At 50.5% G+C, this 66950-nt stretch overlaps 17 protein-coding genes and 1 non-coding gene across 18 annotated transcripts; 12 read left to right on the forward strand and 6 right to left on the reverse strand.

Annotated features, from left to right (window-relative positions):
- Positions 1–13151: 13151 nt before the first annotated feature.
- SODALDRAFT_296225 (transmembrane protein UsgS) lies at positions 13152–15033 on the forward strand. Its single transcript, XM_028608797.1, has 4 exons — positions 13152–13327; positions 13416–13522; positions 13650–13822; positions 13914–15033. Exons 1-4 carry the CDS (start codon positions 13213–13215, stop codon positions 14680–14682), a joined length of 1164 nt encoding a protein of 387 aa, XP_028465692.1. The 5' UTR covers positions 13152–13212; the 3' UTR covers positions 14683–15033.
- A 307-nt stretch (positions 15034–15340) lies between these two features.
- On the forward strand, positions 15341–17858 carry SODALDRAFT_333652 (formamidase). Its single transcript, XM_028612037.1, has 8 exons — positions 15341–15745; positions 15811–15829; positions 15901–15958; positions 16054–16284; positions 16343–16645; positions 16741–16829; positions 16932–17174; positions 17266–17858. Exons 1-8 carry the CDS (start codon positions 15671–15673, stop codon positions 17568–17570), a joined length of 1323 nt encoding a protein of 440 aa, XP_028465693.1. The 5' UTR covers positions 15341–15670; the 3' UTR covers positions 17571–17858.
- SODALDRAFT_312231 (OTU-domain-containing protein) lies at positions 17390–19239 on the reverse strand. Its single transcript, XM_028609192.1, has 2 exons — positions 18585–19239; positions 17390–18503 (listed from the first exon to the last, which is right to left on the reverse strand). Exons 1-2 carry the CDS (start codon positions 18964–18966, stop codon positions 17770–17772), a joined length of 1116 nt encoding a protein of 371 aa, XP_028465694.1. The 5' UTR covers positions 18967–19239; the 3' UTR covers positions 17390–17769.
- A 274-nt stretch (positions 19240–19513) lies between these two features.
- SODALDRAFT_351089 (Bromodomain-containing protein) lies at positions 19514–24065 on the forward strand. The gene is made up of 5 exons (XM_028613515.1): positions 19514–20033; positions 20118–20220; positions 20315–21173; positions 21252–21814; positions 22545–24065. Exons 1-5 carry the CDS (start codon positions 19669–19671, stop codon positions 23781–23783), a joined length of 3129 nt encoding a protein of 1042 aa, XP_028465695.1. The 5' UTR covers positions 19514–19668; the 3' UTR covers positions 23784–24065.
- A 1021-nt stretch (positions 24066–25086) lies between these two features.
- SODALDRAFT_360185 (hypothetical protein) lies at positions 25087–25921 on the forward strand (the record flags this gene model as incomplete). Its single annotated transcript, XM_028614239.1, has 5 exons — positions 25087–25113; positions 25261–25402; positions 25567–25650; positions 25746–25760; positions 25836–25921. The coding sequence occupies 5 exons, from the start codon at positions 25087–25089 to the stop codon at positions 25919–25921; spliced, it is 354 nt and encodes a 117-aa protein (XP_028465696.1).
- SODALDRAFT_176447 (hypothetical protein) lies at positions 25624–28050 on the forward strand. The gene is made up of 2 exons (XM_028607029.1): positions 25624–25650; positions 25789–28050. Exon 2 carries the CDS (start codon positions 26037–26039, stop codon positions 27732–27734), a length of 1698 nt encoding a protein of 565 aa, XP_028465697.1. The 5' UTR covers positions 25624–25650; positions 25789–26036; the 3' UTR covers positions 27735–28050.
- On the forward strand, positions 27822–29356 carry SODALDRAFT_360187 (hypothetical protein; the record flags this gene model as incomplete). Its single annotated transcript, XM_028614240.1, has 9 exons — positions 27822–27983; positions 28187–28209; positions 28286–28308; positions 28334–28424; positions 28506–28553; positions 28701–28733; positions 28763–28826; positions 28919–28971; positions 29242–29356. 9 exons carry the CDS (start codon positions 27822–27824, stop codon positions 29354–29356), a joined length of 612 nt encoding a protein of 203 aa, XP_028465698.1.
- On the forward strand, positions 28750–28830 carry SODALDRAFT_t127. The gene has a single exon. It is a non-coding gene; the product is annotated as a tRNA-Ser (tRNA).
- Positions 29357–29754: 398 nt separating the features above from the next.
- Positions 29755–32301, reverse strand: SODALDRAFT_279070 (hypothetical protein; the record flags this gene model as incomplete). The annotated part of the gene is made up of 4 exons (XM_028608151.1): positions 29755–29918; positions 30009–30132; positions 30247–30604; positions 30680–32301. The coding sequence occupies 4 exons, from the start codon at positions 32299–32301 to the stop codon at positions 29755–29757; spliced, it is 2268 nt and encodes a 755-aa protein (XP_028465699.1).
- Positions 32302–33525: 1224 nt separating this feature from the next.
- SODALDRAFT_176467 (hypothetical protein) lies at positions 33526–34238 on the forward strand. Its single transcript, XM_028607030.1, has one exon. It carries the CDS (start codon positions 33715–33717, stop codon positions 34111–34113), a length of 399 nt encoding a protein of 132 aa, XP_028465700.1. The 5' UTR covers positions 33526–33714; the 3' UTR covers positions 34114–34238.
- A 923-nt stretch (positions 34239–35161) lies between these two features.
- SODALDRAFT_340221 (importin subunit beta-3) lies at positions 35162–39014 on the reverse strand (the record flags this gene model as incomplete). Its single annotated transcript, XM_028612929.1, has 5 exons — positions 35162–35369; positions 35514–37585; positions 37717–38324; positions 38473–38692; positions 38832–39014. The coding sequence occupies 5 exons, from the start codon at positions 39012–39014 to the stop codon at positions 35162–35164; spliced, it is 3291 nt and encodes a 1096-aa protein (XP_028465701.1).
- A 2189-nt stretch (positions 39015–41203) lies between these two features.
- Positions 41204–42895, forward strand: SODALDRAFT_279400 (sds23/moc1; the record flags this gene model as incomplete). Its single annotated transcript, XM_028608166.1, has 3 exons — positions 41204–41566; positions 41686–42152; positions 42241–42895. 3 exons carry the CDS (start codon positions 41204–41206, stop codon positions 42893–42895), a joined length of 1485 nt encoding a protein of 494 aa, XP_028465702.1.
- A 926-nt stretch (positions 42896–43821) lies between these two features.
- On the forward strand, positions 43822–43992 carry SODALDRAFT_247747 (hypothetical protein; the record flags this gene model as incomplete). Its single annotated transcript, XM_028607404.1, has 1 exon — positions 43822–43992. A coding segment is annotated over one exon (171 nt), but the record flags the coding sequence as incomplete, so codon positions are not given.
- A 932-nt stretch (positions 43993–44924) lies between these two features.
- On the reverse strand, positions 44925–47093 carry SODALDRAFT_360191 (hypothetical protein; the record flags this gene model as incomplete). The annotated part of the gene is made up of 6 exons (XM_028614241.1): positions 44925–45095; positions 45154–45552; positions 45680–45871; positions 46013–46126; positions 46205–46863; positions 46946–47093. 6 exons carry the CDS (start codon positions 47091–47093, stop codon positions 44925–44927), a joined length of 1683 nt encoding a protein of 560 aa, XP_028465704.1.
- A 719-nt stretch (positions 47094–47812) lies between these two features.
- On the forward strand, positions 47813–49194 carry SODALDRAFT_324374 (hypothetical protein; the record flags this gene model as incomplete). Its single annotated transcript, XM_028609876.1, has 7 exons — positions 47813–48004; positions 48062–48081; positions 48262–48284; positions 48366–48517; positions 48572–48613; positions 48750–48831; positions 49136–49194. The coding sequence occupies 7 exons, from the start codon at positions 47813–47815 to the stop codon at positions 49192–49194; spliced, it is 570 nt and encodes a 189-aa protein (XP_028465705.1).
- A 329-nt stretch (positions 49195–49523) lies between these two features.
- Positions 49524–50396, reverse strand: SODALDRAFT_278585 (metallo-beta-lactamase superfamily protein; the record flags this gene model as incomplete). Its single annotated transcript, XM_028608122.1, has 1 exon — positions 49524–50396. The coding sequence occupies one exon, from the start codon at positions 50394–50396 to the stop codon at positions 49524–49526; it is 873 nt and encodes a 290-aa protein (XP_028465706.1).
- Positions 50397–51699: 1303 nt separating this feature from the next.
- Positions 51700–53704, forward strand: SODALDRAFT_312255 (ubiquitin carboxyl-terminal hydrolase; the record flags this gene model as incomplete). Its single annotated transcript, XM_028609193.1, has 6 exons — positions 51700–51784; positions 51873–52109; positions 52194–52304; positions 52370–53160; positions 53279–53477; positions 53568–53704. The coding sequence occupies 6 exons, from the start codon at positions 51700–51702 to the stop codon at positions 53702–53704; spliced, it is 1560 nt and encodes a 519-aa protein (XP_028465707.1).
- Positions 53705–54228: 524 nt separating this feature from the next.
- SODALDRAFT_360196 (hypothetical protein) lies at positions 54229–54848 on the reverse strand (the record flags this gene model as incomplete). Its single annotated transcript, XM_028614242.1, has 5 exons — positions 54229–54294; positions 54390–54448; positions 54521–54542; positions 54570–54666; positions 54820–54848. The coding sequence occupies 5 exons, from the start codon at positions 54846–54848 to the stop codon at positions 54229–54231; spliced, it is 273 nt and encodes a 90-aa protein (XP_028465708.1).
- Positions 54849–66950: the final 12102 nt, after the last annotated feature.

The raw sequence follows: 66950 nt of genomic DNA on the forward strand, positions 1-66950 counted from the left end.
CTCCTAGATATAACTTAATATAATACACACACACGAGATTTCTGCTCTACTAAGTTAATTATTAAAGTGCCTATTTTAACGTGCGATAGTTATAAGCCCGGTTTATAACGCCTAAACGATAGATATTAATAAGGCTACCCCTATTCCACTATACAGAAGTAATCACGTCTATATAAGCACTCTTAAATAACTACTATCGACCTAATTAGAGTAATTAAGAGATTAATTAACCTACCTATTAATTAACTAACCGATAAACGATAATCTAGTAAAGATATCTTCTAATATATCTAACGCCGAATAGAAGGCGGCCGCCACGACCCTTATTAACTAAAAGGATTAGGCAGTTTAGGAGCGCGCTATACGCGGTAAATCGGCCTCCTACTAGGATAACTACCTTAATCTAAAGCTAAGCGATAAGGAGGCTAACGCCTATCTCCTCCCTATACCTATACCCCCTAACGTTCGTAAATACAAAGCCCTCGCCGTGGACCCTAACACGGAGGAGGCTACGGCCACTACTATTATAGCTACTCCGTCTTCCACTATCACGCTAAAGGGCGACGAGGCCACGGATACTATAGAATCCACGGCTACCACGGCCGCTACCACGGCTACCGGTAAGAGGAAGACGGCCGCTCGCCGGAAGGTTACGGCCGTAACGAAAGAACCACCGACCAAGACACCTATATCTATCGATAACCTCTCTAAAAAGGGGCGTACGCGCTACCTATAAGATCGCCGTATATACCGTAAGGAAAAGGCAGACTACGATATATAGCAGAAAGAGTTTAATAAGGTACGCTCCTATATTAAAGGGATCGTATACACCACGTTATATAACCTCCTCGCCTAGCTATAGGACAATACCGTAAATAACCCGCGGGCCTAGATTACTGTCCTGCACGCGCATATAGGACTAATACTTATACACCTCCGTAAGGAAGCCTTAGTTCTATACCGATAATACACCACGCCTATAAAGACTATACCTAAGGATATAGACGCCTGGGTAGTAAGCTAGAAAATAGCGATAATACATTATAAATATATAGGCGTTTTAGAACTATTAAGCGCGGACTATTAGGCAGAAGACGCGTTAAAAGCCGTTAGACCTATTACCCAGGAATAGAGTAATAACTACCTAGTAAATAACTACGATAAGATTACGGAAAACGAACTAACGATTAACGACTTCGTAAAGGCTTTACGGGCGGTTCTTAGTAATATAAAGAGCCTATAATCCACCGCTATAAAGCCTAGAGTTAGGAGAGGCACCTTTAAAACCCTTAGGAACCTCCCCGATACTAAGGATACTACTAATAACGATAATAATAAGAAGCGCCCTCGTAGTAATATATCTGTAAAGGCTATCCCTCCCGTAACGAGGAGGCCTTATAAGATATATAAGAATACCTATACTACCGCCGCATATTAGTACATAAGGTCGGATATACGCCCTTATACCTGGCGTGGCCGTGAAGATATTATAAAGGTCGCGGAAAAGAAGATACGTATTTATAGTTTTAAAAGCCGCGTAGACACCGCGATACAGAAAAGGCGGGAAGTAATAGCTACCACCGCTAATAAGATAGAGGAAGTCCAGGAAGATTAACTCTATAATACTACGCCTACTACTATAGTTTATAAAGACCTGTCCGTTACCGTGATAGGGAGACTAAGAGCCCCCCTAACTAGGGGGTGGCGCGTTATCATATAACGATACTATTAAGATTATAATAAGAATAGGGGATATCCCTTTCTATTAACTAAGCTAGAGCGTTATCACACTACGCGATCCTAGACTTAGGATCGTTAATCTATATCTTTAATAATTAAGGCCGTTTTATGGCCGTTAGACTACCTATAGTTAATTTATTAACGCTTTAGGTAGGTATTTATAAGGCTCCTATCCTCGGATACGGAGACGTTAAGCTACGTATATAATCCCTATCAGGCATAAAGAGGCTACTACGCCTCCGTAATATCGTATACTATAAGGAATTCGTCACTAATATCGGCTCGGAACGCTAGCTACGCCTATAAGGTTACCGCTAGGATACCGTAAATAATACTATTATTAGCTCCGCCGATAACCGGCCTATCTATAAGCTACTAGATATCCACGGCTAGTATATAATCGAGCGCGCGGAAGCCACGGCCACTACTGCGTTCGCGGTCTCGGTAAGGCACCCCCGCGATAACCCGTATAGAAGATTATAATAACCGCGGTAACCGTAGAAGACTATAGTATAACGGTAGCATAAACGCCTCGGCCACTACGGCACCGATATTCTCGTAAAGATCGTCGACGCTACTTAGGGGGTAAAGATAAAGGGACCTTATATAACGGACTATAACGTGTATAGGTAATCGTAAATACCTGCGTAGATCCGGCGGATACTATCCCTTTACCCGTTAAAGCCCGGAGAGGCCCTAGCTATTAATTTTCATGATCTAGAAAAGGCGGAGTAATTAGCGGGCGGACTATATAAGTCTATTTTATTCGTTATAGACGTGTATATAGGTTATACGTGGGATTACTACCTATGAAAGAGAGACTAAGGCTATATCCTACACGCTCTAAAGGACGTTTTTACCCTGCTTAAGACCTAATTCGATATCAGGCCACGAGTTCTATGGGCCTATTCTAAGATATTTTAGCACCTAGAAGTCGTTGCTTTCCTCGCTGCTAAGGGGGTAAAAGGCTAGCCGTCGGCACTATATTTATAGGATTAAAACGGCGTTATAGAACGGATTAAAGGTATCGTTAAGAGAAGGGCGAGGGCCATAAGGATTAGAGCTAATCGACCTATATCTATCTAGCCTAAGATCTTTAAGACTACTATATATCTATATAATAGAACGCCACGATATATTAACGACTAGCGAACGCTATACGAAGGCCTACGCGGCCGTTAACCTAACCTTACGCACCTACGAGTATACGGCTATAAAGCCTTTATAAAAACGCGCGATGCCTAAGCTAAAAGGAACCGCCTATAAAGGCTAGAACCGAAGGTATAGATCGGTTATTATATCGGATACTAATCCTCGAATAGCTTCCGTATTTAGCTACTATACCTAACGGATATTATCACTACGAGAGATATAGTCTTTAACGAAGATAAGATATTTAACAGTAGGATTAAAACGCTATAAGCCACGGCTTCCGCCGAGGAAATCGGGGAACGCCTATAATCTATCCGTATCACCTAATCTAATAAGACCGCAAATAGGCTACTATTAAGGGGTATAGCCGTAGACGTATTAGATCTCGAGTCGGAAGACTCTAACGCCATCGCTATTACTACGGGTAAAGGCGACGCCACCGCTATTACTACGGATAAAGGCGAGGCCGTCGCTATTACTATAAGAGAGGCTACTACTATTACTATAGACTATACCGCTATTACTACGGGCACCGCTATTACTACGGACATTACTATTACTATAGGAGAAGATTATACTACCGCTATTACTACTGGTAAAGGCGACGCTACCGCTATTACTACGGATAAAGGCGAGGCCGTCGCTATTACTATAAGAGAGGCTACTACTATTACTATAGACTATACCGCTATTACTACGGATACTGCTATTATTATAGGAGAAAACTATACCACTGCTATTACTACGGGTAAAGGCGACGCTACCGTTATTACTACGGATAAAGGCGAGGCCGCCGTTATTACTATAAGAGAGGCCACTACTATTACTATAGACGAGGTTCTAAATCTATAGCCTAATAACTAAGCTATAGATTTAGAACCTCGTAACTCTAACGCCACCGTTATTACTACGGGAGAGGCCACCGCTATTACTACGGACACTTCACAGTTCACTACTACGAGGTTTAAACCGTTTCCTACGCCTTTAATATCCCCGGAAGATCCCGCGCGCGCGTTCCTTATAGCGTTAGTAGTAGTCAGGGGCGCTAAGGTAGAAGAACACGATAACTATTAACGGATAGCTATAGATGCTCTTAGGGGGTGCCTGTCGGCTATACTCCTATCGGCCGCGCGCCTATTACCCGCGTGCCTATCTATCGCGAGAACTATCGTAAGTCTATACACGACTAAGAAGGTCTAGAACGATAACGCCTAAAAGGCGTTCTTTAACGCTAGCAGGACTTATAACCCTATACGCGCGAGGAAGTAAGCTATTAACGATAGCGACGTCGGTGCTATAGATTCTACTCCCTCTAATACCTTTTAGCCGCTATCGCACGTAACCCGCGAGGATCTCCCGTCTCTACTAAAATACCACCGCGATATACGCCTCCACCCGTTACGGGAGCGGTGGTTATAGGCCGAGGGGGAATACCTTAAAGGGCACCGATAGATAGGCTACTAATAGGAGGTAAGTAGTAATTAGGCTAATAAGTAATAAGTCCTCGCCTATAAATAGGTATACACCTATAAATTTAATAAGGAGGGCACCCTCCTTAAGTGTAAGACACGCCTTATAGTCCGAGGGGATTAATAAAAATAGTTAGAGACAAAAATAACTACGCTATAATACTAGCCTCGCGGTCCTTCCGTATACTAATAGCGATCGCCGCCCGATTTAACCTGGAGATAAGGTAGTTCGATACCGTTAATACGTTCGTTAACGCTAGCGTTAAGGAAAAGGTATTTATAAAGATACCGTAAGGCTACGAAGTACTAGGTAAGGTCCTACTACTACGGAAAGCCCTTTTCGGTTTAAGGGTATCGCCACTACTATAGTAAAAGAAATTTAGCGGCATGCTATAGAGGATAGACTTTATAGCTATCCCTAATAACCCCTATATTATAATCCGCGACGGTTTAATCCTATTCTTCTACGTTAACGATATCGGACTTATATACTATAGAGACCGTAAAACGGACGCCGACGACCTTAAGGCTGCCCTTAAGCGAAGCTATAGGCTATTAGGAGGCGAAGAAATCCGTTAGTTCCTGGGAATTAAGGTCCTAAGGGATAGAGCCACCCGTAGGTTATAGCTATTATAATCCTCCTACGTGGAGAAAATCGCGGTTAAATACTACGTAGATATACTCTGCCGAAAACCACTAAAGGTCCTATTATCTACGGAGCCAGTAATACCCCGAGACGGCACCCGCGCGTTAATTCCCGAGGTCCGTTAGTATTAGAGAATAATCGGTTCTATCCTATACGCCGCTATCGTGATAAGACCCGATATCGCGTTCGCCTGCTTAAAGCTTTCCTAATATAATATTAACCCCTCTTCTAACCACCTTAAAAAGGCTTAATAAGTACTGCTATTCCTATACTATATAAAACACTATTACTTAGAATTCGGTGGGGATAGACTCTTTCTAATAGTAAGCGACGCGTCCTTTAGGGATAATCTAGACCGTAAGAGCTCGTAAGGATATACGATAAAGCTTTTCGGCGGCACCGTTAACTAGAAGGCGGGTAAATAACCGACGGTTATAACGTCGTTAATAGAGTCGGAACTACTCGCTTTTACCGAGGCAGCTAAGGAGACGCTATTCGTTAGCCGGATATTAAGGGATTTAGAGCTTCGGCTAGACTAATAATAGCTATAGCTATACTACGATAATTAACAGACTATTAACCTCGTTAATAAGAAGGCATAACGCCTACGAATAAGGCTGCGGTATATCGATATTTATAACTAGTAGGCGCGTTAGTTAGTATAGCAGGGCCTTTTTAAGGTCACGTACGTTAACACGAAGGAGATAATCGCGGACGGTTTAACGAAGGCACTACCGGAGGCAGGAATCAAAAGACTATAGTAACAGCTTAATTTAACGGATTAAAAGGACCGTATCGAGTAGTCTAAACGACTACACGAAGAGATTAAACGCGCTAAAGCCACGGCCGTAGTAACGATAAAGGCCCCCGAGGGCATAGCAGATTCGATAGATATAGATCCGATTAAGTAGATCCGGCTAATCAGGATTAAGGAACCAATTAAGATAGAATTAAATTAAACGGTTAAATATGGCGGATTTAGATCCCTTTTACGAGGGCGTTTTCCCCTGACTATTAATTTTACGATAGAAAAGTTAAGAGCGTTTAGTTCAAACCGAAGCCTCTGATTAGTTAGTTAACCTGGGAAGACCCACCTTAACTAAGGGAGTGTGTCGTATAGGCAGGACCACGATATAGTTTATAGGAGATCCAGGGAGGATCTACTCCATAACTAAGGGCTCCGGATATCAGGGACTTCGGGTATCAGGATATAACAAGGGTGGATACCGGAAAAGACCGGATAGGATCCAAATAATATAGTACCCATAACAGAGTCTTCACCACCTAAATTAAGGCCATAAAAGACTCTCCCAGATATAACTTAACACAATACACACACACGAGATTTCTGCTCTACTAAGTTAATCATTTAAGTGCCTATTTTGACGTGCGACAGCACCCCTGACCTCCACCTAACCATAACGCTATAACCAATAACCCACTAGCTATAAAGCTAGCCATAATAACGCCCCTAACGCCCCTAACGCCCTCCCTAAAGCCCCTATAACTATAGAGGGCCTTAGGGAGGTAGATATAGGTAATACCTCTGAAAATATAGAGGATTTAACCCTTACTACGCCTCTGAATTCGAAAAGACACCTTAGCCCTTCCACACCTACCCCTAGACGTTTTTCTAGGACCCGAATCGAATCCCCCTCGGACTCGGAAGCCGAAGGCGTTTTCGAAACGCGCTCTAGGGGCCCCCCTGCTTTTAGGGCCCCCCCTGCCGAAAACCCGAGCCTTTTAGGCTCTAAATAGGCTAAAAAGGCGCCCGGAACAGCTAAAGTCCCTGGAGAAACCTCGGCTAAGCCCCAGAAGTCGACTAGTTCGGCTAGTAAGGCATAGGCTAAGGAACTACTCTAACAGGCTCTTTAGCTACTTTAACAGGCCTATACCCTTGACCCTGCCCCCTAGATTAAAGCCCTATCCATAGGGCTTAAATCTGCTATCGACGGAGCTCTAGAAGCCCCCTAGCCTTCTATACTCGAATAGAAGGTCGACGAACTAGCCTAGGCAGTTTATAGGCTTACAGAATAGCCTAAACCCTTTTATAGCGAGGCTATACAGGGGAAAAAAGACCCTATAGCACCTTAGGCACCTATAACCCAGGCCCAGACCCCCCTAGCACCCCTCCCCATAGACCCTAAAAAGGTCCCTAAGGTTATCCTCTAACCTACGGCAGGGGCGGCGATTCCTAGGGATCACTTCGACCCTCTCGCGCTTCGGAATACGCTTAATAAGGCCCTGAAATTCCCTGCAGTTACGGCTATTAGCCGGTCGACTAACGGGAACCTAGTATTAACCCCGGGACCGAAATACAGCGTTTAATAGCTCCTAGACTCGTAGAATCAGTGGTTTAAAGAGCTAAACCTCCCCCTTTAGCCCCCCTAGCCTATAGGCGACTAGTTTAAACTTGTTATTAAACAGGTGCTTTCTAAAGCCTTTAGGGGTGGCGATACCCCTCTACCCGACCCCTCCGAGCCGCCGTAAAAGGCCCTTAACCGAAGCCTATAACAGGGCCTAGGTCTATAGGACCTAGCTACTAAAATCGGCACCTTTAACCCTATTAGGGTAGTAGAAAAGCCTCGGTGGCTAGGGGCTCTAAACGCGTTCTATGGTATAGTGGTTATTTCTATGCCCTCTACTAAAAAACAGAAGTACTACCTAAAACAGGGGCTTTATATAGCCGGCCAACGGCTAAAGGTCTATAAATATAGGCCTATAACCCCTAGAACCCAGTGCTCTAACTGCTGGAAATTCGGGTATACCCGAGGGACCTGCAAAGGCCTAGTTTCCTGCCCTATCTATGCCGTTAAAGGCTATAGGGAGGAATACCACTACTACAACGAGTATAAAGAATACGGAGACTACGAGTATAAGACCTATAAATGCTATAACTATGAGGGAGATCACCCCCCCTTTAGTAAGGACTACGAGATCTTTCGAGCTATAAAACCCTACATTCCATAAATAAAGGGCCTTTTAGTTCGAAAGATATTCGGTTTATTTAACCTAACGTCAATAAACAGGCCCCGGCGCAAAAGGCTATCCTATAATAGGCTTTAGAGGCTTTGGCTAATATAGTCCTTATTCAGAAACCAGCCTACGTCTTAATACTAGAGGGGTGGTTTATCCGAAACCACCTTACTTTCTATACCGTTACGCCTATGTCCCAAAAAAGCCCAGTTCTTCCCTATTAAGCCTAGGGTCCTTACTTATATAAGAAAGGGCTCTAGTATCGATTTTTATACCGCGAAGACCTTCTAGACGATATAGACGCGTAGATTATAGAGGTTTATTATCTATAGACCTTTTATATTCTACACGTCTATAATTAGATAGAATAGGACCCTAAAACGATAGGCCGAGGGCGGCCCCTTAGTCTTACCCCTTCTACCTTTTCTACTTCTTCTTTTTCTTCTTCTTTCCCCTCCTTTTTAGGCCCTAAAAGCCGGCCCTGGACCGAGGATCGAGTACTATAGGGCCTACAGGTCCCTAAGCCTACCCTTATTATAGGGGACTTTAATAAAAACCACTAGTAGTGGAACGGAGCTACTACTAACCAGGCTTCTATTAGGGCCCAGGCTCTAGTAGACTAGTTGGATAGCCTTAGAGCTACCTATTTAGTGGATTCTAAAGAGGTTAACCTAAACGGGGGGACCTTTTTTAGGTCTAATCTTCGTTAAGAGTCGGTTATAGACCTAGCCTTTTACACGCCCGGCTTCGATTATCTCCACTTTAATAAATAGGAATATATCGAAAACACTACCTCTTTACACCGCGCTATCCTCCTTTTGGCTACTATCTTAGACTCTAAAAGTCCTATAAATAGGTCCCTCCCGCCGGCTTATAACTATAAGCTAGTAGATTAGGACCTATTTTCTAGCACCCTAAAGAGCCTAGAACCTAGCCTCGACTAGGATATCTAATAGGCTATTAACGTCTCGGACTAGGATTCTTTAGGCCGCTGCCTTTCGGATACTATTACCCTAGCGCTTAAGGCTTTAGTGCCTAAGCTCCGGGTAGTAGGGCGTTCAAAGCCGTGGTGGACTAAAGAGCTAAAAAGCCCTGCGAAAAACAGCTAATAGGGCTTTTAGGGCTTTTCGAAAGGCAAAAAAGGGGGCCTCGGCCACCTAGGCGCCTTTAGAAGCCTCCTGGAAAGAAGCTCGAAACGCCTACTACCGGGCGGTTAAAATAGCGAAAAACGACCACTAGGAGGCCTTCCTAGCCCACGCCGAAGGCCCTAGAATCTTTAAGGCCTATAACTATACGAAAAGCGGCCTTAATACGAAAATCCAATCGATTTAAACGCCTACGAAGCAGAAGGCCTACGCCTTCGAAGATAAATGCAACGCCCTACTTTAGACCCTTTTTCCTATACCCTCCGCCACCGACGCCCCCGAAGCCCCTATATTTACAGGCCTTTCGGGGGACCTAGGCCCCTTTTACCCTTTTACCGGCCCCTAGAGCCTAACTAGATCACGCAGTAAGGGCCTTAGAAGACCGTCGGAGTGGCCTGGCCTTTAGGCTACCGAACTATAACGCGCTATATTCGGTGCTGCTAAGGGGAAAGCCCTAGGGCCTAATAGAATTAGTCTAAAGCCGATCCAGCAGGCCTATAAGGTTATCCCCGGGCCCTTTTTAAAAGCCTATTCAGCACTATTTATAGCAGGCTACCACCCTACCTACTAGAAAGAAGCCTTAGGGGTCGTTTTACCGAAGCCGGGAAAGAAGGACTATTCTAATCCTAAGTCTTATAGGATTATAGCCCTTCTAAACTACCTAGGTAAAGTCCTCGAAAGGGTTATAGCTACAAGGCTTAGCTTTATAGCTAATACCCGCGACGACCTTCTATACCCTAGTTAAATAAGAGGTAGAAAATAATGCTCTACTATCGATATAGCCCTTCTCCTCCTCTACTATATCGAAAAACAGCGTAAATCACGCTAAAATCCTATGATTTCTACGCTGTTTTTAGATATTAAAGGAGCCTTCGATCACGTCACCCGTCCCCAGCTACTTAAGTCACTTTAGGAACTCTAACTACCCTCGAACCTAGTTAAATAGGTAGCCTCTTTTACAGAAAACAGGCGAATCTAACTAGCTTTCGAGGGGCAGGTCTAACAGCCCACCCTCCTAAATATAGGTGTTCTATAAGGCTCCCCGGTTTCCCCTATCCTTTTCCTAATTTATATTAGGAAGGTTATAACGGGACCGGATTTTCAGGGTCTCCAGTTATCCTATATCGATGATTTTCAGCTATCTATAGCGTCTACGTCGACTAGAAAAAACTATAAAACCCTAGAAAAAGCCGTAGCCTCCCTTTTCGACGTAGTAAAAGTTAACTAAGTTCTTTTCGACCCTGAAAAAACAGAGCTTATTCACTTCCACCGAAAACGCTCTATAAAAGACACTCCGGTCACTATAGGGGGGCACTTAATTAAACTAGCGCTAGGTACTATTAGGTGGCTTAGGGTCTGGTTTAACCCGAAGCTATCCTTTGAACCCTATATCGAAAAACGCCTAAACTCAGCTTTAGGAGCCCTAAATAGACTACACAGGCTAGCTAGCCCGTAGAGGGGCCTTTCTTTTAAGGCTCTACGGCAGCTATATATAGCCTGTATAGCCTCCTTAGCTGATTTTGGCTCGCAGCTCTAGTAGGACCTAAAATCACCGAAAAAACACCTAGTAGACCGCCTAAAACGCCTATAGTATAGCGCTTTAGTCAGGGCACTAAGGGCTTTTAGGGGAGCCCCCTTAAGGCCTCTAGAACTCGAAGCAGTAGTCCCCCCGGCAGCGGTTCGGTTAAATAGGTCTAATAGGCTCTATACCTTTCGGGCCTTAAAGTTCCTACTAAACCACTCTATTAAACGCCAGCTTTATACTAGCGTTCAACGGCAGCCAGGGGATAAAAATCAGGAAAACCTCGCCCTTCTCCAGAACCTATAGCCTAGCATATAGCTATATAGGCTAGGCCTAGAAACAGTGGCTTTAGTAGGTTAGTCTTAGAATATTAAGGGTCCTTCGGCTAGGTGGGAGGCCCCTAGGCCTCGGAACCTATAGCGGACCTAAGACCCTTTTTCCCCCTTAAGGACCGGTCTAAAATAGATACCAACCCTAGCCCTAATACCCCCGATCAGAAAACAGCCCACCTTAAAGCCCTAGCCGAAATTCAGCAAGGCCTAGGGGAATAGACTGCTATTTTCTATACCGACGGGTCTCTAGGCCACCCTACTAGACCCCCTAAAAGGCCTTTATAGGCTGCAGCCGCTATAATACAGTGGACTAATACTAGAAGGCCCTGTAAAGCTATAGGCTTTAACCTAGGGGCCGCTACCGAAGTCGCGGACGCTGAACTATACGCTATTCTTTAGGCCCTTTACGCTACCCTAGAGTAAACGCCTAGGCCCCTGGAGTACTATATTTTTAGTGATTCTCATGCGGCTATTCAGAAGCTTCAGCGCACCTTATAGTGGGCTATAGAAGCTAAAAGCCTTATTTCACGCCTTAAACAACTAGGCACTTCGGTATCTATCTAGTAGTGCCCCTTACACGTGGGGATAAAAGGGAACGAGCTAGCGGATAAAGTGGCTAAAGGGGTATTAAACCCCGAAAAAGCTACTAAATCCATTAGCTTAGTTACCCTTAGTCACCTAAAACGCCGGGTAAATAAAGCCCTTATTTAAGACTAGAAGACCCTATAGATTCACGAAGAGGAGGAAGAGAAAAGAGGTCGATCAGTTCGATTAGGCCGCCTATATAGGAGACTAGTCCGCGATAACCTCCGCTTCTCCCGAAAACCACTACTAATATAAGGCCCTAGGTGGGTAAAATCGGCTTTTACGTAGTTAAAAAACGGCTTCAGATACCTAAAAACCCACCAAAAAAGGGTCTAAAACTACGCTAACGACCGCTATTCCTGTCCCGGCTCCCCTATACAGGATACAGCACACCTTATTCTCTCCTGCCCTTTTTATAAAAACGAACGAAAAGCCCTACGGGAAGCCCTAGCAGGCCTACCGCTATCTCTACCGCTATTATTCGGTACTAAAAGAGGAATACAGGCCTTACAGGCCTACCTTTTAGCTACTAAAATAGCTTCGGCGGAGTGGTACAGGGCGCAAACCTCGGATTCTGCGGTCTAGTTATTTTGCTTTAGTTTATTTACCTATTAGGTCTATTAGGCAGATTGTTACGGAGGATCTCCTTTATTTAGTACTACTGCTTCGCTTTAATTTACTATACTTAGCTTCTAATAGCCTTTAGCCCTTAGGGCAATAGGCGCCGCGCCATAGCTTTAGGGCTGCACGCGCGTAATAAATAAATAAATAAATAAAAAAACCGGCCTAGGCTAACCCGAACTATAGCCTACTACCCTTGCTATTAGCTATTAGCCTAGAGGTATAATCTAGATATATAGAAGAGATAAACCGGGGCTATATTAGCTCCATAGCGGCATTACTCTAACTAAGGACGAGTATAGAGGTTTTCCCCTAGATCTCGGGTTTTCCCCTTTATAGCTACCTAAAAAGGACCGTATAATCTAAACTAGGCTCCTATAAATTAAATAGAATAGCGGAGTAAGAAGAAGAAGAAGAATAATTCTTCTTCTTCTTCTTCTTCTTCTTCTTCTTCTTCTTCTTCTTCTTCTTCTTCTTCTTCTTCTTCTTCTTCTTCTTCTTCTTCTTCTTCTTATTCTTATTCTTTATTATTACTGATTTTGTTTTTAAAAAAATTTTAAGAATAACATATATATAGTACTCGGGTACCACGAAAAGTGGAAGATAAAAAGGGATAGGTGCGCGCGTTATCCTGTCGCGGGCGTGTACGTAGAAGAATATTATTACTATTTTTAGAAGTTGTTACAGTGCCCCCTATGCGTTGCCGTATGCAGGAATGCTGCAGCTCTGTGATGGGCCCATTACGGGTACCTAAGGTAGTGTGAGGTACTTTCGAACCATATCACATGTACGTACTTCCGTACCTTAGTGTACACGAGCTTGTCAGTGTCGTCATCGTACTTTCCTCTCTACGTGTACACGTGTACCTCCAAGCGAGCCCAAAGCTGCATCCATCGCCCCGCCCAATAATCACTTTCCTATGAACAAGAATAAATCCACCTAAAGACCTTAATCCGGTCCAAATACACACAAACCACAACTACGCCTTCGGTACATTACGCTCGAGAACAGCAGGCTCGGCATAATGGACTCCCCCGAGATACCCAAGATCGACAACGAGAAGCTCAAAAAGCAGTTCGATGTTTCCCATTTCGACCTCAACGCCGTCCTGCGGGGCATTCAGTTGACTCTCGTCGGAGGTCTGCACGTATTCCGACTGCCCCCGTCATGAGAGCTTCACGCTGACCGGTGTGGGTGGATGGTATTCCGTCCGTACTTGCATTGCAGCCCACCGAGCCCTCCAGAATCCGGCATTGTTTACCTCGGAAATCTACAAACAGGCCGTCGCCGCCGTCATCGCCGGCCTGGCCATTCGACTGATCGTGGCCATCCCCGTACGAATCCCTTCCCAATAGCAACTGAGAATACACTGCGAAGTCACTGTGGTGACTGCCAATACGGAGTGTGGCAGCTGAAAGACGTCCATCGACTACTGACTGATGCGTTCGTTCTCTCAACCAGGTCACCGGCGTTCGAGTGCTTTTATGGTTTCTCTCCTTCGTGTTTCGCCTCGACTCGGTTACGTGGGATGATGGTATCGTCGGAGGGCTCAATTTCATCGAGGAATATGTGCTTCAGGTTCCGTTCTTCCTGATGGCGCTGATGCGTTATATCACGCCAACGCTCGACAACATGTACGATGCCGACTTCCCTTTGCCTAACTTTCTGGTGGTTCTTGGGCGCACCAAGGTCACGCGGATTGCTGATCGCCAAGGTTTTCTCCAGGTTCATGGACTCGCTGCGGTGGGTCGACTTGACGTACGTCCGGAAACACAAGCAGGACGACCCCGACTCGCTGAGGGACATGTACTACCCCAACCTAAAGATGTACAAGCCCGCCGACGGCAGCACCCATTCCACCAGCACGGCCGAGGCCGTATCCGTGTTCCTGCTCCGGTTCGCGCGCAAGGGCGCCATCTCGCTCGCCGTCTTCGCCCTCTCGTATCTCCCCGTCGTCGGCCGCTTCGTCCTCCCCGCGGCCAGCTTCTACACCTTACACAAAGCCGTCGGGCTCGGGCCGGCGTCGGTGATCTTCGGGACCGGCGTCTTCCTCCCGCGGCGCTATCTCGTCATCTTCCTCCAGAGCTACTTCGCCTCCCGGACACTGATGCGCGAGCTCCTCGAGCCATACTTCTCCCGGGTCCGGTTCACCAAGGAGCAGAAGAAGAAGTGGTTCCGCAGCCGCGAGGGTCTCCTGTTTGGGTTCGCCATTGGGTTCTACGTCCTCGTCAGGATCCCCCTGGTCGGCGTCTTGGTGTACGGCATCGCCGAGGCTTCGACCGCCTACCTCATCACCAAGATCACCGACCCGCCTCCGCCTCCCCGTGAGGCGGCCGAGTTCGCGGCCAGTCAGCAAGAGTGGAGGAACAAGCACGAGTTTTTGAGCCTCTCGCTGGACAGCCTGGACTCTATCCACAGGATATCTCGTCCGAACAAGCCGCAGCTGGTAACCGACAACCCCTCGACTTTACTGTCGGCGGAAAAGTCGGAGTGAGATGCAGGACGATAGTATCTGCGCGAGGCAACGAGAGTTTTTTTCTTCTTTTCTTTTCTTTTCTTTTTCTTTTTCTTTTTTTTCGGCAGTGGAAAACGAAACCAATCCAATATTTCCCACCAGAGGTCACCCAACCACCCACTCGTCCGTCGTGACAGCATTAACAACATAATTAGACGAATGTCTCGGAGCTTTATCGCTTATCGCCTATCGAACTCGTACCTTACTAATGGAACGAAACCAAACCCCGCGGAGCAAGCACGCGGCTTCAAATGCCGAGTCAAAAACCATTCAGTCTTCCCTTTTTTTTTTTTGAATGATTTAATTACGTACCGTAACTGATATGGGCACATGCCATTCATGCAAACGTCAAGCCATCCCCTAGTGCATGTACCTTTGGAGTGAGTGTCCTTATCGACACACTAGCCTCCGTCTACCCGGGGGATGCTCTGTTCCGTATTCCCGGGACCAACCGGGACGAACCCAGTGCGTGTGTCACGGTATTGAGACCAAACCAATGCAGGCCGGCCTCGGAGACAGGTACCTCAATATGGATGGAACTTTCCATTGATAAGCTTTCTGGGAGCTACCGTTGATGACATCCGCGTCATCCACGTGCACGTCCAATTATACCATGCATTCCTATCGCATGACACTTGCTCTTGAGTCGACAACCCCCATTCACGCTGCAAGACTTGCGCCGCTTTTCCTGGATATGGGCAGTGCTGTTGTAAGGCGGGGTAGCTTCTTGGTATCATGTCGACCATGTGCATCATCGTCTACCAAGCCTAAGGTATATAACAGAAGGGATGGACGGGGCTTCATGTTGCATTTGAACCAGAAAAAGACCTTGTATAACCAACAGTCGTTCTTTATATCATATACCACTCCTTTCTGGAAGCCAAACAGCAGTGTCAGCCCTTGAGCTCTCCGAGTCCCCTTACTTGTCTTCTCCTCAATTCAGTCTCGTTGCTTCGCCGTCTGCATCATGGGCAAAACCGCGATCCGCACCGTCAACAAAGTCAGCTTCGATGAGCCAGCCTCGGAGCAATCATGTCTACATGTAAGTGCCGACCAACAGGAGGGTACTGTGCATACAACACTCCGCTGACAGAAAGATCTTAATAGAATCGATGGCATCCTGACAGTAAGTCGACCTAGTCGAGCCTTTTAACCGCGATCTGGGGTAACGGCATCGAAAACTAACCATCCACACAGTTCCCGCCGCTGGGGCAATCAAAGACGGCGAAACCGTCAAGATAGAATGCCTCGACTGGTACGCTGCCATGCGTTTCCTTTACTCTTTTCCCCGTCTTTCCCATCTTTCCTTTGAGAACTCCCCCTCTGACACTTTTGCTCCTTTCTTAACAGGACCGGTGGCCAAATTGGCAATAATGACTCGGCCGACGACATCGTCAACGTCGACCTTACCAGAGTGCACTATCTCAGCGGTCCCTTCGAGGTGGAGGGCGCACAGCCGGGCGATCTGCTCCTCGTCGAGATCATGGACGTCCAGCCCTTCGAGGACCGGCCTTGGGGTTTCACCGGCATCTTTGACCGGAACAATGGCGGAGGTTTCCTCGATGAGATTTACCCCAATGCGTACGTTCTTCCTTTTTCGTCCCCCTGCAAAGGACAAAACTGACAGCCCCCGCCGCAGAGCCAAGGCCATCTGGGACTTCGAAGGCATCTTCTGCACATCCCGCCACATCCCCGGCGTCAAGTTCAGCGGCCTCATCCACCCGGGCATTCTCGGCTGCGCCCCCTCCGCCGAGGTCCTCGACACGTGGAACAAGCGCGAGGGAGAACTCATCGCCGCCAACAAGCTCGAGCGCGTCGTGGCGCTGCCCCCCGAGCCCCAGAGCGTCCATGCCGGCTGCGCCGATGCTGCGACGAAGGAGAAGGTCGGGAAGGAAGGTGCCAGGACTATTCCTGGCCGGCCCGAACATGGTGGGAACTGCGAGTACGTCCGTCCCGATGATGAGATTATGATCTGTGACTTTTGCGTTTCTTCCAAGTTCTCCCCGAGTGTGGGCTGACGGGGGACGTAACGGACAGTATCAAGAACTTGAGCCGGGGTAGCAAAGTCTATCTTCCCGTCCACGTTCCCGGCGCGAAGTTTAGCGTCGGAGACTTGCATTTTTCGCGTATGTCCCATTTCGTCCCCTTTTCTTTTCTTTTCTTTTTCTTCTTTTTTCCTTTCTTTTCTGTGCCGGGCTACGATGGGCTAATGCGAATATGTCATCCAGAGGGCGATGGTGAAATCTCCTTCTGCGGCGCCATCGAAATGGCCGGCGTCATCACCATCAACTTCAAGGTCATCCGGAACGGCATGGCCGAGCTTGGCCTCAAATCCCCCATCTACATCCCCGGCCCCGTCGAACCGCAATTCGGACCCGGCCGGTACATCTACTTCGAGGGCTTCTCCGTCGACGAACACGGAAAGCAGCACTACATGGACGTCGCGGTAGCCTACCGCCAGACCACTCTCCGTATGTGAAACCCCCAGCCCCCGCTTCCAACTTATAGCAGGTACCATTGCTGACTGACCACGGCTGCTTGCCCGGGCGCACCTCACCTCAGGCTGCATCGAGTACCTCCGCCGTTTCGGCTACAACGACTACCAGATCTACCTCCTCCTCTCTTGCGCCCCCGTCCAGGGCCACGTCGCCGGTATAGTCGACATCCCGAATGCCTGCACGACGCTGGGCCTGCCGATGGACATCTTCGACTTTGACATCTCCCCCGCCGCCGCCGCCTCGGTGACCAAGCGCGATCTCGGTGGCTGCACGTTCCCGACCGGCGTCGCTGAGGGGAAGGTCGAGGCGGGCGGGGCCAACAGCGAGATTAGCTTCGGGGGTGGTTTGACATATAAGAGTGACAAGTAGATGCAGATAGATATGTATGTATGAATTTGTCCTATGCACAAGTCCGCGAATGCTGTGCTCCTGTTTGCAGAGTGGAAAGGAAGAAGAAACGAAGATAAAACGAAGATAAAAACGAACAATGAAAGTAAACGAGCGCCCCGAGGCGACTCTCATCTCGTGATCATGGGTCCTCGTCACCTCTTTTGCCTCATTCAAAACATCAAAAATCCGGAATCACAGAAAGCGAACTGTGTCCCATATCGCTTGTGTGCTTCTTCGCCTCCCTTTCCCCGCTTCCGAGCCAATCGCATCCAGGGGCATTGCATTTCAGCAAAGCGTTGTCCTCAATCTCGGACAGTGACGCGTGGCCCGTCTGTTCGGCATGCAGGCGGCCAGCGCGCTCACCACTCCCCATCCAGTCACACCCGGGCGCCTCACACCGCAACAAGATCTCGGAAGGGTCCGTGTAGTAGTGCATCTTGTTCAGCTCCGCGACAAGCTGCTGCGTCACGGCGAGGACCTCATCGTCGTCCGTGGGCCACATCGTCTGGTCCAGCTCCGGGGGCAAGTCCGAGTGCGTGTAGGGCGGCTCGGACGGACTCAGCGCGACGCGGTCGTAGTGGATGCCCGAATAGACCAGGAGGCAGCGCGTGGCCTTGTTCTCGCCGAATGGGAGGAGCGTCTGGCCCTTGACGTCGAAGGTGCAGATTTCCACGTCGAAGAGGTCGGAGAAGATGGCCAGCTCGATGGCGCCGCCCCAGCGGTCGCGGCCTTGGATGGCGCGCGCGTAGTCGTGCGGCGGCATGGCGAGAACGGCGGCGTTGTACTCCGCCGGGTGGGCGAGGATGTAGTCGGCGACCATTTTGCGGAGCTCCGGGGCCGGCAGCTGGCGGGGTAGGGCGCCGCCGAAGGCTGTGAAGAGGCAGCTGTTGTCATCGGGCATGACGCGAAGTACTAGAACACGGTTGTGATTAGCCATGTGTTGGAGAAATGGGCCCCGGGCGAAAGCGGTCTTCTCGTATGGTGTTTGCTTACGGAGCGTGCCCTGGCGATCCGGCCAAGGAATACTGACACCCTCGGGACCTTTAGTCGGCGGGGTCGGGGCGGAGAGGAAAGAAGACGTGTCGCGCTTCAAGCTCAACCCGCTGAGAGACGCTGATGATGCGGGCGCTTCGGCGGCCGGTGGCGCCGTGGTCTCGTTGGGAACTATAGTGAACGTCTCACCGTTGAGACCGAGCGACTTTGCGGACTCGGCCTTGTGAGAGGCATCGAGGGTTTTCAAGGGCCAGCCATACTTGAGGGTGAAATCGCCGATGCCAGACTTGGCTCGAATCTCGTCGAAGATCTGGGCGACGGTGGCGGCGTCGTCGAGAGAGAGAACTCCTGTGCCGGCAGGGCCTTTATACCGCGCTCTCATGCTGGGCCGACCTCAGGCGACTACCAGGTAAGGTACGGAGTAGGTACCCCTCGCTGTAGTTTCGGCGCTGTAATTGATCTCGGCGTGAAGAGCGGTTTAGAAGAAGAAGAAGCGAACAAGCAAGGCAAAAATATATGAAAATGGTTACGGCATCACAGTATCTCCATCACTCATAATGCATGCATCTGTACGGGTATGGAGTTGTATGGAGTCATTAAGTAAGGTACTCTACCTACCTAAGTTATTGAGCGCGAAGTACCTAGGTCAGGCGACGGGAACAGCGACTTGATGCGACGACTTCCACGGGAAACGTTGAACGAAGTACAGAGTACGAACCGAAGTACACGATTACTCCGCACGAGTGGATGTTGTTTGGTGGACCTCCTCGGCAGATCTCCGGTACCGGATACCGGATTCGGACAGCGGGCGGCACCAGCTGGTAACACAAGTCCAGCCACTGTAATTTATCCGTGCACCAAGCGCAAATGGAATTGGAAGGCGCATCACGCGCTGCATGGGAAGGACGTCCAAAGAGTGAACAGTTTAACTCGCTTTTAGTATTGATTCTCACGACATTAATTCGTATATATCCCTCGGACAGTTCGCCCTGCCAGTGTACTTTCGACTTCATATCGGTTCCAACTCCCGCTCACGGCTGCCTTCTCTCGGCTTTGCACCTCGGTTTCTTTACCACCGTCAAGCATGGCTGGGACGCGCCGTAGCGCGGGCCAGGTCCGGGATTCTATCGAGGCCAAGATCGACAAGAACGAAGATGTAGAGATGGAAGACCGCGGCGACGATCAAGAGGAGGATGCCGATGGAGAGCCTGACCTCGAAGCTGATGCGGATGCGGATGCGGATGCGGATGCTGATGCTGATGAGGACGCCGATGCCGACGCCGACGCCGACGCCGACGCCGACGCCGACGCCGACGCCGACGCCGACGCCGACGCCGATGCAGATGCCGACGGTGAACCTGACGACGACGAAGAAGAGGACTTCGACCCTCGAAACTGGCTGGCCCACATCGACAAACTCCAGAAGTACCTGTCCAGTTATCAAGAAGAGTATGTTGCGATGGCGTGGCCCGCCCCCTTTCATAGCGGTCGCGAAGGGTGCGCTAACTGACCCATGACTTGTTCTCCGTCTAGCGGCGAGGAAGTGGCGGCTGGCTTTCAGCGAATACCCAACAAGCGCGTGCTCCCTGATTATTTTACCGTTATCCAGAACCCTGTCGCATTTAGCACAATTCGGGTATGCTCATGCTTAATTCTCACACCTTTCCCTCCCTCTCTCGTTATCCGACATGGCAATTGCCGGCTCGCAAAACAACTGACCTCTTTTGTAGTTCAAACTGCAGAAGAAACAGTACACTCGGTTCGCCGAATTCGTCCGAGACGTCGCCCTCATCTGCCACAACGCCCAGGTGTATAACCGTCCGTCCGCGCCAATATTCGGCGCCGCTGTGCGGCTGCGCGAGATCTTTGTGGAAGAACTGAAGAAACTGGTGGCCAAGGGCGTCATCAAAGCCGAAGAAGCCGAGTTGCCCTACCTAGGCGAGCTACCCCCAGCGGACGAGTCACCGGAGCCGGAAGAAGGGGACGGAGAAGAAGGGGACGAAGAAGAGGGGGAGGAAGGGGAAGGGGACGAAGAAGAAGAGGACGACGACGACTCGGACGACGACGGTCCTCGTCATCGAGGGCGGCGGGGCAGGCGGAGATGGCGACGAACCGGCGACGACGGCGGCAGGGACGAAGACGGAACCAAAAGGAGAGGCCGGCCCCCCCGGGTCCTGACCCCCACCGAGGCGCGCATCCAAGCGTTACTGCGAGGTCTCCGGAGGTCGAAGGACGAGGACGGCGACCCTCTCATCCTGCCGTTCGAGAAGCTGCCCGACAAGCAGCAGCTTCCGGACTACTACGAGGTCATCGCCAGCCCGATCGCTCTCGACTTCATCAAGAAGAAGGCCAAGCGGAAGAAATACCAGAGCGTCGAGCAGGTGCTGCGCGACCTGGACCTCATGTTCCACAATGCGCAGACGTACAACGAGGACGGTAGCGACATCTTTGAGGCGGCTGTGGAGCTGCAGAAGCAGGCGCACGCGCTGGCGGCGCAGGAGAAGGCGCGCCCCGATGACGAGTTTCGGGACGATGCTGGTAAACTGCCCCTATCTGCGATAGAGTATAACGGGGAGACCTGGCGAGTTGGTACGTTTCTTCCCCTACATACATACGATACCTTTACGATAGACAGATGCTGACGATGCTGACACGCGAACCCGACAGGCGATTGGGCCCACATCAAGAACCCCAACGACCCGAGCAAGCCCATCGTGGCGCAGATCTTCCGGACGTGGCAAGACGGGTCGGGCCAGCGGTGGATCAACGCGTGCTGGTACTACCGGCCGGAGCAGACGGTGCATCGGTTCGACAAGCACTTCTTCGAGCACGAGGTGGCCAAGACGGGGCAGTACCGCGACCACCAGATCGAGGAGGTGGTGGGGCGGTGCTTCGTCATGTTCGTGACGCGGTTCCCCAAGGGGCGGCCGCGGGGCTTCCCGGCGGGCAACAAGGGGGTGTACGTGTGCGAGGCGCGGTACAACGAGGAGCGGTGCCGGTTCAACAAGATCAAGACGTGGGCGGTGTGCATGCCGGACGAGCTGCGCGACCGCGACTACGAGATGGACCTGTTCGACCAGCCGCGCAGGATGAGGAAGGTGCCCAGCCCCATCAAGCACCTGCTGCAGCAGGATGCGAAGGAGACCGATCCGCTGCCTAGGCCGACTTGGGGGCATCCGAATGCGCCGCCCATCATTGGCGCGGTGCATCGCCGGCCTCGTGAAGCCAATGTAAGTACAAAGAAACGTTCATCGAGCTTTTGTTTCCCCCCTGCCGTAGCATGCACATGTCCTATTTCATCTCCTTTCTTCCACCCCTGACGTGGATGGACGGGGGCCTCATCGAGTCCCGTCACTACGGGCTTACCTATCGTATGCCACGACTTTGGAAAGCCTTCCGTTTGAGAGTTTTCGGTTGTGTTGGCCGGCCAAAATCTCGCCTTGCTCCTGTGTGCAAGTGCGCACTGGTCGCTCGTAGGAAAGGAAAAGGAAAAGAAGAAGAAAAGAAGGAAAAACCATTTGTTTCCCCTTATTCGTTCAACACACCCCTACCCCTGCACTTCAAAACTTTCCGAGTTCATTTGCTGCTAGGCAGCTCGTTCATCTGCCCAACTTTCCTTCTTTCGTCTACCTCATCCGTCGAGTTGCACTGCCTCTCTGCCTTATACATTGGACGTCCAAAGAAAATACCTTAGGTGCAGTCCCCAGGAGTTCTCGACAAACACTCAACTTCCTCTTACCCTCATCATCCACCCTCTTCAAAATCTTATCCGTCCTATCGTCTTTCTTCTGTCCCCCCTACACTCCCAACCCTCCCATTCATTGCATGCAATCGGGCTTCCAGGTCCTCGTCTTCTTTATTGCTCTGTTCTCTTCCAATTCCCCTCTTTTTTATTTTCATTCTCTCTCATCTGCCCGATCCCTTTTGGTGTCCAACTACTGACATGAATATGTGAGCAAGGACTCCCCTCCACCCGAGGCAGCTCCGACACCAGCTCCAGCTTTCTCTTTCCCTACGGGGCAAGCGCACTTTTCGCCCAACGTGCAACGAGGTCCCGCGATGGCCCATCCGCCGCCTCGGCAAATGAGCGCGGGCGGGGTCATGGCGAACTCGGCTACACCATACAACATGGCAGCGGCAGCGGCAGCGCAAATTGCATCGCCGTCGCCAGCTCCGTATCCTGTGCACTACGGTCCTCCGCAACAATACCCTGCAGGGTCGCCCGTGGCCCCTACCCATAGCCCGATTCCCAATCACCACGTGGCGCCGGTGCCGGTGCCGATGGGGCCGACGGGGCCGACGGGGCCGACCGTTCCACATCAATCGCCGCACCGCCAGGCGGCGGTCCGCCCCATGTATCCACAACAGCACCCCCAGCAGCCCCAGCAGCCCCAGCACCAGCATCCGCATCATGTCCACTCTCAGCACGTCCAGCATTTGCAAGTGCCCCCACCGCAGCAGGGATACCACCAGCCAAGCTACCACCATCAGCAGCATCCCGGTCAGCCTCCACTCCATCCCCAACCACACACACCTTCCTTTGACCATCAACAACACCACCCCCAACGCATGCCCGTGCCCATGCCAATGCAAATGCCCATGCCCATGCCCATGCCCATGCCGGTGCACATGCAAAACCTACAGAACCGCTCCCCAATGGCCCCGACCCCGGGCAACGCAACAATGCCGCCGCAGGCAGCCAACTACGGCTACGACGCCACGGCGCGGTCGGCCGACGTCTACACGCTGCCGGACCAGCTCAACGACGCGCTGCCGGACGAGCTCCGCAAGCAGTACAGCTGCGACGGCGCGGGCAAGCTCCTGTTCTTCACGGCGCCGCCCTACGAGACGGCGCACCGCGGCATCGCGCCCGACAGCTACGGGCTGGGCCACAGCGCGCGCTACCTGGCGGGGCGGGAGGCGTGGCTGGCGGAGCGCGACCGGAAGCGCAAGGCGCGGGACGAGGCGCGGGCCGAGGCGCAGCAGAAACGCGCGGCGGTCGAGAGGGAGGAGCGCGCCGACGCGCGGGCGCGGGCGCGGGCGCTCGACCGGGCGACCGACGCCGTGGCGAATTGGCTGACGGCTTATAATGAGGAGACGAAACACATCACGACGATCACGGATGGGGAAGGATTGGGCGGTGCTGCTGCGGCGGCGGCGGAGGTCGAGAATGGTGTTGTCAAAGCACAGGTGGCCTAGATGGGCTGGCCGCAGCATCTCATCCTGGTCTCAAATTTTGTATTTTTTTTTCATCCTCATTCTCATCTTCCTTTTTCACCACCACCCAACTTCTCGACGACCTTAATTGGGCACACGGCTCAACTATCCTACCTTTACCTTTTTTTTTTTCAGTTTTTCAGTTTTTGTTTCAGCCAAGGCTTTAACGAGGTGTGCGACGTGGGGACGCAGTGTCATGGAATTTAGGTTCTGCGAGCCCCAAGAGACGAGGCATGGAGGCATTGTCGCCTAATTCTACTGGGCTTCCCTTTTTTGTGTTGCCGCCGTTGTGCTTCTTTCTTTCTTTCTTTCTTTCTTTCTTTCTTTCTTTCTTTCTTTCTTTCTTTCTTTCTTTCTTTCTTTCTTTCTTTCTTTCTTTCTTTCTTTCTTTCTTTCTTTCTTTCTTTCTTCTTCCTTTCTCCTTCTTCCTTTCTCCCCTACCATATCTTTAGTGCGGTTTTGTCTTTTCCTTCACCGGAAACATTTGCCTTGTGGCGATAGTTACCAAAAGGTGGGGTGGAGAGAGAGATAACAGGGCCAATACGGGACTACAACGTATTCTGGGATTACAGCAACAGGTCGGACGGCTTTTTCTCGGCCTAAGGAATCCGACTGAGGGCCTTTGCGCTAGATACAAAGGCGAGATAATTCACAATACGGGGTTGTTTGCTTTTCTTTTTTTCTTCTTCTTTTTCATCCTTTTTTTTCTTTCTTCCCCGGCATGGTGGGACACTGTTTTCACCTCGTTGATGGGCAGTTGGGAGTTTTAAGACGTTGTAAATGACAGAGCGAAGGGAATACCTAGGGAACTGACAATGGACTTGAGAAAAGAACAGGAAGGAAAATATAAAAAGAATCATCCATCACCGACTCACCGACTCACCGACTCACCGACTCACCGAGTCCTGGTACTGACTGTGTGGTACCCTCGATGAAGGGTCAGGAAAGGCTTCGTTCGCTTTAAGTACATAATTTACACGAGATGGCATGTGCGGTGGTTTTTGAGGGAGCGTTGTAAAAGTTTTGACATGTTCGAGGTAATTGATACAGGATATAATCCATCAATCTTGCGCTATTTGCGTTTGTTCTGTTCGTATCGCGCTTTAGATGCCCGCTTTTAACACCTTCAGGGTCTCTCTTTTTTACTAAGGTATATACCTTACCATAGGTAGTTAGAGCTACTTCGGAGACTACTCTGCCCGTATATTATAACAGCCGATGTGAAGTTGGCCTATAATAACTAATTAGTAAGGTACCTAGGTATACGATTTATTAGGCTTCAGCAATGGCTTTTGTTCGAGTCGCGTGCTTTGTACGTAGTAAGGTAGCCTCGCAGCATCACGTGTCAAGGGTCAGCGGCTACCTTATTAAGCAATCAATATACGGGTACGGAGTACCTGGTGACTCAGGCTGGCTTTGGTTCCGTTCCCGACGTCGCCACTTCGCCTTCCCAATGTAGATCTCCAGCCTCACGTACCTGCCCACCAACCTCCTCTCCTGCCTTCATTCGATATTATCACCTGCAACATCTGACGTGCTTTCCTTGACGTGCTTTCCTCTGAACGATATTACCAAGGTCCTTCTCTTGCACTTCCACGCCTGTGATATCTAATCACCCACCATTGTTCTTCCCAATCATCTCTTCATCTCTGCCTCCTCTTCATCAGCTAGTCAACTTCACTCCTCTCTCTTTTATTCTCAACTATTCGACATTCGTATAAGAGGCCAAGCTGCGGATAACATTCTAGGACATATCTTTCTTCAGCTGGTGTCTTCGTTGTCCTCGGTGGCTGGCCTCGCAAGTGTCGCAAGCCTCTCGAGTTTGTCAAGTTTCTCCAGTTTCTCCTAGGTGAGTGTCTACCTACGGAGTAGTCCCGCCTCTGCCTCGTACGGCTGCCAGAGGCTTCGTCGTCCCCTTGTTCCTCTCTGGCATTCGAAGTGTAGCCATGCGAGTACGCAGTATGTTTTTCTTCTAACCGCTCTATAGATTCTTGACTCCGGAGTGACGGCCTGCTTGCCTGTCTCGCACACCAGTTGAGAGTTGTGACGAACAACGCCAACATGCGCCGTGGCTTTCATGCTTTCAACCAAGTTCTCAAGCTCCGAGCATCGTCAAGTAGACAACATTGGGCCCCCCTCCCCCCGTATAACCTCTAAGCTTAGTCAAGAAATCTATGCCACTCTCTTTCACCGTATCATAAAGTCTAGAGCCGTTCTCCCATTTCCCCCGTCACCATGGCGCGCTCAACTTCGCCTGCCCGCAAGGTGTCAGGACGCAGACGGCGGTCCCCCAGTCCCAACAGGCGCAAGATCCCTCCGCCCACTCTCCAAGCTCAAAATCAGCTGGGCAACTTCACCAAGCTCTTTGCTCTCCTTTATGCCGACAAGGGCACTTGTCTCCCCCCCCCAGTTGAAGCGTTGTCATCTTCGGCCCACACTCTCTCAGTCCCAGGCCCGCACTCAGTCACCCAACCTCTCGCGTCTGACGGTCTTGCGTTGGGGGGTTTCGAGAGGACCACCGACGTTGCGGGTTTCAACGATCCATTAGCTCTCACATATTATGACGACACTGAGGCATCCACGGAGATCAACAGCACCCGCAGCACCCGCAGCACCCGCAGCACTATAACCAGCAGCAGCATTATCAGCAACATTACCAGCAGTACTATTCCACCCAACAGCATTGCCGATGTCGACATGGTTCGTTACAACCACAAAGGTTGCCCGTCCACCTGGATGGACGGCAAAAGTGCCAACTGGATTCGCACACCTGGTGGTAGCTCGCCTCCTCCTCCTCTTCCTCCTCCTCCTCCTCCTCCTGCAGCCAAGCCTGGAATCCCTCCACAGCATGCACACGACAGTCGCTCCCGTCGATTTGCCATTACTTCGACAAATTGGCGCTCTGCGACTTCGTCTTCGCCTCCCGCAACGTACGGCAGCGGCAGCAGCAGCGGCAGCGACGATTCTGGTCCGGTCTCCCCTGACAAGGAAGCCCGCAAATCCCTCGACGTCGGCCGGCAACTCCTCGCTGAGCTGCTGAGGCCTGCCAACTCCCCGTCGCCATCGCCCCCCCCCTTCTCCGACGGTCTGCCCGCGCCGCCCCCGTGCAAGATGGACATGGCCGAGGACCGAGAGGCAGAGATACGAGGAGTGAAAGCCCGCATCCCCTTTGGCGGGGCGCTTCCTTGCTCGGGGGAGTTCGCCCAGCAGGTCCTCGGGGACTTCCTCCACCACGACATGCAGCTCCGGGAACGGTTCGTCGATGGCCTTCCCGACATCCACGTCTTCATCGATTGGTCCAATATCTCCATCAGCTTGTGGGATACTCTCCGCGTAAAGAGGGGCATCAACAACAACCACCAACGCTTCATGCCCATCAGCTTCGACCGCCTGGTCCACGTCCTCGAGCGGGGCCGATCGACCGCCGTCCGGGAACTGGCCGGAAGCCGCAAGGTAGAACACGCCGGGCACTATTTCAGCGACATGAAGGAAAGAGGCTACAACACCAGCATCCTCCGCCGCGTCCGCGTTCCGTCGCCGCCCTGTTCTCCGCCCGGGAGCAGCGGCTCCCCGACCCTGCCCCCCTCCCCCCGCCAAGCGGCCCTCGACGAGAAGAAGAAGATGGCCGAGCAATGCGTCGACGAAATCCTGCAGCTCAAGATGTCCGACAGCCTGATCCAGGGCGTGAAGACACGCAGCCAGGGCATCATCGTCCTGGCCACCGGGGACGCGAACAAGGCCGAGTTCTCCAAGGGCGGCTTCCTCAGCAAGGTCCAGGACGCCCTCGAACTCGGCTGGATCGTCGAGCTCTACGCCTTCAAACAGCACACGTCGGGCGCCTGGAACAAGGCGGACTTCCAGGCCGCCTGGGAGGGCAAATTCTCCATCCATTACCTGGACGCATACGCGGATCGCCTCATCGATCAGGCCTAGGGGGCCCGACGTACAGCGGTTGGGCGGTCCCGGGTTCGGTTGAGGAACCGGGAACTTCGGCGACTTCACAAACAGTATCACCAAGCCATGCATTCTTGCATTAATGGAGACGAAGTCATCACGGACACTGCCACTGCCACTGCCACTGCCACCACCGTATACTATGAACAGCTGCAACGGTGGGACCAGGAGGAATGGTTCCGTTTCAACTTGATGGCTGGCCGTTTCGACCATTACGTCCCCCAAGGGGTGGCAGACAAAGAGGCCTACCTCCGCCAACGCTTTCAGCGAAGCTGAGATTGTTTTCCCGCTGAAGCTACGACTTTCGACTATCAAGTAGCCTTTAATGTCTGCGTCTCGAAGCCTCGATCACCTCTTATCTTCCTTTACTTTGTGCAACTTTTTTTCTTTTCTTTTTTTTTCTTCTTCTTCACTTTGACGGCGACTTTGAGAAACCTGCGGACCTGTTCCACGAGTCAGCTTTCTCCATTTTCCTCTTTTCCGGACTTCGGGGATGCTCACACTTGTCACTCTTCACAACGGATCTTAAGTGTCGGCTCGGTCAAGATCTTTTGTGCCTTCTTATCTCTTGGGGGTAGGCATTGGCGTCAAATGGCTCCGGCGATTTGGGAATGGGGGCATGTATGGATTGCCTTCTTGGCGTTTTGCTCCCCTTCTCTTGCAGGATGTGTTGGTTTGGCGAAGGGATATGGTTGGTTTTTTCTTTCTTTCTTTTGATTTTTTGTGTGCTCTGGGACGGGTTGCACACAGGCGCTGGGTTAATGATATGGACACGGGCAATGGGACACGATATGGCTGGTAATGAATGGTATTAATTACTCTCTCTCTCTCTCTCTCTCTCTCTCTCTACGTCTGGGGTTGAAAGGGAAGGAAAGACATTATCTTTGCAGAGATGTTCTCGCGAACGGAGGAGTGAGTGTTGACCAACTCTTAATGCAAACCCAGTTGGCACAAAAAGAGACCGCCACAATTAACACTGTGATGTTTCCTTGGTGACAACGTGCCAGAGTGGTTAATGGGTATGACTCGAAATCATATGGCTTCGGCCGCAGAGGTTCGAATCCTCTCGTTGTCGTGTCTTTTTTTTTTCCTTTTTTCCTATTCTTCTTTCTCAAAACGCCCCCTGGCTCTCGTATAAATCTACGACTCTCCCGAAATCCTAGGAAATCCTCATCCACCCCGCACCTGCACATTATTTCTCTCACTGGGTCTTTGCGTTTGTTCCTGATTTCTGCTGTACGGCACTGTGGACACACTGTATTCAATGTATGCAGACTTTGGCAGTCGCTCTAGGCGTCCCTTGTTCTTCTCAGATATGTCCCGATGTTAAATACTAAGGTACTTACTACTCTACTACTACTACTTGCTGAGTACCTTATAGTTCCTTTGGAAACAGGGCGACGTCGTGGATATGTGAATATATATATATAGAGTACAGCTGCACACAGACTTGCGTTTCAAAGGTATCCTCTTCCAAACTCATAAGCGCCCTTGGTCGGTCCCTTATGCATGCATGGATGCTGGTATCTGAAGTCATGGTTCCCGATTCCGTTCCGTTCAAGATGATGCCCGTGCAAAAACAAAACTTCCCTGCCCGGTAGAAAGTCCTGGTTTATGAAAGAAAAAAAAATGGCCTTTCCTTCCGTCTCCCGTCATCCTTTCGAAGAGATGCCAAAGAAAAGAAACGGGAATATTTGAGAAAGAAAAGGGGGAGGGGTAATCGGGTATGTTCGTTCCCATGATCATTAATGAAACAAAACTCGGGGATCCATGTCCGACCGACCTCGGGTCCCCTTTCAGAATGAGCCCTATCCAGCAAGTCTCACCTGGTTACCCCCGGGGCAAAGAAGAAGAAAGAGAAGAAGAAAAAGTCTTAATAAAACAAGTGCCACACACCGAGTGCGGGCAGGTTGATCATAAGATAACGAGACACCACGGAGTCGATCGCAGGTCGACTCGCAGCGGAGCAAGGGGAAGAAGGAAGTGCGAAAAGTGAAACTCATAGACCGGTATTCTCGCGCTCTTCGCGAATCGACGTGATCCCCGCGCCGCTGCCCCCTTCCAGGCGAGGTTTGCTGGGGGGCGGCATCGCGGCATGTATGTTGTTGGCAGCGTTGTTGGCAGCGTTGTTGGCAGCGTTGTTGGCAGTGTTATTGAACTTTGCTGCCGCGACATCGCCTGTCGAACCGCCTCCGCCGCCGTTGCCGTTGCCGTTGCCGTTCTTTTTCAGGGACTGCGCTGCCGCCCCCTCACCTCCTCCTCCTCCTCCGTTGCCTTTATGCAAGGACGACGGCCGACCGGGCGAGTTGGATCGTTTGCTACCGGCGTCGGTGTTGTTGTTTCCCCGAGAGGAGTTGCGGGGTGAGACTCGACCGGTCTGGCGGCTGGTTAGCTCGAAAAAAGAAGAAAAGAAGAAAAGAAAAGAAGAAAAGAAGAAAAGAAAAGAAGAAAAAAAATAGAGACAAAAGGCAAGAGAAAAGGACTTGCTCACCTGCTTAGCCCACCGCAGACCACAACTATTACACAGATCCCGCTGCCCACTGGGACCCCGGCGCCACTCGGGCGTGTTCCGCGTGTGGCAGTTGGCGCAGTCGCGCGCCACGTTCCCCACGCCCTTCCTCCGCTTCCGCTTCTTCTTGTTCGACAGCAGCCCGCCCAGCTCCTCGGCCAGGATGCGGTTCACCTTCTCCATCTGCCGCAGCTCGAACTGCCAGCTCGAGCACTTGGTCGTCCGCAGCTCGTCGAAGACGTTGTCGTCCGCCGCCAGCGTCGCGTCCTGCGAGCCTGCCACGAGCTGTCCCGCCGCCGCCGCCGCAGCAGCAGTAGTAGTAGGAGTAGTACTGCTACTACTACTAGTATCCCGAGTGGTGGGGTGCTGGTCATCGCCCCCGGGCCCCGCGGCGACGGCGGCGCTGGGCACGAACTTGTGCGAACTGCTGTGCGCCGCCGAGACTACGCTCCCGGGCGGCGGGCTCCTCGTCGCGGGGGCGATGGCGATGGCGCGGGAGGTGGCCTTGAGGAGCTTCGTCTGCGCGAGGAGGAACGTCGGCTTCTGCCCCTCGCAGGCATCCCCCGGGTAGAGGATGGTCTGGGCCTGCAGCACCTGGCCCCTCCGGTTCTGCACTTCGTGTTTACACGTGACGGTCTTGCCCCGCCTCGCCTTCTCGACGGTCCGGCCAAACTCGGGGCGCGACTCCTTGCGCATCAGGTCCTGGATGCTGGTCCCGACGAGGTCGTTCGGCTGCAGGTCCAGGAGGGAACGCACGTTGGACGAAACGAAGAGGAACATGCCCGAGGTGGATAGCTTCGTCCACAGCTCGCTGTCCCCGATGCCGCCGTGGGCCTCGAGGTGCCGTCTGCTGAGGGTGAAGACGGGCCGTTTGCGGCCCACGAGGATGATGCTCTTCCGCCCCTTGCCCTGTTCGACGAACAGGGACCCGTGGCTCTCGAACCAGGTGTAGCCGCTGTTCTTGCGCCGGATGCGGAAGACGATGTTGACCGAGTTCCCGGCCGCCGTGTCCTTGAGCTCTCGCGTCACGGGGACGATGTCGGACGGGTGGCACACCGTCGACAGAGCGCTCCCGGCCAGCTCGGCGGCGTCGTACTCGAGGATGCGCTTGCAAGACGGCGACAGGTACAGGAACAGGCCCTTCAGGGAGAGGACGTGCACCACGTCGTCGGTGTTCTCGAGGAGCATCTTGTCCCAGGATTGGCGGTGCCAGTCGGAGGACACGGGGCCCTTGCGGTTCAGCTGCTGCAGCAGGGCCGACACGTCGTCCATCCCGAGGGTCTGGTCGTTGTCGGGCTCCCACTGGCTCGAGCTGGGGGGCGTCCAGATGTACTGGCCGATGTCGCCGTGCTTGTAGTTGACCTGGACGCCGCCCATGTCCTGGCCGGGGGCGATGGCGTCGGGGCACTCGATCAGGTCGATCTGAAAGCCGACGATGTAGCGGATCTCGTCCGGGTCATCCCACGGGATGGGGATCATCGTGAGCAGGTTGAGAAACGGCTTGCCGCCTTTCCGGTAGTTGATCAGGCTCTGCTGGACCTCCCGGCCCGCCGCAACCTTCTCCTTGAGATTCAACACGGCGGCATTGTCGACGAACTCGCGCCTGGCGCCCGCCTCGACCTGGCCGTCCGGCGCCTGGAGGAAGCGGCAGTTCTTGCCCAGGATCTCGTGCCGGCTGTAGCCCGTCAAGTTCTGGAAGTTGTCCGAGACGTAGACGATGGGGCAGTCGTTCAGGGTCACGTCGCAGACCACAAAGGCACAGGACATGTCGACGGCCCCGAGGTGGACTTCGGGGTTCTCGCGTGTCGCCACGTACCACAGGGCGCGCAGCATGTCGAACCCGCTCTTGGAGTAGACGCTCTTCTCTGCGGGGCCGACACGGGGGGTCTGAGAACCGACGACGGGGGGGGTGGTGTTCGACGAATTCGACGAAGACCCATGCTGTGTGGCGGAGGTCCGGGGCGTGCCCGAGACGGGAGACATTTCGACGGGAGAAGCCGAGGCGATAGAAATATCTTCCTCTGATGACGACGGCATGGTGGCTTGTTCGGGCTGAGGAGGAGGAGGAGGAGGAGGAGGAGGTGGTGGTGGTTGTAGTTGTTGATGTTGATGTTGGATCGGGACGAGGCTCGGTGGGCCCATACTCTGCGCAAAGTGGAATGCAGGGACAGGTACAGGGACATGGACAGAGACGGGGACGGGGACGGGGACGGGGGCATGGTGGGTGGTACTGCTCCCGGCCGCCGCCGAGACGGCTGGGCCAACGGTAGGCTGCTGCTCGACGGCAGTAAACGGGGACCGCATGGAGACATCGGCGCCTTCCATTGTTACGTCGTCCATGGGGGTCGTGGCCGTACCGGGCTGGACGCCGAGCGGTTCGACCTTGGCCGTGAGGCTCATGGGCGTCTCGGACGCACTCATGGTGTTTAGGGTGGGAGGGAAGTGCGAGGTCAGAGGAGATTGGTTAAACACACCGACGTCGGCCATGTCGGATGCGAGGGAGTCCATGTTCATGTTGGCGAAGTTGGTGAAGTTGGCGGGCGTCATGTTGATCAGACCGGAGCTGAACTGAACAAAGTCGTCGTTGTCGGCGACGGAGAGCATGCCCTGGGCTGAAAAGCCACCCATAGATCCGGGTATCCCCATGCTCATGTCATCATCGGAGTAGGTTCCCGGAGCGGTATGTGAGGGGTTCGTGGTCAGGCCGGGGATGTTGGCGTAGCGGGCGTCGAGAGAGGCGTGGTCGGGGTATCCTCTGACATGATGATGAAAGGCGCCCCCAAATTCCATCATAGACATTCTCCGACATGTAGCGTCGTCCTCGGCCATGTGGTTGCTGAAGGCTGGCGGGATACTCCTCCGGCGCTGCAAGTCGGAATGATTGTGTTGCATGACGTCGGCAAGCGAAACGGTACCCATCATAACGGCATCGTTCATCTGGCCCATGTGGACATGTTGATGCGCCGACGTAGTAAATTGGTTCCGCGTCGGCTGCTGTTGCTGGTGCTGCTGTCGAGACAGCCGCCGCTGCAGCTCCTGGGCGTTAAGGTGGTTTGGGTAAAAGGGCTCCATGTCGGGCGCATTTGAGCGAGAGCCCAGGAAGGTCGACGGGAGAGAGAGGGAGGAAGGCTAGAGCCGTGAGAGGGCCGCCAAGGATGTATCGGAGGTCAGGGGAAAACAATAAACGATCGGGTCAACCAACAGTGACGTTCACGGCGGTAGTGGTCGCGAAGTTCGGAAGACGACGACGACGAGGGCAAACATCAAGGGGATATCGTTGTGGCCCGATATTGAAGGGCAGTATTTCGGTCGGGAATTCGGTTGTCGAGAGGCTCGAGAAGCAACGGTCGCAGCGGTCGGGAGGTGTCGAAAGGGAAATCGAGGACTGCACGAGAAGAGGTCTGTCTCGTGGTCGGCAAGAGGGAAAACGTTGGTCGCTTCGGTGCTTTTATGACGGCCACATGCCAGAAGCCACAAGTTCACCCGTCAACTAGTGTAGTAGGGCTGTTTGAGACGAAGCGAGGGCAGTTTAGTCGATGGGAGACGGTTCGGTCGAGGCCGGGGGGGGGTTTAGTTTCAATCCTATCCTCGGGGTCTTCGGGGACCCTTGACGAACGAGATGACGAAAGAGATGGATGGGACGATTTTTTTTTCTTCTTTTTCCTCTTCTTCTTTTTTCTCTTCTTCTTTTCTCTCTTCTCTTCTTTTTCGAAGTATGCTTCTCGCTGCTCGTCGTGGAATCTTGTCGGCAAAAGAACCAGGCGGTGGTTGTCGCTCTGCAATCGTCGGGGGCGACTTTGGATTCTTGTTGACAAATGGGCAGCAAGGGGTAATTATTGCCTGATATAATAAATATACATAAGTATATCCAGGTTATAAGGTAGGTGTATCAACGAACACTAAGGTTGAGGGAATACGTAATGAGGCACCAGGGCTTCATCACTCTTTCTTTGGTTCATGTTCAAGGATGGGATTCTCAGATTCCCATGGGTATTCCCATACCTTACGCTTTTCCCGCTCGTCTTTGCGTTCTCGCTTCTCCGTCACTCACGGACTTGCAACCGAAGCCCGGGCCTATCGATAATTATTATATTATTATTTAAAAAAAATAAGGATAAAGTCCCTTGAGGGGAAATGAAAATAAGGAGTGAAACCTCGCCCACTCTTTGTCCACTCTTTTCCACTCTTTGTCCCCCTTTGTCCACCTTTGCCCACCCTCGCCCACCCTCGCCCACCCTCGCCGGCCCTCGCCCACTCTTCCCCTACTTTCCATTGGCGGGATCAGTGCCTTCGGAGCATGGTACGATTCCACTTCATTGGCCTGTCGTGCCAAAGGGAAGGTGCTGCCCTTCTGCGTACGCGTCCGTTGTACACTAGTGTACAACCTCATTACTCCGTACTCTGTACCTATGTACTCTTAGTCATACCAGTAGGGGTCCTCCGTGCGGAGTGCAACGTACATACATGTAAGGTAGGTACCTTAGGGACGGGACATCTGTATCTTGTACTCCGTATCCGACTGTACTTCGTTCGTCTCGAAATCGAGTTACCGTATAAGGTACATACCTTAAGGCAGTTCTCCCTTTTCATCTGACAAACATGGACATGGACATCCAAGAGAACATGTGTCGACGGTCGGACTTGGCTTTGATGGTATCATCGCAAGAAATATCGACTTTCTCTATCTCTTTCTCTCTCTCTCTCTCTCTCTCTCTCTCTCTCTCTCTCTCTCTCTCTCTCTTCTCCCCCCTGATCCTTCCCCTCCCCACTCTCGTGGATCATGTCGGACCAAGCATCCCGGATGCTGTACCTTATCTACCGATATTGCCCGAAAAGGCCATCTCTTGTTGCTCTCTTTCTCCCAACTTCCCCCATTACATGGTCGATTGTCGTCTTCTCAAGAGAAATACGCCGCCACCCTCTGTTGGCCTGCCGGCGAGAACTGCTGCAGAAGCGGCGCAGGGTCCACACCCGCCGTCGACAGGAGCGTCTTCGCCGCCGCTACCACCCGATTGGCCGTCTGACCCTGAAGCGAGTCGGCCTCGAGTGCCTGTGCAATGAACACGAACATCTTGCCGGCCTGGCCCAGCACTGCCGGGTGTCGCCTGCGAAAGTTAAGGAAGGGCCATGGTCAGAATTGTTCATCTTTGTTGTTGGGAGACGGAGAAGGGGGGATACGGGGGGGGGGGGGGGGGGGGGGGGGGGGGGGGGGGGGGGGGGGGGGGGGGGGGGGGGGGGTTTCCACTTACTGGTCGATTAATTCTGCCAAGTACGCATACGCATACGGTGCCGCTTCGTCGTCGTGGATGACGGGCAGCGTTTCGAGCCACTGCGTCACCACTCCCGGCGCGTCTTGCACCTGGTGCGCGTTGTAGTGAAGAATCTTGGCAATGGCCGCGCACGCATTCTCCGTCGCGTACACGTTATCCTCGCTGCGCGCCTCGGGAACCTGCGTCACCTGGAAGAGGAACGGCAGCGCCCCTCCCAGGAATTGACTCCACGCCGCTCCTCCTCGGTGAGCCGCCACGCCAATTCCGTACGCAGCCGCCTGCCGGATGGCCGGTGATGCGTCGCGGCAGCCGTCGACGAGCGGCTGCGTAATCACATTGGCATACCGGCTGCTCTCGGGTCCACAGTACTCGAGCACGTCGTCCATGATGCAGAGACCCCACTGCCGCTGCGTAGCGTCGTCCGACTTGAGGAATCCCTCGTACGTGATCATGAGCCGCTCCCACGCCGGCAGGAACGCCGCCCCGTGGTTCTTGAACACCGCATGGAACGCCTTGTTCATATCCGAAAGCAATGTCTGGTCGTCTTCGATCGCGAGAAGCGTCTCTTCCGCCTCGTCCTCCACGTCGTCCGCAGTGGCCCCTTCCTTGTCTTCCAGCCGCTGCGTAACCCGCTCCTTGTAGTCCTCCAGCGTCGAGTGCACCGAGTCGATATACCGTGACATGTGATCCGACGTGAGGCAGCCCTTGCCCACCACCTCGACCGACTCGTAGAAGCACTGGTACATCTCCGCCAGCGTGTCGATGGCCGGCTCGGCCGAAAGCACCTCCAGCAGCTTATCCACCGTGGCCGTCCACAGCCCGGCCAACTCGTTGGACGGACTGCCGTACGCCTTCTTGTACGAAGACAACAGCTGCGGCACCAGCTTGGCAGACACGAACCTGACGGGGTCGTGGAAGAAGAAAGACAGCCCGGGGAGCGCGATCTTTTCCATGATCTCGGCCGCGTACGGCGCGAAGTTGGCTTCGAGCACCTGCGCGTACACCACCAAGAGCTCGATCGCCATGTTCTTGTCGTCCATGGTGCTGGTCCGAATACCGATCATCTTGCCCTTCAGCGGCACCAGTTCCCAGCCGTCTTCTTGCTGGATCTGCTCCACCTGGTCCTCGTCGTCGAGCAGCTGGATGTCGGCCTTCGCACTCGCCAGTTCCAGGAGGGGGGGCATGACCGTAGACAGGAACGGCAGGAATTCGTGCCCGAGCACCCGGCACATGCGGCCCCAGCAGTGCATCAGGTACTGCGCCTGCGGGTCGTCCGCGTCCTTGATGTTCTGCTGGATGTTGGCGAGAAGCTGGACCAGGGTCATGGCATCCTGTCCGAGACGTTCCTTCCCGACCGCCAACGCAATCAACGTCGCACATTCCATGGCCTTGGCCCGGAGCAGTCGGAACTCCTTCTCGTCATCGCGCTGCAACACGTTCACCAGTAGCGGCATCAGCGAATCGTAGTACTTCGAGAAGGCGGCCTCCGCCGCATCGGCGATGGTGGCAATGGTCGAGAGTGCCTGCTCCTGGACGTAGCGCTTGTCGTTCTGCAACAGCTGGAAGAGGTGAGCCAGCAGGCTGTCGAGGTGGGGCTCCAGGATCGACTTTTCGGCCTCCTCGCAAAAGTTGACCAGCGCAGCCGCCGCGTGCGACTTGACCCGAGGTTCGGGGGACTCCAGGACAGGCACGATGGCCGTCAGGACACGGTCGTAATAATCCGTCTGCATCTTGGGCGCGAAGTCGGTGCTCATTTGGCCAAGAGCGTTACACCCGGCCCAACGAACACGCGGATGGGGATCCTTCAGCGCGGGGATGACCAGGTCGAGAACTTGGCTGAGCTCGCCGATCATGAGTTCCCGGCAGCCCTCCGAAATGGCAGAAATGGCCATGAGCGCGGCATGCCTATCCTTCCAAGCCATCGAGTTCATCATTCTAGGAAGCCAATGGAATGTCGGAGCTAGGATGGTCTGCCCGCCCAGCTTGTTGGCCAGCCTATCCATGCACTGTTCACCAGCGACATGGTTGAGATCGCTTTCCTCCTGGTCGAGCTGTTTCGTTTATGAGCTTATGTAGCTGATTAAATTGGAGGGGCGGGGGGGAAAAAAGGAAAGGAAAAGGAAGAAAACGAAAGCAAAGTAAAATGGACACGGGGGATCGCAGGATCGCAACAACTACTCACATCGTCAGCCTCGAGCCACTCCGTACAATCCTCGTCATCCTCGCTGAGATCCGTCATCAGACTCAGGCACTGAGTGATCATATCGTTCGTATACGACTCGTCCTTGCGGCACATGGAGGGTGCGTAGTCGGCAAAGGTAGCCATGAGCTCGAGGGCGTTCTGGCGGCAAAGGTTTTCTAGTTCCTTGTCCTGGATGACGGAAATGCTGAACTGGACAAGGTTGCGGAAGAGAGGCTTGAACATTTTTGGCGCCGTCTCGGCCAGGTCGATAAGAGCCACAAGGGCGGCGCTGAGATCCTCGGAATCCTGGCTGTCCTTGATAGGCGGGAGGATGTTGAGCACATCGGCGATGAGAGGGTAGTATTTGGCCTGCGCTTTCTTGCCCAGGCACCGGAAGAAGGCGGCGAACGCATCCATGGCCGCAAGGCGCACCTGCACGGAATCATCCTTGAAGCCCTTCTGGAAGGCCTGGATAACGCCGTCCTCGTGCTGCTTTTCGATGATGCCCGGTGTTGTGGCGAAGACGCGGAAGGCCGTCTCGCGTTTCTCGGCTTCGGGTGCCAGACTGAGCTGGAAGAGGCCGCTGAGCAATTCCGGCCACGAGTCGTCTGCATGGACGTCAGCGTCAGCGTCGGCGTCAGGCATGATGATAACGGTGAAGTGATAGCAGGCAGGGATAGTAGGTGGAGTAGGTGTAGTAGGTCTTCTATGTGGTATATCTTCTTCGCACGGGGCACTGTAGTAAAAGCGACGTACTATTTTCCGTATACTGCCGTGCCACTTCAGCGACGGCATCGCTGACTTTATTCCTCACAGAGCGGTCAAAGTCCCCGGCCAGGGATTCAAGCAGCTTCTGGCGAATAGCGGCGGCCTGGTCGCGGTCCAAGGAGACGAACATGTCCAGCGTTTCACCTCTTTCATTCTTGCGCGACTTGGATGCGATTCGACGGAAAATGACGGCGGCAAAAGAACGCACCTGGTAGGAGGAGAACATGGCGGTCAATCAAGTAAACACTCGGGAAGATTCGAGCAAGAAGAGAACAAGCCACTCTGAGGAACGAGAGATTGAGGGTGGCATAGAACTTGTAGAAAGTACAACAACATGTAGAACATACTGGAGTATCAGAACCGGCTTGGATTTGTTCGGCGAGACCCATCAAGAGGATCTCTGGGCGGGTACTTGTCCATGAGTTCTGGAGATGTTCTTCGGCCTGGGACCGAATGCTGTTGTCGGGGGATTGGAGGGCTTGCAAGAGCTGGGTTAGCTCTGCGTGCACCTCGGGTGGGAGGATCGACATGGCCGCGAACTCGAGTTGACTTTGCCTTTGCGGTAAGGTAAGATGCTAACTGTGTGGGAAAAGAGAGCACTCGACGGGGGATTCTCCAGATTCTCCAGGGCAAGCACAATGGCAACTGATAGTAAAGAGATCCTGAGGTCCTCGTCGGTCGACAGCGCACGTAGTTTCGCACAGTCACAAAGATATCAAGGGAGGAGTTGAAAAATGGCCGGAAGTGGGGTGGGAGAGGTGGAAGGTGAATGGTGCATCCACGTCCAGTCTTTTGGTGGGATACGGACTGGGAGTAGTCGTGGATAGATAGGTCGTGGTGGGGTCCAAAAGGCTTCCAAAAGAAGGCTGCGAGTCTCCAGGGTCGTGGTTCCAACGCCGCCGCTAAATCGTGGACGAGGATGCGGTAGTCAGGCGTCCCAAAGCCCTAGCAAAATTCTTAAGATCGAAATAAAGAGTCGTAGCGATGTCTAGCGCAGTGGCCTTTCTGATGAAAGGCGAAAATGCGTGGGTAAAGATCTGTGGGTGGTGTATGGACTGTGTGGTCTGGTGGGGAACCAGGGGGGGGGGGGGAGTATGTGAAAATCGCTGGAGGAAAAAAAAACGAAAATAAAAAAAGACAACAAAATCAAAAAGGAGGGGTGGACAAAAGGCGGGGGACCTACCATACCAGTACCTAAGGTAATAAGGTACTCTGATGAGCCTCGTACGTCCCAAGTCGTAATTTTACCGGCAGTTACAACCCATCAAATTAGGTACTTAGTACCACCAACTTTCCCTCTTCCCAGATAAGGTATATGGTAATCATTTATTAGGACTACTTCGTAAATGACCAAATGCCCGTCTAAGGTAACAGCCAGGGGGGCATATACCTTGGGGAAGATATCGAACACGTACCGTATGAAGAGACACATCCACGGTGTGTAAGGTAGGTATTCGTACCTAGGTACCGAGTAGAAGTCAGCAGCGTAAGGTACCTTACCTTACTGTAATCAAGGTACCTCCCTCTCCTTTACGAGTACTCGTCAAGTACCTTCCTTTACCTTGTATTTTTCCGACCCGGTCCAATCCAGCCAGCGTGCAACAAACCAGTCTCTCTTCTTCGATTAAACCAAGTCTTGTGAAATTCGCTCTTACCACCTAACATCTAGACTTGTTGGAATTTCACGTGTTTTAAGTGTCTAACTTGTCGGCTTTACATACGTTCGATGTTTGGGTTGCAATTTGTCAAGTGCTTTTCGTGTTGCTTCAGGTAATAATAAGTAAATGTACTTACGGATAAGGTATCGACAGGTACCTACCTAGGTACCTTACGAATGGAAGGTAGGGGAGCGCGGCCTGATAACGCTACGGGGTAGAAGCAGAGGCCCCACCGTAGAAGCAAATGCGGAGGAAGTTCCAACCTGGAGCATCCCGTTTGAATCATCGCCTTATTCGTACTTCACACTTCGTACCAACATCAGATCATCCGGATCAACCAAGCGAAAACAACATACTCGTTTTCCTTCTGCCATCTCATAATAACCTTCTGCCTCCATTACATGCTCTGTATAGGATTGCACCTCTCCTGGTCACACCCGGATCACACTTCGCCATTGCCATCTTCGTCTCTCCTGTCCATTCCCACTCCAGCCCTTCGTGGTCTCATCGCGCGCTGCCTGTCAACTTGTCCCCCTGACTCGTCATCATCCCTCAAAAGACCACTCCCTTTCGCCTCTTTCTGCAAATCTCTTGTCCTCGGGTAGAAACGGGCAATAGTTATTACTCTTTTTTACGCAAATCTGCACTTTCGTTCGCCTATTCTATGCTCGCCCGCACGTTCGCAGATTCGGACATTCTCAATCCTCAATCCTCTGTCCCCGACCCTTTCGCCATCGTCACTGTGACAGCTCCGAGATACGAAGTGGGAACAGAGACGTTTCGATTCCCAAGACGGATTCTCCTCGAGGCTACAACTAATCTTAGTTACCCTTGAATTCTGCTTTCGCCATAGTCTGGCTGAGGAACCCCGCGATAATTCGACTCGGGCAATCATATTTTCCCTTCCGCTGCCAGATCGGTGACCACCCAACGAGCAGCACGACAGAGCTCCACTTCCACACCTTGCTTCATACCTTAGGAGTACTCGTACTCTCTTGCCCCGGTCCACCATGAGCCTGTCACCGACGGGGGAAGAACCTCGTCACGAAACAGCCGCCTATATGGCCGCTGATCTATCCAACACCGCCGCACGCCCCGGCTCATCTTCTGTTTCTCCTCCAGCTCCGCCCCAGAGAACTTCCTCACAGTCCAGCCTCACCAAGTCCTCGTCGCACATCTCCACTCACCGCCACAGCTTCGCCGAGAACTTGCGAAACGCGCCTGGCTCCCCGCGCTCTCAGCGCCATCCGTCCTTCGCCCAAACCGCCGTCCAAGAGCTCCTGAACAACCCGCCTCCTGCACATAAGCATTCAAATCCTCGCTTTGCCGGTCGAGATTGGCGGGACATCTCTGTCAACGAGCTCGTCTCCCACGAAGATGTGAGATGGGCCAACCTCGACACTAGCGTTGAGGATGCATCCATGGTACCAACCGGCTTCCCTTACCTTACCCCTTACCCGTTACACCCTTCCATCCTCTGCCCCACCAACCCCCATTCTTCTTTGCCATAACAGAGTAAGGCTAACTCACCTCACCTGCGCAGCTCCTCGTCAAACAAAGCCCCGCCAACGTCGTCCTCGTCCGGGAAAACGCTCAGTCCCGAACCGCCATCTCCAGTTTCGACTACACTGACCTTACTACGTACCTCCTTGTGGTCGTGGGTCTTGCGAATCCCGACGAGGATGAGATGCCCCTCTACAGGGACATAGCCACAAAGGCGCAGAACGGGACTCGCATTACCCTAGAAGACATTCAACCTATATGCAAGAAAGAAACCCTGGTCGTGCTTCCTTTCGACGAGACTCTAGACGCGGCTATCGAAGTTTTCGGTGGTGGCGTACACCGAGTCGTGGTTTGCGGCCCGTCCGGCGACGCCGTGGGCATTCTGAGCCAGCTCAAGTTGATCGAGTTCTTTTGGAACGAGGGTATCAACTTCCCCGTTATTGACCGGCTCTACCCCGTCAGCTTGCGTGAATTGGGGATCAGTACGCAACAGATCATTGCCGTCAAGTAAGACTCCCCTTCCCCATATGCGGGCCCAGCGATATGAGCACCACGCAATTTCACTTGGGACTAATGTTGTCCACTTGTCCACCAGTTCCGACACCCCGCTAGCCGAAGCCCTGACTCTGATGAACACCGAATGCTTGACGAGTGTGGCCGTCGTCGACAATGCCAAGAACGTCGTCGGCAACATCTCTACAGTTGACGTCAAGCATCTCACCAACGCCGCCAGCGCCCCCCTCCTCAACTCGAACTGCATGCACTTCATCTCCCTAATCCTCAGCGAAAGGGGTGTCGAACATGGCCGCGATTCCTTCCCCGTCTTCTACGTGAACCCTTCCTCGACATTAGCTCACACGGTCGCAAAGCTGGTGGCCACGCAAGCCCACCGCATGTGGGTGGTGGAATCGGCGTCGCCATCCCCATCCTCACCGGCGACTCCGCTCTTATCCCCCGTCAACAACGCCGTTTTGGTCCCCGGCACTGGATCGACGCCGCCGTCGCCGGTCCCTCTTCAGGGCACAGCGACTCAGCACAACCCCCCCGCCTCCGCGCTGCCGGGGGCGCATCTATCCGGCCGCCTGACTGGCGTGGTTTCCTTGACGGATATCCTCAACCTGTTTGCCAGATCGTCTGGCCTGCGTCCATCGGATCCAGGCGAGCAACGGGCCCGAAGGCGCAGGAGTTCCAGCAGTTCGGTTCGGCCGAGCATCGACTCTGCTCGGCCCAGTGTTGACTCCCGGAGATGAGACCTCGACAACGTGTCCCCGTTTTGTTGCCTCGGATTCTTTGGTGTCGACCATGGGTCTTGTATTCCGGATGCCATGGGCTGGTGGAAAACTAACCGTCTGTTTTTGGTCCGAATGTTTTTTTTTTCCAGTCACCTCTCAATGTATTTATTGCTGTCAGTTTCGGGGTAGGGGGTCAGTCAGTTCTTTCTCTGGTTTCGTTTATCCGGCACCAGGCAGGTATCATGTGTTGACTCTGTTGGACCGCACAACCATGAATGGGGGTAGATCGATTTATGTCCGTCTCGTTGCCAGTGGACCGAAGAATACCTTAGTTAGTCACTTGACACTGGTACGACACCCGTGCTTCCAGTTTCGTCCATCATCGTCGGACCATGATGAGGCGATCGATGTTCCTATTTCCTGTCAATATATATATACATATATATGAATGCTTTCAAAGTGTCTAGCAATCAGAAACCTCTTGTTGAACTACGTACGTGTCTGTCTGGCTGATATTCGTAGAGGCTGTGGCTTATTACCGGCCAGCAAAGGAAAACGTAAAAAGACGTACCAGGTGGGAGAGGCCCTTTACAGTGTCAATAAACGTTTACTGTGTACGAGGGAGTAAGGTATACATGATGGAAATGCAGGCCTTTTCACCTTGTATACAGTATGTATATCTATCCGTAACTTTTTCTCATACCAGAACTTGGGTGGATCTTGGTACAGTTTTGTAACTTCTTCTCATCATTCATAGGTAGGATGAATGAAGCATTTTCATAGGTATCGCACATAACATTCACCGAGAAATCGTCCACGTAACAAGGAACCCGCCAACTCGATTCAAGAGAGGATATACACCACACAAACTCCTCGCGCGCTCACCCTCTGCCAACTATCATCTCACCAGAAAGCGAATGCCAACCATGGCGGGCACCTCAACCAAAGACGCCTTCGCCTCCTTCTACCTCCAGCGCACTACGCGGGAATTCGCAGAGGACCTCGACAAGGCCCGCACAGCCGACGACTTCAAGCCGGACTCGGTACCGTTCCTGGTCCATGCCCTGCAGCAGGGGACCGCGCTCTACTCGGATGCCGACAAGGCCCGCGTCATGAATCCTCCGGTCATCGCCCCTGCCGAAGAAGAAGTCCGGGAAGAGGCCGGCAAGGGCGAGGGCGCGGAGTCGGTGTCGGTGTCGGTGTCTCGGGATGAGGAACGGATGGCGAAGAAGCTGCAGAAGCGGAAGCGGAAGAGCGAGGGCCGGCCGTGAGTTGATTCTTTTCTTCCGACGCTGGAAAAGAAAAGGTCTTCTGTGAGTCTCTGTGCGACATTGGCCTGGAGGTCGCAGACAGAAAGCGGAATCATCGCACTGTTTGCCTCCTGTCGCGGAAAACACCGTCTCCAGACGATCCTCCCACCCATTGCGTCCTGTCGTCTCTGCGCCCCTCTTCAGACACATACGCCAATGCCCTGCTAGGTCAGCTGGGCCCGCGGCTCTTCGGAATGGGGTCGCTCAAGGCCATCATCAGCCTCAGAAAGGGGAGGACTCTAGAACTTTGGCAACAGATGGCGTGTCCACATACGGGCCCAGGATGGAGGACCACATCCCATTATTCCTTTGCCTAAGGAGTTGATGCTGTCGCCACACAGTCTACAGTTTGCATCGATAGACCACCAGCACCGATTCAAGAACTGGACCGGCTCGTGATATTACCACTGGCCCAGATGCATCACCAGCTTTGAAATCAGGCATGGACACACGGCTTTTAGGGAAGGTGCGAGGAAAGTGTAGGCGTTTTCCTCTTTGTGGGTTATGAGTTGTCAGGGTAATAAATGGGTATCTTGAGGGAGTAAGACAGTAAATAAGGCTCATTGCGCTACATCTGAGATTAAGCATTCGCAGTCCCTCCAGGGTTGCCCCTAATCCCACATGGCAACAACTTTCCTTCCAAACATTCGTCCTTTCGACGATATTTTGGTGCCTTCAATTAGTCGTGCATTCGTGGTTGCTCTCCCTGGCCCCCCGCACGTATCTCGTGTGCTCCCTCAGTGGGACATATTGAATCGCCCCCGAGTCTCCTTACGAACTGCCCACCCCTTGATGGCCAATACTATGATTACCCAAGCCATCAACACACCGACGAATCCCATGGTGAAGTTATACATGAACATGCCGTTAAGGTTGTAGTGGATCATGCCCTCAACGGTATCGCTGCTCTACACCCGAAGTCAGTACAAGCCGTTGCTACTCAAATGTCAAAACATGTTTACTTACACTGGCCATGAGAATGATACTTCCAGCAATGAGACCAAACGACGTTAGCAACTCCGTGGGCGGCCTCGACGGAAGGACGGACTGCGGAGGCTTGAGATAGAGGAGGAAGTAAGTGAGCCCGCGGGCGACTGCCGCGCCGGCGACCAACTCGCCCCATTGCGTGTGAAGCATGCTCGAAACCATGGAACCCTGCTCATGCGCGCTCATCATGAAGCCCAGAAGCAAGATGACGAGTGCGGGGATCGGGTTAGTTGAGAATCCGTACTGCTTTGGAGGCTGTAGAGAGCTGTCGTGGCCCTCTTCTTGGTCGTAGGGGGGCTTGGGTGCAGTGAGCGCCGCTTCGGAAACCGTGGTGTGAAGGAGGTCTCGCACGCGGGTCGACTCAACGAGCATGCCAAGCTACAACTCTCTCCGTCAGCGCATCATCCACAAAGCCGGTCCTTCCCTTGCACCTGAAGAAGAAAAGAAGAAAATAGGGGTAACGGTAAAGCTGCAACCGCGGGACACAACTCGGGACACAACTCACCAGTCCACCTCCAATGAACAGGATCGGGATGGAGAGATGGTCAAGGTCCCGTGATCCCCATTCACCACCCCAGTTACCCAGGTGTTCCAACATGACGTTGGTCGCACCATAGAAGAAGATGGAGAAACTCTCGATAAACTCTGCCGACGGCCGCCACTTGCGCTTCGCTTGGTTCGGGCGAACATTCCATGCCTGGTTTCACGACATGCGCCGAGTCATTAGCCAGTCCGATCCGACAAAAGTGACACCAGAACGAGACAACGAATACAGCCCAAGAAGGATGTTCAAAGCGGATAGAACGCCCACGGAAAACGAAGGGAAAGAAATACTCACCCATCCCAACTCGCCAAAGCTTCCGCTCCAGCGTCCAAGAGTGAGGATGCCGAACCAGAAAAATACGCCTCCTTTTATCCAATGAGCCAAGCCACTGAAGACACCATGACCCTCCTATATCCGACCGTTAGCACTCATATTACCTATTACACAACATCTGGGGCGTCGGTAGATCAGCGAGGGTTCACTTACAAATAAGCGGCCATAGGTAATGATCCCAAGACAGAAGGCGATGAAACCCAAAAGGAGGATAATTCTATCCAAAATGTCATACGCGAACATCAGCCCTCTCCAGACGCGGGATGAGAGCAGACTAGACACCCTTCCGAGGATGGAAGGGCCGCCGTTCCCGGAAGGCATCGGCATGGGGAAGCCATCTCCCACGTCTTCCACGTCGACATATTCCTTCCGAGCATCCGAGAATCTTGGCGAGGTCCGACCGGATGCCGAGTCGCTGCGGAGTGACTCGGTATTCGGCTCGGTGCCCTGGCCGCTGTCGTTTGACTGACGGTAGGGGGACGAAAAGCGCATTTCGTCAAGTCGGCGCTGCTCTTCCACAGACGCGGCGGAGACCGGAATAAAGGCATGGTGCTCGGCAGCATTGCCAAAGCCGCCGGCGACCGGGTCTCTCCGCCAACGCCCGGCGACGCGCCCGAGCAGGCCCACGAGAATCTGGGCCGTGATGACCCAGGTCGCGACCCATCCGACCTTGTGGTGCGCATTGCTCGGGTACAAATCAGGAGTCTTCGCGTTGTAGACAACGCTAAGGAGAACACCCAGGGCGTTGACGGCTAGAAAAACGAATTGCAGCGCGAGCGTGTGCCGGGATCGTGCCAAGGACAGCATGACAGCTGTTTGGTTTCCAGCAGATGAGCCTTTTCCGCTATCTTGACGACGCAACGCCTTGTCGGCTCTGGTGGAATATTCACTTACCAACAGGGAGCAAGAACACCCAAGCAACCGCCATCAGGGCGATATGGGCAAACATAACACCGGCATGATCGGCGAGGGCGAAGTAAGTTGGTGGATAGCTGTCCGCGTCCGGTTTCCCATCATCGTTACCGGAAGCATGAGCTCCCATTTCGGCGTCTGCATGACCGCCGTGACCGTGGCCATGACCACCGTCAGCAAGCGCGAGCGGGACAAGACCCGACACCGCAAGAAAGGAGAGGAACTGAACTATCGTGGGCATGGAAGTGCGCTGTACGAACAAGAGCGTAGAGTCAACGGGAAGCCAGAGGTTGACAAGGGCGCAGTGTGCTGGGCGCAGCTTGGGAAGGCGATGGGGAGTCGCAAAACTTCGGCCAGTTCGGCCTCTCTATATCTGAGTTCGTGAAGAGAATGTTATGTGTATGGAACCCACGCACTCCAGCCGCGATCTCGGATACGGCGGGACAAGCAGGTGAAATGCGACAGAGCACTTATGAGTGATCGGGGTCGTACTGGCAACATGGATCACATATGAGTCAAGGGGAGGGAGGGTGGGAGGAGAGCAGATCGAGGGCCGAGGGAACCGGGGATGATAAATACCTTATTAAGCGAAACGACACCGAAGACTGATAAACCGGCTTCCGGGCTTGGAGCGAAGGAAAAAAAGAGAAGGGGTTGATAAAGCAAACCAGAGAAACACCTTGTGACGGGTCTCACATCGAACGGCATACGCCCCGCGGTCTGGTCTTGTCAGGCGCATGCAGCAAGAGGAGACGAGTACATGTACACTGGAGCACGGCCAGTCACCACGCGCCCTATTGTACTTCGATGCTTCACCCGGATCTGAGGGATCCGAGGGAGGGTACCGGGATGGACGGGATACACGGGATCGACGTAACTCCGGCTGGTCAACGTCAGGCCACCTACGAGTACGGATATGTACACGCAAAGCGAGATGAGTTGGCCGCCGCGAGCGAGTCCAACAAACATATCGACTTGGACAACGCGGCCGGGATCGGACCGCAGTTGCCCTTCCTCGATCTATCAGGAAAGAAAAGGAAAGTTAGTTATCCTTTGCTTGCTCGATCATGAAATCAGCATGACCCATCGGGGTCATAGGCGGTCCGTCAAGTCCAGCCGTAAGTTGTAACGACTTTGTATCCGTACTTTCATAAGGTACTTCGTACTGCCAGTACCTACCACCAAGCTTGTTCGATTTTCGTCCTGGACGTGAAAGCGAGAGAAACGTATCAGTAGGAGGGTCCACGTGAGGCTGGCTCACCCCCGATCCCCGATGCTTCCGAACATAAGATTTCTAGACTATTCGAAGACATACTGACTGGTAAGACATGAAGTTGTCTGTGTCTCACCAGAAGGAGTAGGAGCTTTGACCCTCTTTGGGTCACAACACAACACAGCACAGATGGAAGCCCTACGAAGTACACTACGCGGTACATGCTAAGGAGGTGGGGCAGGCGGTGTTGGAGGTCGGGATCGGAGACGTTTCAGCTGCCGCCGAGCCCGCAGCTGAATCATCTCCGCGAACTCCCGGCCCTGCCGATCAACTTGACAACCGTACACAAAACGTCCAAAAAAAATACAAAGCGCAATACAACGAACCAATACAAGGGACTGGGTACCAAGTCATGTTTGGATGGCACCTTCCTGCCGGTAGGTCCTTTGACAAGTCTGTCAAGTCGATCCTCGGGTATTACGACCCAAACCCTGGTGACTGGATTCTGAGCGTTGTCGTCACGAAATGCCATCCTCCTCAGACACTGTATCCTACCTTACCTATGCCAAACAGTGCTCACCATGGAGAAATTTACGGTACTGCCCCAACTACCTCAGGTACATCATTGTCATGTGCCTGTACGAAGAAGTACGAAGTAGTACTACTGCAGCCACAGCGCAACCGATCGTGACAGTGCATCACATGGTGGTCGTTTTTGGACGGAGTACCTACAACGTACATTCTATCGTTCCATTCATAAGGTACCTTACACTTCATCTTGTCCCTTGACAGCCTGTTACCATGATCTCGATGCTAACCGGAGCCGATCTAGTACATGTAAGACGCAGTACCAATACTAAGGTACCTACGCAGTGTTCCATGACCCTCGCGTATGAACCTCCCGTTCGCCAAAACTATCATCTAGGGCAGTCACAATTATCTGTAATATCACAAAACAGACACTGAACCCCCCTCTATGTCATCTTATGGCGAGGCCGAGACCCCGAGTCGCAAATGAGTACCACTTTTTCTCTTTGCTAGTTGGTGATAAATTGATTATCCTTCCTCCAGTCTCACGGCCTGCACATAAGGAGGAAGATGCAGCAGCAACACTACGGGTAGTTATTCCCTTGGTGTCTTACAAACACCTCCTTTTGTCGCCTCTCTCTGTGTGCTGCCAGGGGGCCGCTGTTGCTTTTATTCAAACACTGAAGGGCCCAGCTCATAGAAGCACATGTTCTAGAGGTACGAAAAAGAAGAAAACAAGAAAAAGGAAAGAAAGGAAACGCATGATTGAGCGCCTGGTCAAAACGACAACATGCCCGTGCCGTAGTAGTCACTCGGCAGCTATAGAGAAGACCTATCTTTCCATACCCACCTCTCTCCATCCGACACGCGAGCTACTCCGCCCTCACGCTCCAGCTTCTCCAAAATCTGCAACACGCCGCCGCAAGCTGGTATATGAAGTTCTTCTGGGACATCTTTGTAAATGACTTTCACCAGCTCCAACGCTGTCCACCCGTCGAGGTGGGCATGGGGCCGGGCAGTGCCGTGTGCGGCCTTGGAGGACCGCAGGGTGCGAATTACTTGATCTTCGCGTTCTTTCCTGTGGCGGACGTATTCTTCGATTCTGGCCGGGCCGTCCGAGACGACGGGTCCATGGCCCGGGTATGCCCGACCCTTGAAGAGGCGGCGCATCCGCTCAAGGCTGGCGAGATACGCGGCTAGATCCTCAAACACGGTGGTGCCCTGCCCGAGCACATTGTCTGCAGTAAACATGGCATCTTCTTCGGCCAAAACGAAGGTCGTGTGGTCGTCCGTGTGGCCCGGGGTGTGGAAAGCGGTCAAGCTGGCCCCTTCAGCGGCAAACGTTTGGCCATCGGCTATGTCGCGCTGGCCCTCCTCTGGCTGGTTCTTATAGACTTTAGCATCGGGGCAAAGTTGCAGGATGTTGCTGATTCCCCCCACATGGTCGTGGTGCCAATGGCTGATTAGAACCGTCTCGACCTGGGCCTCCTCCCGTTGCAACGTCGATTTTATGGCTGCTGTCCACGAGGGGCCACCTTCGGCCGTGTCGATGAGGATGCGGCGGCTACCCGTCCCAAGCAAATACGTGTTGGTTCCCTGCAATGTGAATTTGCCTGGGTTCCCTCCGAGAATACGGATACACGCGGGGCTTAGACGTTCAACCTCTGGCAAGGGAACGAGTTGCCCCGCCATCATGCTTTTGTACCTCAAGAGCGCACTGGTTGGCAGAAAGCGGGAGGGGCGTCTCAGTGTCAGTCTCAGTCTCAGTCTGCGAAGCATGAAGCATGCCCGGCCAGGAGCGCCGATTGAGGTCTCTGAGTTGGAGTTCTCAACCCCAAACCTGGCAGGTGTCGTTTATATAAGGTAGAACGCGGCATAAGAGTGGACGCGGAAGCGGAGAATTGGCGGGGTTACAGTACTAAATATGCATGCATGGTCCAGTCTTTACTGCCGAGGTCACATATGACATACCTGCGGTAAGGGCAAAGCAAGTATGAGGTCGGTGAAGAGATGAGGTGTGGCGGTGCGTTGTGGCTCGCCATCGCCCGTTCAATAGCTCGTCTGGAGTTTGTTCGGATACTCTTAGCAATCTCGGTGAGGCATGGTAACTAATTAATTTAAATACGGAGGAGGATAATGTCCTACTCCGTCGTCCTGTACTGATGAACGGATAATAGGGAAATGAAATTAACACTTTCCCGTTATTTGCGTCGGTTCGGTTCCCAATCCGCATTTAACTTACTTAAGAAATACATGAGCATTCTCTTGCCAGCAAGTACGAAGTACCTGAATTACTAACCAGGGGCTAAGAGGTTGGCTATCTCTTATCTTATCGTCAAGTGTCGCTGTTCTTATCGGCAGGCTCCACTGCGAAGCTCGTGTGTTGGTCCCTGTGGTACTCTGAATTCTTGGGGAATTGGCAGGGAGCTATTGCTACAATACAGTACATTGGGAATCACGATCTTTGCCACTTTCCGGCAAGAGACTTCCCGTACTGCCCGTACTGCCCGTACTGCGCAGATGCAAGAGCATCCTTATTGAAGTGTACAACACCTATTGTCTTTGCTTGACATTCTATTGTTTGCTAGATATAATAGTTTGTTTTTCTTCGGCGACATTTGCCCCTGATTGGCGACAAGACCAGCCATCGGAGGTAGCAGCTTCACGAACCGACAGGTCCCATCCTTTTTGTCCTTCAAGAGACCGAAGCTAATACAGAGCCCAGTCTTCGCAGTTGTAACCTCCCCATCTTCCGAATAGACCTTCGCCTTCCATCGCGATACTGTGACGTCTCGAGAACAACTGAAGGAAAAAGAAACAAAAAAAAAAAAGAACAAAAGAAAAGATTTCCGATCTCCTCTCTCCTCTTGTCACCAAGGCAAAAAACGTGAGCGCAGAATCCGTCCCAGGCTGCCTCAACTTGCAGTCCACACCTGCACGGCCTCTACGCCGGTCAGCCACCTTCATTCTGCCGTTATCGTAACCTCGGAGCGAAATGACTACTCGACCGGCAACACCTCTGTCCCCCAAACAGGCGAGGCTCAAATCCCCAGCTCCGGGGATGCCCACATTTGGCTGTGGTTTGTCTTCCCATACTTACACACACACACAATATGCCCCTCCCCACAAACGAAGGGGATGTAAATGGGCCAGGCTGATCGCCCGTAGAACACGTCCAGCGTCTGCTGTCGCAGTCTCAGGACCACACAAACCAGTCTGTACATCACTACAAGATGATTCTGAGGAACGTCTTCGAGCAGACCCCCGTCATCCCCCAGACCACTAAGAGCAGCAAGGGACGACCCAACACTTCTCTTACGTCCAATTACCTCTGCCTACAATGTTCCTCTATCGTCTCTGAGGAAGAACGTCTAGTCCACGGCAACGCAAAGTCGCATCGTTTCTGTAAGCTGTCCCAGTCCCAGTCCCAGTCCCAGTCCCAGTATTCCCATATACAGCTCCGGTCCAACTTTGCTGATTCCGGCCAAGTTGTCGATTCACGAAGTGGGACCCTCTATTGCCAAATATGTGACGACCTGGTCTGGGACCCTACCCTTGAGGACCTGAGGGTACGCAAAATGGGAACAGGGACCTTCTCAAGTAAGCCGACTTGCCCAGAGCTCCAGTTCACACAGTCTTGTCTTGGTTCATCCGCTGACGCATAGCGCTCTGTCCAGGTCGCAAGAGGAAGCACGAGGAGCTCTTCTCGGACAGCTTCAAGGACAGCCCTCTCTATATCTCCTCAAATACCACAACAGCCTCTTGTAAGGCCAGCGGGCTGCGTGGCATCTACAACGCTGGTGCCACTTGCTATCAAAACGTCGTGCTCCAGAGCTTCCTCCATAACCCGTTGCTGCGCAACTTCTATCTCGGCGACGGTCACCCTAGCAACGATTGCACCCTGCCGAACTGTCTGAGCTGCGCCATGGACGACATGTTCCAGGACTTTTACGCCGTGGAGAACACAAACGGGTTCACGGCGGCGAGCATTCTCTCGGGCTTTTGGATCTCGGAGAAGAAGGCGTTTGAGAACTTGGTGACGACCAAGGAGCAAGATGCTCACGAGTTCTTCCAATTCCTGGCCGAGGAGTTGCACGAGCGCAACGGGGACGGTAAACGTCCGGAGACGGGTAGCGAGCACAGCTGCAACTGCATCATTCACCAGACGTTCTATGGTAAACTGCAAAGCACCACGACGTGTCAGAATTGCGGCGGGGTCACCAACGCTGTTCAGTCGTTCTTAGACCTCAGCCTCGGCCTCGACCATCTGACCCAAAAAAGGACCAAGAAAACGGGAACCAAGAAACCCGCGCTCACGCTACAAGAATGTCTGGAGGAAGAGTATGTCAAGTCGGACAAGTGTGAATATCGCTGCCACAAGTGTAGCTCGGCGCAGCAGGCCAGACGGGATACGAGTATTAGGCGACTGCCAAACGTGCTAGCAATCCAGCTTAAGGTATGTCACCCGGCCCCCTCGAGTGTGTATTCGCTCACGCACACGCACACGCGCACACACACACACGTGCCTTGATGGATCACGTTCATCAAGCTGACGGCGATGGGACACTCTGTAGAGGTTCGAATACAAGCAGGGCCGGCACGACCGAGCGCCATCTAAGATTGACACGACAGTCAGCTTCCCACTGCAGCTGAACATGCTGCCCTACACAAGCAGAGCCAGGGCGAGTGACACGCGGGAGTCGTATGACTTGGCTAGGTCATGCACGTACGACCTCCTCAGCGTTGTTGTTCATGTTGGCGAGATCGACACTGGTCAGTCCTCAGTCCTGGGCCCATGTGGCCTTATCTCATGATTCCCGAACAAAGACGGACCAACTAACCTGCGAGTTCACCCCTTACCAGGTCATTATGTGTCCTATTGTCGTGTCGCCGACCAGTGGTTCAAGTTCAATGACCACAAGGTCGAACTGGCATCCAAATCCGACGTCCTTGGTGCGCAAGCCTACCTGCTCTTCTACATCGTCCAATCTCTCACGTGAGGAGAGTTGGGTTGACGAGCTTCCTCCCTCTGCCTATCCTACCTCGGATGCCTTGTCTTTTTGAAATACATATATGAGCAATGGCCAAAAATAAGTCGAGAAACCGAGGCACCTGATCGCTTAGTCAAAATGGGGTGACCGGAAGTCCAATGGGCCTGGGGACGGGAAACCAAGAATCTATGCATTATTCGGCGTTGGTTAGGTAGACTGGTCCTGTAAGAGGTGGAAGAACGTTTGCATAGGGTCTCGCCCAATCCCATCATATCGGTGTTAATGAATGAGCGCGGTGCATATACATATACATCTTTCGTTTAGTCTTATTTTGAATCCGGAAACTAAGGTACCTTATCCTTCAGTTTCCTTCACCCTTTCTTTTCATAAGGTAGGTACTCGTCATGTCATCATAAGAAGAGACCTCCACAAATCCAAAGCCGGCCCGTGCGTCGCTGTCCGTCTATTGTTGTCGCGCCGTCATACCAACACCTTTTGGGGCCATCTATCATCATGCGACTCGATAAGGCGACCTAATCGCGCCAGTTCCAATGTTCGCAGGTAAAGTTCGCATAGGACCAGAACTCGTTGTTCAGGTTCTTGGCATGCGTGGGTTCAAATGTCGTGCTCCTGAGACCGAACGACTTGTACACCTTACCCAGCAGGTCCCCTTCATCCGCTCACCCGTACACACGATGACCTTGGCGTCGGTGCTGCCCGAAGAGTTTGCCATCCAGCGGGTTGTCATGGCACCTGTGATGTTGGCCACGTTTTTAGCCACGTTAAACCAGATAGCGTCGCCGGACGGGGAAAAACAAAACGTACCCGCGGTGCCCCTTGTCTCAGACTAACGAGGATGAAATGAATTACATACCATCAGGTTCTTCAGGGCGACGAGCACACACGGTGCGGAGAGGATAGCGATTGTGTCTTTCTCGGTCGTCCCTTTCAGCAGCTCGCCAGCCAGTAGCCTGGCCGGTTCATCCGAATACTATGCGGTCGCGATGACAGGTCAGTGTCGGCCTTCTCGACGGAAACACTTACCCCGGAGATAGAGAGAAGGGAAAGGGGGGCCAAGGGGAAGAGGCGGGGTTTAATCGCGAAGACATACCTAAAACTGTGACTTGTTCCATCCCTCCATAGAAGCCTCCATCGTTGTTGGATTGAGGGGCGTGTGATCCGGCCGGAGCATAGATACAGAAGATGTATGATTGTATTCGTTATATAAAGGAAAGAAGAACAGGAAGGTGTGGGTATTCTAAATATATCTACCCCTTTTCCACGCGAGGAATATAGGGCTAATCTAGCTAATAGAAACACAGAAAACAGGCTTACGTGTTTTTAGTGCGATATACCCCCTAATTACTATACCCTGATTAGCTTAGTAATTACTTAGCCTAACCTCGCCGGCGCTTTATAGTTAATCTTAAAATAGCTTTAAAGAGTAATTACGTATCCTTTAAAGTCGAGTTAAAAGGCAGGTAAGGAAGCTATAAAATAAGAAAGAATAATAATAATAGTAGTAAATAATAAAGGAAAGTGCTATTTAAAGTAATTAGTAGATAGGGGAGGAGCCGGATATAAATAAAAGGGGTTTTAGGCTCTTCGGAGCCTTCTTTTCCCTCCTATAACCATAATCCCTTTTTAAGGATTTTTCCGTTATTTCTATCCGTCCCTAAATTTTCCGATCTTCGTTAAAATAGCCCTTATTTCTCCCTTAAAAGCGCTATAGTAAGTTACCGGAGCTCTGTTTTTTAAGATAGGTGCTAATAGTAGCATTGTTTTAGGCTCCCTTAACCCGTTCTTCTAGCGTTAAGGTCGCTAGTGCCGGCCTAACTAAGCCTGCCGGTGTTTCTAAGACCCCCGGCAAAAAACCTAATATAAGTGCTCCGGTCCCTTAGCTTCGTGCTTCCGTTTACAGTCGTAAGGCTCCGGTTACTAATAGATTAGTAGACTCCTAAGAAGCCTAATAAAAAGTCCACTAAGGCCGCTAACCCTAACTTTATACCCGTCCCCTTTAATCCGCCCTATATATAGTGCGTTAAGGGTATTTACTCTAGAAAACAGAGCTTATTTAACTATTACGTTTCTATGGATAGGCGCTCTAATCGTTACCGTAAATGCTACGATAGAAATTATACCTATTCGTAAATATAAGTTCTACCCCCTAGTTACTAAGAGTTACGATCGAAGATAAAAGCTCCGGGTTAAATCGAAATAAGGAATTTATACTCCGGGGTGCTTCTACTAATAATAGTTCCTTAGTTATTATAGTATAATCCCCTTAGTTAAGATATTGGTTAATACCGTGACGGTCCGTAAAATAGGACCCCTTTCCGATAAAGATAATCGTAAGGTAAGTGTTTTAAGTCTTATTTCTCGATCGTAAGGCTCCGGCTAATAGTTCTGGCGCAGTTCTTTATAAAATTAAAGTAATATATTAAGTAAACGATTAAATATTTAAAAGACGATAATACTAAGCAGTTCTTTAATAAAAAGGAGCTTAAATACTTGGCGGGCCCCGGCGAGGAGGGCTTAACTAAGCCTATTTTCTCGGCTTATTTCGAAAGTTTAGTGGAGGAGGTAGTGGCTTATCGCCTCGGCGACTAGCTTTAGCAGCAGAATATTACTCCCGTTATATCCTCCGGAGCCCCTTAGGGTCAAGTTATTACGCCGATTACTGGAAATAGCGCTATTATTAATAGTGGCTCGGTTATAGTAGATAGTAGTAAGACTACGGCTCCGGGTGCTCCTAATAGAGCGTAGTGATAGTATTTAGGTTCGCCGGATATTAGTTTATGTGTTTTGCTTTTAGCTCTTAGGAGTTAGTATATAGCTTAGGCGTTAGGTTAGTACTATAGAGAGATACTACTTTTACTTTTGCCCTAATCTTACTATTCCGCCGGCGTGCGGTGCGCCTCCGGCGCCTGATTCTTAATGTTAACTTCTCCGGTTTACCCCCTCCGTGCACTCGTTATATTAAGATATACGCGGAAGATCTCGAACTTTTATCGTGGGAGTACCTTCGTTAATCCGTCTACCGGTATAAGGCTCGTAGCTAAATAAATAACCCTAAAAGTCCCTTTACTATATTCTTATCGAACCTATAAGCGTTAAATATCTATATATCTAAGCCGGGTTTCGATCCTATAGCCGTCGTCCACTATAAGCCTAATTATTTAAGTATTATCGTAATTAATATCCTAAGGGGATTCAGGATTAAAGCGTATCTCTACGAATAGACGCTTTAATCCTATTATTTCCTTCGCGACATACTCTAGAGCGAGCAGCTCTACTTCGGTTATAGACGTAGTAATAGTTACTTACCTTGTTACTTTCTATCCTACTAAATCTCTAAACAGGCTAATAAGATAGGCTTAGGAAGATCGTTATATATCGATATCGTTAGTAAAAGAGGCGTTACTCGCGATTACTATAGCCTATAAACTAATACTCGATCCGTACTAAATTAAGAGGTTCTTAGTTATATATAAGTAATGGATAGCTTAGTTCGCTACCTTATAATACTCCGGGGATAGGTTTTTAAAAAAGCGGCAAAGGATAGATACCGTAAAAGCTATATTAGGACGTATTATTACTACTATATATAATAATAATCCGACCTTTTCCTGGTACGATTTAACCTCTTAAGTCCTGGCTTCGTCTTCTCTCCTCCGGTATTCTATAACAGGAATAGGAATCGCTAGGTATATATTAATAGCGTCTAGATTAAATCTAGCTACGATCTTCTCGATATATAAGTCGTGGCTAAGTAAAACCTTACGCCGGGGGCGATCTCGCGTGATCTTAATCCCTAGGAATTATTCTGCGTTACCTTTTTCTAATACTTCGAACCTCTTTTTGATACCGTTAATAAATCCTAAGGGCGTTCGTAGCCGTGTTCTTATAGAATAAGATAAGGATATCGTCTATAAAAAAGATAATAAACGTGTCTCGAGCTACTATTATAACCGCGCAGATACGGCGTTGGAGTGGTTCGGCAGACGGTCATATAACCCCCCCTTTTAAGGCCGCTGGATCCGCTGCCCATATATATATTAAGGACAGGCTCGGGATATCCCTATTAAGGGATTAACACATAATTATTATCCTCTTTTATAATTACTTATTCCACGTTTAAGGTATCTTTTTAGCTTAACTTATATTGCCCTGATTAGAATAGTGACTACCGACCTACTTTTTCGCTAAAGGTTATAGCGGTATTAGTTATATTTTGGTTATATATCGTGGTTTCGCTGGACTAACCTCTTTATCTAATCTTTATCTTAACGATCTATTGCTACTACGTCTTTATCCAGTTATAATATAGTACTCGGAGGCGGATTTATTCGGCGTTCCTAAAGTGTTCTGACCCTGATTAGAGTAATAGAGGCGCTTAAAGGAGGTTCCGGCCCTCCTAAATAGACTATTAGTTAATAACCTTAGGAAGAATATAAAGATAACGACTGAGGAAGGATTTAACGCTTTAAGACTAAGGGGAGATTAGCCCTAATAAGATCAGAAAAAGAAATAACTGCTTAGGTAAGAGTTAAAGAACTATTAACACTTTTAATTATAAGACCCGCCGCCACGGAGGTAGTAATTATAGCGGAGGAAACCGATTAGATTATGATAGAGTTAGATTCCGGATATAGAATAGACTCGATAGGGGGCTTATAACCCCTACCACTAACTAAGATAGACCCTTGTACGACGGCGAAGAAAAGATAAGACCGCTAAGAGTAGCTTACTCGGATTAGGGTAACTAAACCCTAGCAGATCTAATAAAAAGATAATACCGAGCGTGGGAGCGAAATAATAATACCTAATAAGAGGACCCGATAGTCTAGTAAGGACCTTTATAGACCCCGTAAGCAGGTCGTGATACTTCTTCGTAAGACTTAGCGGGTAATGCTTTTAATATTAATATCCGTGAGTATAGTCCCTTTATTAATAGGTAATCTTCTAATCGTGGGGGGCCTTTTCCTTCGAGATAAGTTAGAAAAGCTAGACCCTAAAGATAAGTATTAAGGAGTAAAACCTAGGACCGCCCTCTCGTTAAAGACATTATCACTCTTATTAAGATAAGATAATATATATAATAACCTAGCTAGTATCTAGAATACCTATAGGATCTTCTCGCTAGACGATTAGTTCGAAGAACCTTTCCCTAAACACCCTAAGCGCCCTAACCCTATTATTATTATTCGCCCACCGCCTCGCACTTGCACCTAAAACACTATAGATACTTAGACTTAGTATCGCGAGCCTACCCCTATTATCGTCGTTAGCGACTCCGACGATAAGGCTCCCTCGCCGGCTATTCCTCCTATTCTTACACCTACCACTTCTACTACCTCTAATTAGGGGAACCACGATATCGGGGCTACGGCCTTACCTCCGCTCGCTTCTAGGCCGACTACTATATCTGCCGCGGCTCCGGCTGCTATTTTAATAACTGCCCCTAATACTGCCCCTATTACTACCCCTGCCTAGCCCGCTTCGAACGCTTCCCCTACCACTGCTAAAGACCTAATTAAGCTACTATAAGCCCTAATAAGCCGTGACTAAAAGAGCACTATTACCGAGGTCGTTAGAGCCCTACCACCTACTATTACTACGTTAAGAGCACTCCTAAATCCCCCCGCTACTAGAGCTCCCCGCTTTAGTGGTAAGTCCCTCTCCACGTTCCTTTAGCAGTACGATAACTATACTAAGCTTAACCGCCTTAGTAAAGCCGATAAGATCACCTACGTTAACCTATACACGGATACGGCTAGTCGTCCCGCTATCGAACGCCTAGTTAGAGAGGTTTAAGCCGATAAGGGCGGTTAGTCTAATCTAGTTAAGAAGCTTATTAAAGAATTCTCTTATCTAGATCCTAACTACTAACTTAACTTCTCTTATAAGGTTTATTAGCTTCGGGTAAAGCATAAGACGTATAAGATTAATAGCGTTCGTTAGGTTAGGGACTTACTATAGTAAATTACTATCTAAAAGGCTAAGGCTAAGCGGGTTTAAGGTATTTTTATCGAAGACTCCGAGCTCTACGGTATTATCCTTACTATTCTGTATAGAGATATCTATATATTTATTACTAATAAGCTTAAGATTTAAGGCACCGACTTAAGAAAGATAGTTAAGAGCTATAAGCTACTTTTAGACCTGCTACGCGAGTAGTCTACAGATATCTAGGAAGCAGAGGGTAAGCCTATAGATAAGGACGCTATACTAGGTATAGCTAAGTCTAATCAGCCTAATAGTACCGCTTTCCAGTCTATAATCTTAAGGCGGCCTACTATAGTCTAGGAGTCTATAGCCTCTTAATCGGATATAGATAAGCTCGCCGACCTCCTTAAGAAGTATACTATTTCCCTTATCTATAATAAAGCTAAAGGCGTTAGGGGTATTACCGCCTAAATACTCGCCCTATCTAAAAGGATAGACACGGAGAAGGTCTAAGCCCTCCTCACTATAAAGTCTAATCTAAAGAACGCCTTTTATACCGTCCTGAAGCACGCCCCTTAGCCTACGATAACTACTTTAGTGCACTTCACCACCCCTAATCAGGCTAACGGTACCGCTTCCTAGCCTAATAACGCCTAATACACCGAGGAGATCTATTACGGAGGACCCCGCCCTGGATATAATAACCGGCGTAATAATAGCCGCCCGACCTAATAACACGATAACTGCCTAGGATAATAAAGAGATGCCTAGAATAACGGATAGCCCCCGCTAGCTCGCTACTACTACTATAGCTAAGAAGGGTATCGGAGAGATAACTACCCTATCCTAATCCACGATAACGCCTATAACCTAGTTAAGTAGGAGTTCCCCGCGTATTTAGTTATAGATTAGACCGGTACCTAGGTAGCCTGCCTAGAGAGCGAGCTACGAGTTAATGAGTACTAGCCACACTAACGCCTTATACTATATTAGCTAGCCACTAAGCTTTATAGCCGATTTAAGGAGCTTATAGACCTTTATATTAAGATCTTCTAGCCCGCTACCCTCCCCTATAAGACTAATAAGACTAATAGGCTTATAATTAAGTATATAGTTAAGCAGATATAGAAGTAGCAGACCGGTTAGAGTGGTTAGGCCACCTAAGCCACTTAAGCCTTAAGGGTTACTAAGGTCACGGGATCTATTAACTTTATTATAGCTAGAGTGTATACTATATCTATATCTCGACATACTTCGACTAACCCCTAGGACCCTCTTCGCACCACTAGGAGCGGTAGAATCAGTAAACCCACGCTAAAAGTAGCTAGTTCCCCTAATTAGGCCGTTTAATAGACCCTAATAACTCCGGAACGCTCTTAAAGGGTTATAGAGATAGTTAACGATACTAATATAGACGACGGTCTAACCTCTAATTCGATAACCCCTATATCTAGACCCACTACCACCTCGATTACTACTCGGCCTATCTCGCGAGCCTCGGCTTAAAAGGATACCGTTAACTTATTTAACTAGGAGGCCGTTATATAGAAGGTCCGGGAGAAGAGCCTAAAGCACCTTTTAGAGATAGAGGTTAAGGTTCCTATAGTTTACCTCCTCTCCACTAATAGAGCTATCCTCGCGGACTACGAAGAGACGCTAAGGTTAATCGGCAGTTAGGTAAAGCCTTATAAAGTTATCCGCTTAATCCCTAAAGAGGCCTTTTTCACGGACTCCTTACCCCTAGGACCCGAATATCCTGTATAGCTTACGAATACCACGACTACTACCTCTACGCCTAATAGTGCCCTGTCTATTACGCCTACCCCGATAATTAATAAACTAAAGCCTCCTACTATTTACGCTAAGTATATAACGATACGGGTTAGCCTAACTAAGCGAATAGCTAAGGCCTACCCTACGGAGGATTATTTTTACGTAGTTATTAATATAGGAGCCGTCTTTAATACTATCCGGCTAGATCTCGTGGAAAAGCTAGGATTACGGAGCCGTATAGGGAAAAGTAATATCGCGATTAAGGGAATTAACAATATAGATAGGGTAAACTACGCAGGATATCTAAAAAAGCACCTTTAGGTCGGGGACTAATATAAGAAGGTCTATTTCGTCGTGATCGAGAGAATAAGGCCTAGGATACTTCTTAGCCTACCGTTCTTACTTAATATTCACGCCTCTTTCACCTATAAGGACGGATAGATCGATATAGACTTCGCCCACGGGGACGCCCGTATTATTATCCCTATTGCTAGTAGAGAATAAGTCGACGACCGCCCTTATAGATAAAGCTAGCCTAAGTTTAAAGAGGAGGAAAAGCGTTAAGAGGAGGAGGATTTAATCGATCTAAGTATCGGATAGTAGGGGGAGGATGGTATCCCTTATAGTTAGTCCGGGGCCGCTACCTTAATATCGAGTAACGATAAGACTAGCGGTTCGCCCGATTAGGGGGCGAAAGAGAAGGAGAAGGCGAAGAAGGAGAAGACGAAGAGGAAAAAGAGCGACGACGATATTTTCTTTTATTTAGATAATAAGGATACTACTACTTTAGTAGCCTTCCTATTTACAGAGGAGGTAAAGCCCCTAATAAAGAGAATTTATATAGCCTCGAGGACGATACCACGAAATTAGGGCCGAGGATATAAGAGGTGTATCGCGGAGGCTCCCTATATAATAACTACGACTATATAATAATAACTAATTCACACTAACCACTTATCTTTTTCGACTTTTCCACACCACTATTAGCCTAATCACCCTAATAGCCTCTTAGTCTTATATTTTCGAAAGAACCGGATAACGTAGGATAATTCCTAGATAAAAGCGCTCGAAGCTCTAAAGAAAAAGGAGGATAGTATTACTAGTATAGCCGCGGTTACGACGAGGAGGCTATAGTAGCTGAAGAGGAAGAAGTCCTAGGATCTTATTAAAGAAGCATACTATCCCCCTAATTCCGAAGGCGTCTTTACTATATAGAAGCCTAAGACTCTTAAGGTTCACCCTCTTAAGGACGTCCTGTCCGATAGAAGTGTCCCTGATAAAGACCCCTATTAGAAGAAGAATATCCTCGTAGAAATTAAAGAGGAAGACTAGGAGCTAGAAAATAAGCGGTTCGTTAGCCTAATTATACTAAAGTTTTCTAAAATCATACCCCGTTCACGCCTTATACCCGAAAGACTTAACGCTATCCTGGAGACTATCGACTACTTAACCCCCAAGGAAAAGGAGCTCCTGATAAAGGTCCTCCTAAACCGAGAGGCAGCTATTACGTAGGATTAAACTAAGTACGGCCGCCTTAACGAACGGGTAGCCTCTTTATAGAAGATTCGAGCGGTTCCTTATAAGACGTAGTAGGCGAAGGGGATTCCTATCCCTAAGGCTCTAGAGTCTATAGTCGTGTAGATAATAAAGGACCGCCTTAAGAAAGATATAATCGAGGAGAGCTATATAGCCTATCGTAACCCCTAGTTCCTAGTTAAGAAGAAGGACGGTAATATACGGCTTATTAACTCGGCTACTAAGATTAACGCAGTGACCCTTTAAGATACCTTTATACTGCCTAGGGCTAACGAGTTCTCCGAGGATTTCGCTATATATAAGCTTATATCCCTTTTAGACCTCTTTTCCGGCTATAATCAGGTTACCCTTAACGAGGAGTCTTAAGATCTAACTACCTTTACGACTATCGTTAGACTCTTTAGGATATATACCCTTCCTTAGGGGGCTACTAATGTAGTGGCCTAGTTTATACATATTATAACCTATATCCTTTACGACCTTATTCCCTAGTACTATAGACCCTTTATTAACGATATTATAGTAAAAGGACTAATAACCACCTACGAGGATACCCTAATTAGACTAGGAATTCGCCGTTTTATAGCCGAGTATATCACTAATATCGATAAAGTGCTTCTTAACGTGGAACTAGCTAGAGGCACTATCGTAGGTGTTAAAAGCTAGTAGTATTAGAAAGTAGCTATTATCGTGGGCTATATCTATAGCACTAATAGTTATTCCCCTAAGCAGGCTAAGATAGCGAAGGTCCGAGAGTAGGAGAGGTATAGCACGGTTTCTAACGTTCGTTTATTCCTCGGTCTCGCTACCTTTTACTAAGTCTGGATTTATAAGTTCGCTATTATCGCTAGACCCCTAACCGACCTACTACAGAAGAATACTACCTTTAAGTGGGAGGAGCCTTAATAATACGCTATAGACGCCCTTAAAAAAGCCCTTACCACTACCCCTATCCTAATCACTATCTAGTACGGCGAAGGCGTAGGAGTTATCTATATTATTATCGACGCTAGTATAGATAGATAGGGTAGAATCCTCGGGCAGTACGTTAAGGATTAAAGAGCCGTAGCACGGTACGAAAGCGGACGCTAGTCTCCTATAGAGAGGGTCTATAACGCTAGTAAGCTAGAGCTAAGGGGAGTCCTAAAAACCCTTTAGCGCCTATATAACTACCTCTATAGGGTTTACTTTATCCTCGAAACCGATACCTAAGCCCTTTTATCCTAGTTAAAAGGATCTGCTCCTAACCTCCCTAATACCCTGATTACCCGATAGCTCGTCTAAATCCGGCTCTTCGACTTCGACGTTAAGTATATTAAAGGATCTAAGAACACTATAGCCGATAGACTCTCGCGAATACCCGGAATACCCTTTAATCAGGCTAATAACGATACCGAAGGAGACCTAAACGACTTCGTGGACGATAGAATCTTCCTTACGGAAGCCGAGAAGTAGTTTAACGACCCTGCTCTAGCCGACGATATCCTCGATAAGGACCTTACTTAGAGTTAGTTTTTCCGATAAGTAGCTACCTTTTTAACGGCCTTTCGCGTGTCTAAAGGAATAGATCCTAGGGAAGCCCGTAGAGTTAAAGATAGAGCTACCCGTGTATTCCTTAAGGATAGACTACTATAGACCCGAGTAACTAAGGCCGATTCGATCCCTAAGCGCTAGATTAACGATAAGGACGCTTAGGTTAACCTAATTAGGAGAGCCCACGACGAATCCGGACACCGAGGAAGGCAGGGCACTTACTATCACCTTACCGCTAACTACTTCTAGGATAGTATCTATAAGAGCGTTTAGAGGTTTATCGAGTCCTGTTCTAAATGTTAGGCCCGCCGTAGCCGTTCCTAGGAGGACCCCCTAATCGTAATAAGCCTGTCCGAAACCGCCCTCCCTTTCACCTAGGTTAGCCTAGACGTTTAATATCTTTAAGGGTAGTATCTTATAAAGGCCCGCTATATATTTATAGGTTAGGTTAAGGCCTAACTACTAAAGAAGAACACGTCTAAGGCTATTACCTTATTTCTATAGGAAGACGTGATTTATAGGTATAGGCTCTATATAATTCTCCTTATAGATAGAGGTCTAGATAATAAGGGTTATATAATCGAGCTAAACCGTCGCTATAGGACTACTTAAAAGCTCGCCTCGGCCTACTACCCCCGCGCTAATAGTCTTAACGAGGTTAGATATAAGGCTATTACCCACGCTCTGTTTATTTAGTCGAAGCTTTACCCTAAAGCCCTTCTCGAGATCCTCCTAATAGTCCTCTTCGCTAACCGTATAACGGTAAAAGCTTCTACTAGCCGAACCCCTTTCTTCCTTCTATATAGCTATAAGGCTATTATCTCGATTAAGACGACCTGCCTAACCTAGAGAGTACTAGACTAGGGCCGCGTTAAAACCCCTAAGGATAAGATAATACTTCGGTTAAGGGCTTTTACCTAGCTTAATACTAACCGACGAGCTGCTATTACTATAATCACTAAATAATAAGGGCGACGGATAGCCTATATTAACGCTAGCCGTGCCCGGGTACTCCGTAAGTAAAGGCTATAAGTTAAGGATCTTATACTAGTTCACGATACTAAGAAAGCTATCGATATAAGCCGTAAGGCTAAGCTCGACTACCGCTAAAATAGCCTATATCGTATCCGGAAGGCTAATCACGATAATATGTCCTTTATCCTCGAGACTCTTACTAGGGAAGAACTAAAAGGGATTACTTTTACCGCTAACCGCCTAAAGAAGTTTATTAAAAACGACGATAAGCACTAGGAGCCTAAAGACTAGACTATGCTTAAACAGGACTATAGCGAAGAGCTTAAGATTACGTACCCTGCCCGAGGAGCGCCTATCACCGAAGAAGTCACCGAAGCACCCCTTTTACCTAGTAAGGACCCTAAGGAAGATACTAGGGCCGAGGATAATATTAGTTCCCCTAATTATACTATTAACGATATTTTACGCCGCTCCGAGAGACTAAGAGAGTTATTAGGGGAGTATTATAAGAAGCTGGAAGAAGAGTTAAAAAAGGTAAGGGAGTCTAGTATCGTCGAGGTGTAGATTCTATAGCGCCTAGATTTTAACCCGAGTAAATACGAGGATTATACTAGCGAGCTATATTTTATTCCTTATTATTATTTTCCCTAATTTCCTTTATTTTTAAAGCCTATACTCGCTAGGAGGCTAGCGTGCAGTCTTAGGGCCGAGGGTAAATAAAGCTAAGTCTTTTATCCACCCAGAGTCGCGATATACGCTAGTATAAAGAGCGTAAACCTATAAATAATCTTCTTAACCACTATCCTAGTCCGTTTCTTTTTTAAACTTTTACCTTTATTACTCTAATCAGAGACACTATAAACCTATCTAGACTTATTTTCCCGATTAAAAGACTTTTCCCTATATTTATTATTTATTATATTTATAACTAAGCCTAACTGTGTGGACGTTATAGAGATATACCACCACACACTCTCTTTTCTATAATAAGTATAGGTTTCTTTTATCATAATCTTAAATTCTTCACTTCTATTCCCCTAATCACCGTATAATTTATCGGACCTAAGCTAAATTATACCTGGTTTAATATAAGCTGCCTATTCTACAGAAAGGAGTTATAGTCGGGAATAACTAGTATAAGGACGGTTACTAAGGGTATAATATAATCGAGAGAAATACCGTTAAAGGCTATAAGCCGTAAACCGTAAATCCCTTCTTTACTAACCCTAGTACTAGTAACTTATTATATTCTTACGTTAATCTTAAAGGCCGATTTTAGAAGTATAAAAGCTACCCCCTTCCTATAACCTAAAGCCCCTTTTCCTAATCTCCATTACTAATCGCTCCCCCTATAACTAATATTATACCCCTATTCCCCTAACCACACCTATATATACTACCCTTAAGCCTACTATACGTAAGTTCCTCGTCCGGAAAGAAAAGACTAATACTATACCTATCACTAGAAGGGCAAGTTCAAGACACTAAG

The sequence above is a fragment of the Sodiomyces alkalinus genome (genome assembly GCF_003711515.1).
Source record: "Sodiomyces alkalinus F11 unplaced genomic scaffold SODALscaffold_6, whole genome shotgun sequence".
In the NCBI taxonomy this organism is placed as follows: domain Eukaryota; kingdom Fungi; phylum Ascomycota; class Sordariomycetes; order Glomerellales; family Plectosphaerellaceae; genus Sodiomyces; species Sodiomyces alkalinus.

Bases quoted from the DNA above. Each gene is read 5' to 3' on its own strand.
- SODALDRAFT_296225 (XM_028608797.1), top strand. From the start codon at position 13,213: ATGGACTCCCCCGAGATACCCAAGATCGACAACGAGAAGCTCAAAAAG. The intron at 13,523-13,649 runs GTACGAATCCCT...TCTCTCAACCAG, and splicing joins GACTGATCGTGGCCATCCCC to GTCACCGGCGTTCGAGTGCT. The intron at 13,823-13,913 runs GTACGATGCCGA...GGTTTTCTCCAG, and splicing joins ACGCCAACGCTCGACAACAT to GTTCATGGACTCGCTGCGGT.
- SODALDRAFT_351089 (XM_028613515.1), top strand. From the start codon at position 19,669: ATGGCTGGGACGCGCCGTAGCGCGGGCCAGGTCCGGGATTCTATCGAG. The intron at 20,034-20,117 runs GTATGTTGCGAT...TTCTCCGTCTAG, and splicing joins CTGTCCAGTTATCAAGAAGA to CGGCGAGGAAGTGGCGGCTG. The intron at 21,815-22,544 runs GTAAGTACAAAG...TATGTGAGCAAG, and splicing joins GCCGGCCTCGTGAAGCCAAT to GACTCCCCTCCACCCGAGGC.
- SODALDRAFT_333652 (XM_028612037.1), top strand. From the start codon at position 15,671: ATGGGCAAAACCGCGATCCGCACCGTCAACAAAGTCAGCTTCGATGAG. The intron at 16,285-16,342 runs GTACGTTCTTCC...CCCCCGCCGCAG, and splicing joins GATGAGATTTACCCCAATGC to AGCCAAGGCCATCTGGGACT. The intron at 16,830-16,931 runs GTATGTCCCATT...TATGTCATCCAG, and splicing joins CGGAGACTTGCATTTTTCGC to AGGGCGATGGTGAAATCTCC.
- SODALDRAFT_176447 (XM_028607029.1), top strand. From the start codon at position 26,037: ATGGCGCGCTCAACTTCGCCTGCCCGCAAGGTGTCAGGACGCAGACGG.
- SODALDRAFT_312231 (XM_028609192.1), bottom strand. From the start codon at position 18,966: ATGAGAGCGCGGTATAAAGGCCCTGCCGGCACAGGAGTTCTCTCTCTC. The intron at 18,504-18,584 runs GTAAGCAAACAC...ACCGTGTTCTAG, and splicing joins GGATCGCCAGGGCACGCTCC to TACTTCGCGTCATGCCCGAT.
- SODALDRAFT_176467 (XM_028607030.1), top strand. From the start codon at position 33,715: ATGACGGCCACATGCCAGAAGCCACAAGTTCACCCGTCAACTAGTGTA.